This window comes from Ascaphus truei, chromosome 16, assembly GCF_040206685.1.
Source record: "Ascaphus truei isolate aAscTru1 chromosome 16, aAscTru1.hap1, whole genome shotgun sequence".
Taxonomy (NCBI): domain Eukaryota; kingdom Metazoa; phylum Chordata; class Amphibia; order Anura; family Ascaphidae; genus Ascaphus; species Ascaphus truei.
This window is the reverse complement of record NC_134498.1, coordinates 35,555,775-35,627,863: the sequence shown is the minus strand read 5'-3', so window position 1 is coordinate 35,627,863 and position 72,089 is coordinate 35,555,775. Positions and strand designations below refer to the sequence as shown.

The window sequence follows — 72,089 nt, the reverse complement described above, 5'->3', positions numbered from 1 at the left end:
GCTCACTAACGCTGCGCTAAGTGCTGTTTTCATAACGAGCAAAAGAGGTGTTCCCTCTAACGACGCACAGCCACAGAGCTCCGCAATAGTTACCGCAGTGATGTAACGTTACTTTCGTTTTTAGGTCAGAGCTAAACTTGGCGTTACTCCCAACGCGACCCTGAAATCGGTCTTTTACAGGGTCTGGATAAGTGCAGGACCCCGCAGGTAGGTATGATGTAACTATTATGTTGTTATTTACAGGGTTCTTTCTCTCTCCTATCTTCATTTTGTTTAAGCTTTAATTAAAGACCTATTTAGGGTCTCGATGGGAGAAACACCACCTTTGGGTATGACAGGCTTACCGCCATGTTGTACGAAAATAACGCAGGGCTAGCTGAACATGGCGCTCAGCCTATGCTAATGAGAAAACTAACAGCCATTGTATTTGCATATATTTAACTTTGTGGATACCCGTGAAGCTCAGGGAAAATAACGTCTGTTACCTATTTAGGTAATGTCACGTTGTTTGCCCTGATTTAACAGCGCTCTGTGGATCTAGCCCGAAGACGAGCTCTACATATTAGCTGTTTTACAGATTATGCTGGGCTTTCTCTTGGTTCCGCTGACAAAATCAACCGGTTCCTGGTAGCAGAGAATCAGCTTTGATATAGATATAAAGATTCCAACATGACTGGTCTCATATAATCGTAGTCAAGTGGGTGCTATGTTACGTGGAATATGCATCCTTGACAAGTGGCAGTAAGGCAAGAGTCGAAGGGTGAGATTATACTTGTAATCTCGCTGTGTCTCACTTTCTCAAGTGTCTGTTTGAGGTAAGGCAGAATGAAGCTGAAATTGCTCCACAGTTTAAACCACGTGTCGATGCCATTTGGAATCCCCCAACACGCATTTCACTTCGTCCTCGGAAGCTTCTTCCAGGTGTGAGCGAGCTTAGATTGAGTTGAAAATTTTTGCTTAGACAACGGGAGTTCTCAACTATATTCTTCCCATCTCTTTGTGACAAATGACAACTATTGATAAAGAACAGTAATGAGCACATTCACATGTCTCTCACAGGTCCCCAACCCTGCCTTACCCCACAATCACACACCATACAGTGTTTCCACTGCAGCCTGGGATTCTGGGTAATGACATGTGTAGCCAGGTTCCCCTTGGCAGTCCCATGGTTCCTACCTCCTGCGGGGGGAGTTGCGGATGTCGGGCGGCTGGTGAGGTGAGCCGGTCCTTTGCGGCATACCCGGATAGCGGGGGCCACCATTGTGGATATGCGCGCGCATGCGCAGTGGTCACGCATGCGCAGATAGCGATCGGGAGCTGCGGCGGCCATTACAGAGTCGCGCATGCGCAGTACGATCGCGCACGCGGCCCCAATGGCTAGTAGCCTCCACAGGACTACAATTCCCATGAGGCCTAGGGAGGCATGTACCATGTGCCCCAGAGCAGCCAATGAGGGTCAAGGATTCCCTGCAGCAGGGAATGGATACGTTTCGCGCGCGGAGAGAGAAGGCAGTTGGAGCCGGGAGCTGGGTAAGTGAGGGTGCAGGGGAGCAGTAGCCCCTTGCACTAGGCCAGACACCCCCATAGGCCCCAGATAACTATTACCCTTGCCCCAGCTTGTGGTTGATTCAGGGACAGGCCTTAAGTAAGGAGATCTGCCCCTTTAGCTGTTTGATAAACCCAAGGAACCACTCCGTGGCGCGCAGCCTAATTACTGGGTCTGGGCTCAGACCCCCCTCTAGATAGAGACTATCTTCACGGAGCACCACGCCACGCAGTGACTGCGGCCTGCAGGCTGGAGACGGACCAAACCCAAGGTATAGACGGTACGGTGTACGGTGATATTATCCACGCCGGAATTCACCCCACGCGTAGGCGGACGTCACGTCGGATCAGGAGGATCCAATCCTGTTATCTTGCTGTACCCGGGGGCCGGAGCCCTGGGCAGGTACCTATAGTAGTGCACTAACACTCCACGGGATAGCGCTATCTCCAACACATTGGGTGGGTTTAGACATAAGGGACATCAGGGAATTGGTGCCCAGCACCCAGGTACTTTGGGGGACGCCTATGTTGATGGTGGTGAACTTCTATACGTATGGTTATATGCCTCTTGCTGTGTGGTACAGAGTACCGAGGTTATTAGTTATAGTAAAATGGTTGCTAGCATATACTGTGTGCGTGAATTATTATTATTGTTATTATTGTTGTTCCTGTAAGAGGACCATCCCACCCTGTTGGGAACCCTTACAGGTGGAGGCGCTGTATCCGAATAATCAGGTAACCCCAGGCTTCCAGCGGTGGAGGTTCAGGCCTTCTGTGAGCCTATCAGGTAACGCACCACACACGGTAACACAAGTGTATTTCCACATATGGTCCCCATCTGCGATTGGGGGGGGGGGGGGGGGCAACGTGTGTTACACATGTAATGAGCACTCACAGTGAGTCACTTTTTGCTGTTTCTCCACTTTAACATGTATCCCCTATAAGCTCATGCCTGCCTAATTACACAGCTTTTAGAGCCCAGCATTGGTTAAAGAAGTGCCTGGCCTGTTAACCTACTCACAGACAACTGTTTCGATATTTGGATCCCATCAGTGTGAGGGAGGTTGCTGAACATACAAGAAACACAAACAAGCTATGCTGAGTAAAAAAAGTGACAAAATCCCTCAGCTGTACAATACGATAAGGAACACTTATGAACACATTCACATGTCTCAAGCAGGTATCCTTATTTAGAATTTAACTAAAAATATATATTTGGGGAACATGTTGATTCATTGTTTTAGTATTGCCCTGCCACGGGGGGCTGTACGTCCGCCCTGTACCTACATCTGTTTATTAAAGTTAACATTAGAGGTTAAGGATAGTTTTTGAGTACAAAAAGGATTTTTCCTTTGCCATCCCTTAACAAGCCTATATGTCTATAGAAAGTGTACAGTACTGCATATTATATAAGAGCACTAAATGGCAAGCAGAGCACGAGCACCCCCTAGTGGCCAAGGATATTGAAACACAGAAATGGATGTCAAATTAGGTCAATTTGGCTCCTCATTAGAGACTTAATTAGCCTGCACCTCATATTCAAATTCAGCTTTGTAGGGCGAGCACTCCCTTATTCCTCTTGTTTAACTTACTGTGTAACTGCGTATATCAACTTCCTGTGCTGTATTTTAATTCTATAAGCACGTGCATTGGTGTGGCTAAGTGGCGTAATCAACGTGCCGCTAAACCCGGAAATGTGGGGGGGGTGGAGCTCGAGAGCGCAGGGGGGCCCTGCCAGCCGGAAGTTGGACACGGGGTCGGCCCGAGTTCCTCTCCGGCTGGCTGCTACTTCTCACTGCTCTGTTCTTGGACCGGAGCATGCTTACTCCCGACCCAAGAGGTAAAAGAGTGGGGGAGTGTGTGTATTGTGATTGAGTGTCGGTGTGAGTGGTTGTTATGGGTGCGTAGTGAGTGTGTGTGGGGGAATTGTGTGTGTGTATGGGTGGGGGGTGAATTGTGTGAGTGTTTGGGGGAATTGAGTGTGGGGTATTGTTTGTGTGTGTGTGTTTGTGTGTGGAGGAATTGAGTGAGGAGAGGTTGTGTGAAGGATAGAGGAGGGGGGAAGAGTGAGTAAGGTAGGGCAGAGAAGGAGGAAGAGAAAGAAAGGGAGTGAAACACAGGTGGGACAGTAAGGCTGAGCTCACGGTTGCGGCGGCGCTACGTGCGCACGCTTGCGTCCGCGCGCACTTCAAGGACTCTTACCTGATTGTCTAAGGTAGTTCCTCAAGTGCCAACGTAGCGTCACGTGAGCTGGATCAGCCAATGAGAGCGAACCTGCTCCATGACAAGTCTGCCACGCCCCCGATCGCCGAACCCATTTCGGACAGCTAGCGCACGCATCGCTGGGGCTGCAGGAGTGCGCGCCGGGCGCGCACGGAAGCACACACGAGCCGCCACCGTGAGCTCGGCCTAAGGTGGGTGAGTGTGAGGATGAGAAGGGGGGCTGAGAGCAGTGTGTGTGTGTGTGTGTGTGTGTGTTTTGGGGGGGGGGTGCTCACAAGGTGGCTGACATGGGGACCCCGGTGGAAAATACATTTATTTTTCTGTTTAGGGGCCGTTTCAAAATGTTTGTAGGGGGGCCCAGAAAATGTAGTTACTAGTGGTGCTATATGAATAAACATAAACATAGAGAATGTGACAGCATTGCATAATTTCTATTGGTACCAACATCATGTAATGACATAGCACATAATATTTTAATACAGCATTAAATTAAAATTGAGTGTGCATCAAATGTAAGTGTAATGTATTGTCATGTATTCATTTATATTTGCCAGCTATTTTATTGTAGAAAATTAGCTGAAATACTTTATTATGCTTAGCTTAAGCAAACCACAGCGCAATTTGAACGTGTCAATTTGCCAAATTTCCAAGCTGTTATTTTGGCAATGAAGAAATTGTGCATGTCTAGTTTTTCGGAGCAGGGACTCCTTTTCCTAAATGTTACTTTTATGTCTGAAGCGCTTCTTCCCATGATCTGTTATTTGTGCTATTTGTTATTTATTTGATTGTCACGTGTATTACTGCTGTGAAGCGCTATGTACATTAATGGTCGCTATATAAATAAAGACATACATGTCTGAACCTCTAACAAGAGCGTGCTAGTTGTGTCAACCACTCTAACTTTATTAGAGAAGTAGAAAAGTATGTAGCTCTGTCTAAAAGGAAAGCACTTATACAGACCCATTCATACCATGCCCATACAGTACCATGCCAATACATACCATGGCATTATTAGCTACAGAACTTACCAGTTGTGGGAGACAGGCCAACTAACAGTGGTTCATATGGTGTTATATAAAACCATCTGTGTAGTAGGAGCTTATCTAACACCCGCTTGTTTCAATAACCCACTATTATGCACATAAACAAAGCAGTGTTTTACTTTTATGTCATTTCAAGTACAGTAACCAGAACATTGTGATCTGTCGATGACTGTAATTTTATTAACTCATCCAGTGTCCGTGGAAACTGCTTAATATTTTCATACAGTCCTCTCGACCAACGAAGAGATTGAATCATTCATTTGCAAACAATACAAATTGGTGCAACTGGCCAAAGTCACAGAAAATGCATGACATTAATCTCATGTTTGAATATACTGCGGCTTAATAAACGCTTGTGAACTGCAGAATTTTCCTTGTTAACTTGTCGTATGAACTGTATGTAACCCCCCCTTCTGAGAGTTATTAAATTCATCCAAGGGGTTAAAGAGGATCTAAAGAATTAACTTAGCAAAGCCCTATTTTGACAGCATGTTGCAAGTAATCAGACAGGGGCCTAGTTACTCACTGTTCCTAGAACACACTGGGTTGGTCACATGGTTGAGGATGACTCAGCAGACACTAAACTCCACCCCTTTAATGCCCAGAGATAGGGAGGTAGATTAGAAGATGAGTTATAAATAGGAGGGGATTACGATTCCACCGTCAGATCTCTGGAGGAGATACAGTGGAGACGTCTCTCCTGTATATACAGTAGCAATGTAAATAGCATAGGACAGGCTCGTCTTCAGCCCCTTGGCGAGTAGCAAGCATTGCAGTCCCAACCTCAATTTTCTTAAGAAATTCCTCTCCGCCGGAAAGCTCTGTCATCACATTGGCCCTATATAGCGGGTGTATCTAGAGAGGTACACAGAAAGAGTCCCTTTGTAGGCGCACCACAGACCTTTCTAGAATAAAAGTGGTCAGGGGTGAAAATAAAAGTGTGTATAATGAAATGTCTTTAATACTTTATTCAATTCAGTGAAAGTGTGATAAAAACAGTATACATATTCATATTCTACTAAATATACTGTGTTTAAAAAAAGACACTAAACAGGTCTAAAGAATCTACTGTAGGCCCCCAGTAGGCATAGGTGTCAAGTAGTTCTGGCTATTGCGGAAGTATTGTTAATCACTGTAGTATCTTGGAGAAGATTCATGCATCTATAATCGTTATTGGGTGGTATGGAACACGAGGTAGGTACTCATCAGTTTAAATGGATACCTGGTGATATTTGGTGTAAAGCCAAACCCTATTCCACACTCTAAGTAGCTCAATTATCCAGATGTAATGATCGTATATGGATAGGAACTGTAGTTCTAATGGTACAGTGAAGTTAAGCAGTGATGTTTAAGGATGCACTCGTGGTCACTCGCAGACAGCTGGAGTCCACCGCGCATGCGTCAAAGGCGTGTGCAAGAGTTGCTGGCGGCCCACTGCGTCTGGCAAGGTAAGTATAGTAATTGTGACTAGAATGGTATTGCCAATCAGAAGTTCCCATAGAGGGAGAAATGGGCATGGTACACTTCAAGGTATGTTCTAGGGATAATGTATTGTTTAATCGCCGCTTTGCCGTTATATATGAAGCAGTGTTACTATTGTATCTAGCGACAATGCCCTTTTCCCTGCAAGGAAAGGGAGTGTATTTGTGCCCTCTTGTTTCTGTCTAGTGTATTTCAAAAGGCGGTTGTTTAAACCCACAGATGTACTGTTCTATTGTTGGTACGGTTCTCATACGCACAGTTCTATGTTTGGTTAGAGATTCTAACTGCGCATGCGTCGACTTCAGTGAGTGTTGCTACGTGTGCCGTGAGATTCTGACAGTCTCTACATAGAGCAACTGGTTGTCGTGCTGCTTGTGGCAATTGTTGGTGAGTGTAATTAAACAATAACGCGCCAGGGAATATCACTGGGTCCCTATTGGAAAAGGGGCCAGGTTTGGATGCAGAGTCTGATCGAGCCCTGCTTCGCAGTCCGCAGTATGCGGTGAAGTACAGAAGCTGTTTGCCGTACCTCCCCTAGCGCCCCTTGATAGGTGCCCGCAGACCCCGTGTAAAGATACTTATATTCGGTATCCCTGCTGAATAGGTAGGTATAGGTACTATTAGTGGCCGAAGTGATTGGCCATGGTACTAAGTAGTACTTTAATTACCAGCTGGTTACGTCTAGGTAGTTCCTTGCGACTAGACAGTGTCGCATCAGGGAGTGCAACAGGGCTCCCGCTAAAACCGGGACAGGTATATGAGTGGGCTAGATTGTAGAACAGTGACCGGGCGCAATTCCAGATAGTGTCCTGGACTCCCAATTGGTATTGCTCCGATATTTGAGCTGAAAACACAGTGAGTGAAAATATTCTGTTTGCAGTTTGATAGAGTGTGTAGTGATTGCAGAACAGCCCTGCCTATGGCAGAGCTAACACCTCTTTAAATGGGTGTATCAAATCATAGATGCACATGGTCAGTTAGAGGCTGAGTTTGCAGCGCTACAGTGAAACAATTGAGCTGTGCTCTGTGCTGCTACAGGAGGTTATTAGTAGATTTTATCGGCAAAGACCCGACATGCTGCATGTTTCGTCGTTTCCTTGCGACTTCTTCCGGGGTGGGCGTATCTGCGTCTCCAGTCGCTTTTTTATACCCGGTGGTTGTCATGGTGACCCTAGGACGCGTGTGTTGCCGAGTGGTGTTGGTGTGAATGGTATTCACAGTGCTCATTAGTATGAGCAGTGCTTGACAAATCACCCAAAAATCTACTCGCCGAACCAAAAAATCTACTCGCCACCTAGTCCCGCCCCAACCCCGCCTCTAGTCCCGCCCCCAACCCCGCCTCCAATCCCGCCCCCAGCCCCGCATTTAAAAAAAACCATAAATGAAATAAATGTAATCAATTCCTAGTAAGAACATTCGTTTTTGACATAAGTTTATTTATTGTATTACATTATACTACAATTAGTCCGTGTGTGTGTATATGTGTGTGTATATGTGTGTGTGTATAAATGTCGAATCTAGAAAAAAAAGCCAGATGTGAATGACTAGTTTCTTGCTCCCCTTAACTAGTGCCTGGATGCCCCTGCTTCACAATATTTAAAGCAGCAATCCCACCTGGGATCTTACCTGATCCGCAGACCCTCAATGTCCAGGTACCTCATTCCCGCAATGTTATAAATTGGAGAGGATGTGTTCCCTACCTGTCTTTTGGGTTAGGGGGGGTTCCGATGTCTTCCGTGTGAAGCTTGAATCAGATTTGGAAGAAAGCAGTATAGGTTATTTCGGTGTATTATAGGCAGTTAAGATATACAGGGTAAATAAAATATCCAGATCCAGATTGTGAGACAGAGAGAGGGTGAGACAGAGAGAGGGTGAGACAGAGAGAGGGTGAGACAGACGGAGAGAGAGGGTGAGACAGACGGAGAGAGAGGGTGAGACAGACGGAGAGAGAGGGTGAGACAGACGGAGAGAGAGGGTGAGACAGACGGAGAGAGAGGGTGAGACAGACGGAGAGAGAGGGTGAGAGAGACGGAGAGAGGGTGAGAGAGGGTGAGAGAGACGGAGAGAGAGGGTGAGAGAGACGGAGAGAGGGTGAGAGAGAGGGTGAGAGAGATACGGAGAGAGGGTGAGAGAGATACGGAGAGAGGGTGAGAGAGAGACGGAGAGAGGGTGAGAGAGAGACGGAGAGAGGGTGAGAGAGAGACGGAGAGAGGGTGAGAGAGAGTGAGGGAGAAACCGAGAGAGGGAGAAACCGAGAGAGGGAGAAACCGGGAGAGAGAGGGTGAGAGACGGAGAGAGGGTGAGAGACGGAGAGAGGGTGACTGTGGGGGGATGGGGTGACTGGGTGTGGGGATGGGGTGACTGGGTGTGGGGATTGGGTGACTGGGTGTGGGGATGGGGTGACGGTGTGGGGATGGGGTGTGGGGATGGGGTGACGGTGTGGGGATGGGGTGACTGGGTGTGGGGATGGGGTGACTGGGTGTTGGGATTGTGTGATTGGATGGGGTGACTGGGTGGGGTGATGTGGGGTGGTGGGGTGACGGGGTGTCTGACTGGGTGGGAATTACTGACTGTGACTGGGTGGGGATTACTGACTGTCTGACTGGGTGGGGATTACTGACTGTCTGACTGGGTGGGGTGACTGGGCAGGGGGCAGGGGGCAGGGGGCAGGGGGGTGGGATGACTGACTTTTGACTGACTGGGTGGGGGGGAGTGACTGGGTGGGGGGGGAGTGACTGACTGGGTGGGGGTATGACTTACTGGGTGGGGTGGGGGATGACTGACTGGGTGGGGTGGGGGGATGACTGACTGGGTGGGGTGGGGGGATGACTGACTGAGTGGGTGAGGTGGGGGGATGACTGACTGATTGGGGGGATGACTACCTCTGGTGTCCTACACGTGTACACACACACACACACACAAACACACACACGCACACACGCACACACGCACACACGCACACACACACCACTCTCTCTCATACACACACACACACACACACACACACACACACTCACACTCTCTCTCGTTGGGGGGGGGGGGGGGGGTCAGGGGGGAGTGGAGACAGCCACGGGGACCGAAGGGAACACCCCTGCCCCGCGCGTGCAGCCACAGGAGCGGAACCGGAGGGGGGGAAATCCCCTGCTGTCATAGCCTGCCCCACACGAGGGGAAGCGGGTTCGGGGGGGGGGGGGAGGGACGACATTCCCCTCTATCATCTCCTGCCCCGGGCGTGCAGCCACGGGGACAGGAGCGGGACCGGAGCACACGCGGGACAGGGTGGAAATCCCCCGCTGTCATCTCCTGCCCCGCGCGAGCAGCCACAGCCACAGGGACAGGAGCGGAGATTGAGGGGATGAGGGGGGAAGCGTGAGCAGGAGACAGGGAACGAGCGTGCGAGGAGCAGCCATTACTTACCCCTGCAGAGAAGGGCTCCATTCCACGTCACGGCCAATTGGCCAATCAGCCAGGAGGATATTTTTTTGTTATTTATTTATTTTTACATTTGTGGGAGGGGGGGGGGGCGGAAAGGGAGGGGGAAGCGGAGACAGCCACGGGGACCGAGGGGAACACCCCTGCTGGCATCGGGAGCAGCCACGGGCACTGGGGGAAAGCGGGGATCGTAGGGCAACCGGGACGGGAGGGGGGGAGTCATCGCCCGCTGTCATCTCCTGCCCCGCGCGTGCAGCCACAGGGGCAGGAGCGGAACCGGAGGGCAAGCGGGACAGGGGAGGGGGGAGAAATCCCCTGCTGTCATCTCCTGCCCCGCGCGTGCAGCCACAGGGACAGGAGCGGAACCGTGGGACAGGGGGGGAAATCCCCTGCCCGACAGGAGCGGAGACTGGAGGGGATGAGGGGGGAAGCGCGGGCAGGAGACAGGGAGCAGCCATTACTTACCCCTGCAGAGAAGGGCTCCATTCCGCGTCACGACCAATTGGCCAATCAGCCAGGAGGATATTTGTATTTATTTATTTATTTAAAAAAAAAAAAAAATTTGCGCAGAGCAGGGGGAAAAAAGTAGCTGGCCACCGGCCAATTTCCGTTCGCGCCTGGCGAGTGGGCGACCGGGTTTGTCGAGCACTGAGTATGAGTATGGATCAAGATGAAAACCTACATGTAATAACAGTAAGAGGTTATCTAAAGGAAAGAAGTAAACACGAAACCTTCATTGATGCCAGATGGATATTGTGTATTGAGTAGATATATCCATCTGGCCTCACGTTGCAAAAGCTTCTTATCCCAGTCTGCTCTACGGACACTTGGGGGTATGTGGTCTATCCCTTGGAATGTCAGTGTATTGATGCTCCCTGCATGATGTTCTCTGACATGGCGGGAAACAGGGGTGTCTAGAGAGTTCCTTATGGAACCGATGTGCTCCAGTACGCGTTTTTTCAATTCCCTTTTGGTTTTTCCAACATACTTTTTGCCACATATGCATGTGGCAAGATAGATGATTCCTGTGCTCTTGCAGTTGATAAAATGTTTTACATTGAAGGTTTTGTTGTCCCCCGTATTCGTGAAGTTTTTACTTTCCTTCATATAGCTACATGCCTTACAATGATGGCATTTGTATGAGCCTTTAACACTGAGCCATGTTCTGCTTTTCTTATTTTTTACAGTAAAATGACTGTGTACAAGATGGTCCTTAATGTTGGCTGCCCGTCTCCACACCACAGAAGGACGATTTTTTAGGACCAGTTTGAGGTCGTCATCATTTGTCAAGATATGCCAATGTTTAGTTAGTATTTTGTTCATATCTCTCCACTGATTGTGGAATGTGGTGATACATCTTATTTCATTTGTTTTTGTTTTTCCATCTTGTATTTTAGGTTTCAATAAATCATTGCGTGGAGTCTTGAGGGCTCGATGATACGCTGTTTTTAATTGACGTTTGGAATATCTCATAGTGCGGACTGCGAAGCAGGGCTCGATCAGACTCTGCATCCAAACCTGGCCCCTTTTCCAATAGGGAACCAGTGATATTCCCTGGCGCGTTATTGTTTAATTACACTCACCAACAATTGCCACAAGCAGCATGACAACCAGTTGCTCTATGTAGAGACTAATTAATAAATGTGTATCGAGAGTGATACACCAAAGAATCCCCTTTAGATAGGCGCACTGCAGACCTGAAAATAAAGACGGTCAGGGGTAGGATGTAGTGTGTATAAATAAAAAACTTTATTAAATATTTGTGTATAAATAAAAACTTTATTGAATATTAGTGTAATAATGTACACAAAACAGTATATAGTGCTGTACTATACACTGACTAATAATAGACTGCTGTAGGTCTATGTCAACCTCCGTCAAGCGTCTCACTGTGCTCCCATTAGTTCTGTCTCCCTTGAAGTGTGAAAATCTAGGCAGATGCTCTAAATGTCAATAATCTAGATGGGTTATTGTAACCCTATGACATATTGGTAGGTATAGGCTCTACCGAGACTAACAGAGAAGTTCACGCAGCACATCAACGTAATGTGCACACTGCGCATGCGTCATGTAAGTTAAAACAGTAGAGTCTGTTTATATGCGAGTTGCGCATGCGCCGGGGCAGTGCGTGAAGTAAATGTTTGGACGGCCCGTATAAGGTTGGTAACGGGTAAAGGGAGTACTGGGTGTCGAGGAAATGTTCAATAGTGATTACACATAGTGTATCGAGAGTGATACACCAAAGAATCCCCTTTAGATAGGCGCACTGCAGACCTGAAAATAAAGACGGTCAGGGGTAGGATGTAGTGTGTATAAATAAAAAACTTTATTAAATATTTGTGTATAAATAAAAACTTTATTGAATATTAGTGTAATAATGTACACAAAACAGTATATAGTGCTGTACTATACACTGACTAATAATAGACTGCTGTAGGTCTATGTCATCCTCCGTCAAGCGTCTCACTGTGCTCCCATTAGTTCTGTCTCCCTTGAAGTGTGAAAATCTAGGCAGATGCTCTAAATGTCAATAATCTAGATGGGTTATTGTAACCCTATGACATATTGGTAGGTATAGGCTCTACCGAGACTAACAGAGAAGTTCACGCAGCACATCAACGTAATGTGCACACTGCGCATGCGTCATGTAAGTTAAAACAGTAGAGTCTGTTTATATGCGAGTTGCGCATGCGCCGGGGCAGTGCGTGAAGTAAATGTTTGGACGGCCCGTATAAGGTTGGTAACGGGTAAAGGGAGTACTGGGTGTCGAGGAAATGTTCAATAGTGATTACACATAGTGATTACATATAGTTCTCTATGTAGAGACTGTCAGAATCTCACGGCACACGCAGCAACACTCACTGAAGTCGACGCATGCGCAGTTAGAATCTCTAACCAAACATAGAACTGTGCGTATGAGAACTGTACCAACAATAGAACAGTACATCTGTGGGTTTAAACAACCGCCTTTTGAAATACACTAGACAGAAACAAGAGGGCACAAATACACTCCCTTTCCTTGCAGGGAAAAGGGCATTGTCGCTAGATACAATAGTAACACTGCTTCATATATAACGGCAAAGCGGCGATTAAACAATACATTATCCCTAGAACATACCTTGAAGTGTACCATGCCCATTTCTCCCTCTATGGGAACCTCTGATTGGCAATACCATTCTAGTCACAATTACTATACTTACCTTGCCAGACGCAGTGGGCCGCCAGCAACTCTTGCACACGCCTTTGACGCATGCGCGGTGGACTCCAGCTGTCTGCGAGTGACCACGAGTGCATCCTTAAACATCACTGCTTAACTTCACTATACCATTAGAACTACAGTTCCTATCCATATACGATCATTACATCTGGATAATTGAGCTACTTAGAGTGTGGAATAGGGTTTGGCTTTACACCAATATCACCAGGTATCCATTTAAACTGATGAGTACCTACCTCGTGTTCCATACCACCCAATAACGATTATAGATGCATGAATAATCTCCAAGATACTACAGTGATTAACAATAGTTCCGCAATAGCCAGAACTACTTGACACCTATGCCTACTGGGGGCCTACAGTAGATTCTTTAGACCTGTTTAGTGTCTTTTTTAAACACAGTATATTTAGTAGAATATGAATATGTATACTGTTTTTATCACACTTTCACTGAATTGAATAAAGTATTAAAGACATTTCATTATACACACTTTTATTTTCACCCCTGACCACTTTTATTCTATAAAGGTCTGCGGTGCGCCTACAAAGGGACTCTTTCTGTGTACCTCTCTAGATACACCCGCTATATATCCATTGATTTACTCCCTAGGCAGCACGCCTCAACCATCAAGGGGTTAGAGCGAGGTTCCTATCTATAGTTGGGAGGAGGGGGGAGGTGGTGGGAAGGGGGGGAGGTGGTGGGAAGGGGGGGGGGGTGGTGGGAAGGGGGGAGGTGGTGGGAAGGGGGGAGGTGGTGGGAAGGGGGGGGAGGTGGTGGGAAGGGGGAGAAGGGGGGAGGTGGTGGGAAGGGGGAGGAGGGGGGAGGTGGTGGGAAGGGGGAGGCGGTGGGAAGGCGGGGGGTGGGAGGCGGTGGGAAAGGGGGGGGGAGGCGGTGGGAAGGGGGGGAGGCGGTGGGAAGGGGGGGAGGCGGTGGGAAGGGGGGGGCGGTGGGAAGGGGGGGGAGGCGGTGAGAAGGGGGGGGAGGCGGTGGGAAGGGGGGCTAGGAGGCGGTGGGAAGGGGGGTGGGAGGCGGTGGGAAGGGGGGGTGGGAGGCGGTGGGAAGGGGGGGTGGGAGGCGGTGGGAAGGGGGGGGAGGCAGTGGGAAGGGGGGGGAGGCGGTGGGAAGGGGGAGGGGAGGCGGTGGGAAGGGGAGGCGGTGGGAAGGGGGAGGGGAAGCAGTGGGAAGGGGGGGAGGCGGTGGGAAGGGGGGGGGGAGGCGGTGGGAAGGGGTGGGGGGAAGGGGGGGGGGAAGGGGTGGGGGGAAGGGGGGTGGGGAAGGGTGGGAAGGGGGGGAAGGGGGGGAGGCGGTGGGAAGGGGGGGGAGGCGGTGGGAAGGGGGAGGGGAGGCAGTGGGAAGGGGGGGAAGGGGGGGGGGCGGTGGGAAGGGGGGGGAGGCGGTGGGAAGGGGGAGGGGAGGCGGTGGGAAGGGGGGGAGGCGGTGGGAAGGGGGGGGAGGCGGTGGGAAGGGGGGGGAGGCGGTGGGAAGGGGGGGAGGCGGTGGGAAGGGGGGGAGGCGAAGGGGGGGGTGGTGGAGGCGAAGGGGGGGTGGAGGGGAGGCGAAGGGGGGGTGGAGGGGAGGTGAAGGGGGGGTGGAGGGGAGGTGAAGGGGGGTGGAGGGGAGGCGAAGGGGGGGGGGGTGGAGGGGAGGTGAAGGGGGTGGAGGGGAGGTGAAGGGGGGGGTGGAGGGGAGGCGAAGGGGTGGGGGGTGGAGGGGAGGTGAAGGGGGGGGGTGGAAGGGAGGTGAAGGGGGGGGTGGAAGGGAGGTGAAGAGGGGTGGGTGGAGGGGAGGTGAAAGGGGGGGGGTGGAGGGGAGGTGAAGGGGGGGTGGAGGGGAGGTGAAGGGGGGGTGGAGGGTAGGTGAAGGGGGGGAGGTAAATGGGGAGGTGAAGGGGGGTGTAAGTGAGGAGAAGTGGAGTGAGGGGAGGTGAAAGGGGGTGAGGGGAGGTGAACTGGGGTGAGGGGTGGGTGAGGGGAGGTGAAGGCCGCTCACTCACCCGTCCGGCAGGTCCCACGTGGATCTGAGGCGGGAGGCAGCGTGTTGTGGCCGCTCCCCCGCTGTGTCCCGGGCGCTCGCTCGCTCCCCCGCTGACTGTAGCGGCGCCGGGGGGGGGATATCGGGGAGACACTGACACTGGAGGGGAGGGGGGTGGAGGGGAGGTGAAGGGGGGGTGGAGGGGAGGTGAAAAGGGGGTGGAAGGGAGGTGAAGGGGGGTGAAGGGGGTTGGAAGGGAGGTGAAGGCCGCTCACTCACCCATCCGGCAGGTCCCACGTGGATCTGAGGCGGGAGGCAGCGTGTTGTGGCCGCTCCCCCGCTGTGTCCCGGGCGCCGCCATCTTGGGTACTCGGCGCCGCGTGGCAGCCTGCCTGGCCACTGGCTGTTCCCCCGCCGGGGAAGGGGTGAGTTGTAGCGCCGGGGGGGGGGGCATGTATATGTGTGGGGGGGGAGAGGTGGGATATAGAAGGGGGGTCTCGCACGGCCGCTGACACTGGGTGGGGGAGGGCGCTGAAGGGGTAATAATAGTGTGTGTATCTCCCGCTGACTGTAGCGGCGCCGAGGGAGGGGGGGTGGGGTGAAAGCGCGGGAGACACGGGGAGAGGAGGAGGTGCGCGCGGGTGCTGCTAACACTGGGAGCCCCGCTAATGTAGGTAACACTGTGTGTGTGTGTGTGTGTGTGTGTGTCTGTGTGTTTGTGTGTGTCTGTGTGTGTCTGTGTGTCCTTTGGCCCGTCACTCCGCCTCAGGCCAATGAGAGGTGTGCGGGGGCGGGCGGGCCAAGGGACCAATGAGATTGCCGCTAGGGACGCAGACATACAGTGCTTTCAGAAATATATAGTAGATAGGCGAAGGGTAATATCCACCTCTACCGCAACCCATTGTCCCTGAGAATTTTGGTGATAGGTTGGAGTTTGCGGCGCTTAGCAAGCGTTGCGGGTGAAGGATCTTGAAACACCTGAATATTTATTTGTTTCAAAGGTGATAGTTTTTGTGTTGCGGGTGATATTTCTTAGGGTCTCCTTAGTATTGCTTAGGGACTCCTTAGTTTTACAATGGTGGAAGCGGAAGATAATGTCCCTCGGGGATCCCCTGGTTGTGGTTTTTTTTGTAGGGCCCTGTGGCAGCGATCCAATTCCAGCTCAGACTCAGACTTGTCTGGCATCATGGATATCAGCCATTTTGAAACAAAATTGTCCACATCTGTACCTGTCTTTGGGACCCTCTTAACCTGATATTATTGCGCCTGTCCCTATTCTCCGAGTCCTCCTGCCGCTCTGATAACTCCGTTATCTGACTTTTTAGGTATGTTGTAGTCTTAATGTTTTTTATTAATGGCTTTGATGGCCACATCCAGCTTTTTCTCTAAGTCATCCGTTCTAGGAATGATGATGATTCCTGAAGAAGCCATAGCGAAACGCATAGAATTTGCTGTTCAGAGAGCCACTGAGTATTAACACGGTAAGGTGCTGGCAGACTGCAGAAGCCGAACACCCAGGGAAGCTTCTTCCGCCCTCACTCAAGACGTGACGTAGACGTGACGCATGCGGAAGCGGCGGCAGCTTGAACGGTGTACACCTCATGTAACCAGCAGCTCTCTCCCATGAACTGTTCTTTTTCATAAAATGTGAGGGCATTATTTATATATGTTTATGAGATGCAATAGACCCTTATTCAACATACTATACAATTGTGCGCTCTTACATAGTTACATAGTTACATAATAGATGAGGTTGAAAAAAGACGTAGGTCCATCAAGATCAACCTATGCTAAATTTAGACAACAGATACTTTATCCTATATCTATACTTACTTATTGATCCAGGGGAAGGCAAACAAAAAACCCCATAAAGGGGAAAAATTCATTCCTTCCTGACTCCAAGAATTGGCAATCGGATTAATCCCTGGATCAACATCCTTCCCATGTATACTTATTTGGTATATCCCTTGTATACCTTTCCCATCTAAAAAGATGTCCAACCTTTTTTTGAACAAATCTATTGTATCTGCCATCACAATCTCCATGGGTAATGAATTCCACATTTTAACTGCCCTTACTGTAAAGAACCCTTTCCTTTGTTGCTGGTGAAATTTCCTTTCCTCCAACCTTAAGGGATGGCCCCGAGTCCTTTGTACTGCCCGTGGGATGAATAGTTCTTTTGAAAGCTCCTTGTATTGTCCCTAAATATATTTGTATATAGTTATCATATCCCCTCTTAGACGCCTCTTTTCTAATGTAAATAAATCTAATTTAGCTAGCCTCTCCTCATAAGTTAGAATGTCCATCCCCTTTATTAATTTGGTGGCTCTTCTCTGCACTCTCTCTAGTTCCATAATGTATTTTCTTAGGATTGGTGCCCAAAATTGTACTCCATATTCAAGGTGTGGTTTTACTAATGCTTTGTAAAGGGGCATAATAATGTTTACTTCCCTTCCATTCATTGCCCGTTTGATACAAGATAAGATCTTGTTTGCCTTTGCAGCTAGTGCATGACATTGGGCACTATTGCTAAGCCTGCTGTCTACAAGCACTCCTAAATCCTTCTCCATCAAAGATTCCCCCAATATATCTCCATTTAATTTGTAAGTCGCCTTTTTATTCTTGCATCCCATCGCTCTCTTTCTTTGTTGCATTCCCTGGGAGGGATATACGAGGATTCAACCCATATACAGCACACCAACCTAAGACCACCTTCTATAAAATCCATCCACCCCTGAGGGTCCCCGCAAGGGCTCTTATCAGAGAGAGATTGGTCTCTGACATCCCTTTAAAAATCAGAAGAAATATGTGAGTGAGACTGACAGCATTGTTTAGATTCACATTTTTTATTATTGTCTACACCATTATTTGTGTTTTTTCTCCACTTTTTCACATGTATCATCTGAGATCTACAGCCCTCCCCTAATCTGAAATGGCCAGACAGGCAAGCACTGGGAACCAAAATTGTATAAACACTCCCTTCATTTCTGTATTTTGTATTCTGTATCTATTTTTGTGTTGTTGAATGAAAAACAAATCACAGTCTTTTGTGTTGGTCGTCAAATGTAGGACTCTAGATCAGTGGTTTCCAACCTTTCTTTGGTTAAGGAACCCTGTGTGAAATTCTGAGGAACCCCAACTCTCTCTAACAGCACATCTGACATCAGATGCATTGTAAATTCTTCTGTATTTGGTACAATTTTAACATGTCCTGAAAATTACAGGGAACCCTTTATGGATGTCTGGGGAACCAAAGGGTTCCTACAGTATGAACCCTGGTTGAAAAACACTGCTCTAGATGAACATTTGCTGACTTGAGGAGGTTTCTACCTTCTCAGACCTGCCCGAAAAAAATATATAGAGGAAAATGGCATTCCATAATGTAGATACAGACAGTCCTCGCTTTTCCGACAATGCGTCCCGCAAACCCGCGTCGGACGCGGGACAGTCGGAAAGTGGGACCCATGTTGGCAGGCGACGGTTTCCGTCGGATGCGCGAATACGGCGGTGGATAGTGAGTTTTTGAACTACATTATGCGCCGTCAAAAAATGCATCCGATGGAAAGCGAAACGTCGGAAAACGAGGAATACCTGTATTTATTTGTCTGGTTATCTGATCAGTCTACATTATTCATGGACATACCCAAAATCACCAGCTGGCACGAGCAGCCTCTAAAACAGGGCTCTTCAACTAGTTTTCCAAAGGATAGTATAGGACACAGGAGCACAGCAAAAATTTCTAGCAGGAAAAAGGATGAATTCGGGGCAACTCCGATTTAAAATAAAAGACTTTTATTAAATCAGCTCACAATGGTACTTAAAGTGAAAGAACGCAGCCATGCATTTCGTCCCGTGGGACTTTATCAAGGTGTAATTACCAATGTTCACATTAACATATATAAAGGAAACTGTTCGCGCCAAAAACCCACCGGAGTGACACCTGAATCATGTTGCGCCGACACAACACTCGCTCCTGTATGCCAGACCTATCTGGCACTCAGAACGATGTTACAATCGCGCCGCTGACTAAGGTTTTGACGCGACCAAGCGCTAACTCCAATAGGTCAAGGCCGTCAGGTGACCTGACATTTGTACAAAACAAACTTTATTAAATCAATAAACAAACAAACAGTATATTAAAATATAAAGGAAAAAGAGTATATATGAAAAAGGGGGAAAAACAATTATAAATAAGAATAAAACATTAACATAACTTTTTTTGTACTACATTATGCGCCGTCGGAAAACGCATCCGACGGAAAGCAGATCGTCGGAAAACAAGGAATGCCTGTATTTATTTGTCTGGTTATCTGCTCAGTCTACTTTATTTATGGACATTCCCAAAATCACCAGCTGGCACGACCAGCCTCTAAAACAGGGCTCTTCAACGACATTTCCAAAGGGCCAGGCCGATCCCTTTTTACAAGTTGGAGGACCACAAGAGTATTGCAATGTAAATTAAGATACATTTAAGAATACCTGATAACAATAATAATACATTTACACTTTGCAAGGTTCTATTTCATTTATTGAACAGATTTGAAGAGGTTAAATGCAAATTTTACTTAGAAATGAAGGTACTTATCAGGCTTTTGCACACACATCCAGGAGTCTCTTGCGGCAAATTGCACAAGGTCATAGATTAGATAAACAGAGGGAGAAAAGAACCAGGTTAAACGGGTATCAAGACGAGAACAGAATATCCGAACCCACCGTCTGTAATATGTCTGACTAAAGTTATGTTTTGTACATTCTGTGAGTTAATGATTTAATTTAAAAATTGTGTATTTTTGAGTTAAGTTTGACCATCTGATTTATACTTTTTTACTTGTATATATATATATATATATATATATATATATATATATATATATATATATATATTTCTTTTAAGTATAATTTAAGCATGGAAAATTGTAAAGATGTGTTGAAATCTGTCATGTTTACCAGCAAAGTTAGAGAATCAATCAAAAGAACAATGAGAAAAGAAAGAAATGAAGAAATTCAACCAACCCAGTGATGTGTGAATAATGATGTAAGAATAATATACGTCACAATAAATAAACCGCAGGGAGTAGTTCAGCTCCGATGGAAAAAAATAAATACTTTTTACAGAGTGCAGATACTCCCAGGTATACTGTATGCCAGAAAAAAAAGGGAGAAAATAATGGTCCAACACAGGAAAAAACTTCAAGATATGGAAGCAAAAAACCTCCAAATCATCACACTCACATGATATATGATAAAATAAGGCAATGAAGAGGTTAAAACTCTTAAGGTGTTGGATGGAACCTCAGTATTGTAGGTATGGGATGGGGGTCAGAGATCCAGTGTAGTATTAGATCTCAGATCAAAGGGCGCTGTCCAAGCTTTGTGGCCAGCCTGGTTTTTACGTCTATACCATCTATATTTATATTATCCAAGTATAAGAGAGAGTTTCAGTGTGAAAATTTGCAAATGACTGCTTGAGCAATGAAATTAGCCAGAGCAGAGACGAAAGGTCACTCCAAGGTCATTCACATGCCAGATTTGATCCATGGGCCACAAGTTGAAGGGCCCTGCTCCAAAATGTTACAGTGATGGTAAAAGATGTTCAGGCCAAATACTACAGCTAGTGCCAATTTAATGGCAAAATGGTCATTCACTTTCATTGATAAACCCTTTAGGGAACCATACACAAAATTGTAATAGTTATTGCTGGTAATGAATGATCCCAACAGCGGCTATGTTATGTATCAAACTACAGAAGTGGCCGTTTCACCATTGAGTTTACATTGAATTCATCATGTAGATCGTTCCGCCTTTATCAATGTACTTTACGATAATTAAAACACAAAAGACCATCTGCACACTAGGCAGCAGTATTAGCTGCAACGATATTAAATATCTGATTGACATTCCCCTTTAGGATGCCAAATAAAGTATTTCTTTTTTTTCCATTATCTCTTTTTCATGCATTCAGCCTTGTAGCGCAGGAGTGGCCAACGCCAGTCCTCAAGGGCCACCAACAGGTCAGGTTTTCAGGATACCCCTGGTGTAGCGTTTGGCTCAGAGGCAGAATGGGCCATTATACTTTGCTCAATTTGTGCATGATTTGCTGTAGGAGACCGTATGAAAGATAGTTATATGGTATACAACATGAAGAAGTGAGGAATTTGGTTTCTTGCCATAAATATATTGCATTTATCATTGTTTGTGTCTCCTGCCATTTTCCATTGTTTCTCTATTTTTGTTGCATTTTGCTTTAAATGCATCAATGGCAACAAAACAAAATGGAAGCAGCACACAGCCAAGGTAAAAAAAAGTGTGTACACAGATATTTTATTGGTAAGACATGCTAAAAAGGAGGTACCGGAGCTTCTTCCATGTTGAGTTGCTGCTGCTGGGTAATGCAGCCAATCAGGAGGAGGTATCAGGAGCCTGGGGATGGGACCAAGGAGAGGAGGAAAGAGGAGTGTGTGTGTCTCGAGCATGTCGCACCTTTCACTATTGTGTCCAGTATTTTGGAGAAGCCACCTGGCAACCCTAGCCAGCAACCGGTCAGGTTTTGAGGCTATCCATGCTTCATACTAAGTAAAAAGTCAAAGACTTAGCCACCTGTGCTGAAGCAGGGATATCCTCAACACCGGACCTGTTGGTAAAACTGGAGTTGGCCACCCCTGCACCAATACATGCATAGGAATAGGGAGGATGAAATGTTGCCATTTTGCAACCTTCCAGGCAATGGTCTGATGCTCTGATGTTTTACCCAACAGATATCACCAAGAGTTAGACTGGCACACTAAGGGTTCTTCTCATATCCCCAGCGGAGGATAATCAGACTGGCTACAGATTCTCAGACAAAACATTCCCTACACACACACACGTGCATTAAAGTGAAAAGAAAAGAAACGCACATTAATGACACAATCATGCAGTGCGATAAATATGCGATATCAAGAACGATGAGGTTGTGGTGCAGCACCCAAAATAAGACAAATCCCTTGTCTTTAAAATATAATACAAAATACACCTGTATATTAACCCAACTTAGTGCACGGAGATGCTGTAATCCGATAGGCTTCTGTACGCAATGAACAAACAGCACTCAAGGAGTTATTCATAATGTATTTACATGAAATAAGTTCACATTTCTAGGACTTTTCCCGGCTGCTAGGTAGAGCTCACAAACTATTAGTCAAGCAGCTTGTGTTTAAGTTCATCTGCCACAACATGTAAACCAAAGGACCGGAATATTTATCTTCTTCATATTTTCCACTTGAGTAAGAGAGAAACATATGGAACTCTGTTCCATGTGGCAACTTCATATTGGGCTTTCTACCAGAATGACAGTACATATCTCTTCTTTGGGTGGCTTACTGCTGACATTCACTTTACCATACTTGATAAATTGCTGTGGGAAAAACAAAACAAATATGTCAATATTTCCATATTAATACAATCTAGTATTACAGTGTGCTGGATTTCCCAGAATCCCTTGCTGCAGTGGAAGCACTGCATGCTAAGAGATGATGGGGAAAGGCTGGCCTGTCAGACATGTGAATGTGCTCACAAGTGATATTTTTATTTGCCGTGTGCTGCTGCAATCTTAGCACAGGTAAGGGTAGTCTACATTGTTTTGTAATCTAGGACATTTATTGGAAGATGATCGTATGCAATAGGATTACATGTGCCATTCCACTTACACATCCGCACAACAACATAGATCAGAAATTATATTAGTTGTTAGTGGTTGGTTAAAGCAGTAATTTTGGCAAAAATGTAAATGTATTTTTATATATATATATTTGGAACCAGGGAGTCCTCCGGTGCTGAACCTCACTTTTTTCAGTGCCCAGGACTCCCCGGTACCCAAGATAATTGGGTATCGTTGCTGGTGTTACTCATGGAGAATCCAACATGGTCACCGGTGGCGACCAATAAGAATCCACACCAAATGACTTTGCTGCTTTCTATTGGCCTGAGATCCTGTGAGATTTGGCGGCCATATTGTTTCCCCAGGAGGGAACACCTGCACCAGTGAGTACACCGGTAATTAGTAAGGTTTAGCCCCAGAGTGCTACAGGGTCATTTAGTTCAATTCTTGGGCCAAAGTATTTTAACCACTTCATGGTATGGCCCATCTGTAGGTCCTAACACTGCTGCACCTTGCACCTGGTGGAGCCCCAAATCCTTAGAAATGGTCTTGTAACGCTTTCTAGACTGATGAGCATCAACAACTGCTTTTCTGAGGTCTTCGGAGATTTCTTTTGATCGTGGCATGATGTGTTTCCACACACCTGTATGGTGAAGTCCAAACTCACAAAATGTCTGATCTTTATATAGGGTGGGGGCCTCCCAAACTTACACTTGAAGATCTACCTAATTATTTCAACACCTGATGCTAATTATCCCCTTCAATTTAGCTGATACATTTAGCTTCACTTACTTTTGCATATAACCTGACTCAATTACTCATTGGTTGTCTAATTCATACACCATTTTGTTTAAAAAAACATGAAATTGGTTAAAAGAAACCCTATTGGATATGTAAGAAAAGACGGGTTTTGATTCAAAAGGGTTATCATGAAAAAAAAAAAACTATGGAATTTCCGTAATTATCATTGGGGTTCACAAAAAAATTCTTGTAACGGTATATAATATGTCAAGTTAGATGTAGCACTGGGCCTTTCTGTCTTTTGCGGTAAACATGAGGTCACAATCCTAGTAGCGCTCTTTTTGACACAATATATATGATGTGGTGGATTTGGGTTCTGAGCTTATGGGGGCTTTGTGTAAATGTTCCCAGCACTTGGAGCTGAAAAACTGTAACCATTAGACAATATTGCCATAGTAATGTCAGGATATATGGTAGCTGCTGAATTATACTGACTGAAAGATTGATTGAAACTGAAAGGCGGCCATTACGTAAACCCAGGGAAGCAGGAATTTTGCTGGTTGACCATGGGAGAACTAATCAATTGGCAGCTTAGGTAATTAGTTTTTTCAATAAAAGTAATCAAAAGATATACATACATACATACATACATACATATTAGATGCTTGTTAGATACGAGTGAGAATAGGAGAACCATCGAGACAAATAAGTCAGGTATGCCTGGGAATGACCATTGATCCCAGCTGAGATGCAGAGAGTGCAAGAAGAATTGTTGATGACCTCTCGAGTAGACATAGATACAATGTATAATTCAAGCAGAAGGGTCAATTAAATAAAGCAAGGAATGATGTTGAACTATCTTGAAAAGTCACAAAGATAATTTAATCAGAAAATATTACAGCACTCATAGGTCCATGTGTACACAGAGAAAGTGAATCTTTTCATGTGATATATCATTAATATATTACATCCGTTAAAACGTTTCTTTTTTGGAATTTGCGTTGTTTGGTGTAATGCCGTTACTCATCTGCAAGCTCCCTTTCCTTTTACACTACACTTTAATTGAACAATACAACTATGTGTACCTGTATATGTTTACTTTGTAATATTTGTGGAATTATATTTAACATCCTATGGAACATATCGGGTCCTTTTATATTGAATGATAATAGTTACAATTTTCCTGGCTACCTACGGACATACATTAACCCAACATGCAACTTCCCAGCACTGAAGGGGTTACAATGTTTCCTCATCAGACAGGAAACTTATCTATCGGAGCCTGTTGACATTCTGCCTTCACAAGACCAGTTTGAGAAACTACAGGGTAGATAGACCAAGGAAGTTGCAATTGCGTTGCCCCTTACATCTAGAAATGTTTTGACCATGTTCTCTCAGCCTTGTGATTTGTATTCTTTTATCTAAAAGCACTCAGGTTGAGCTGCCAAATTTATCGTTAATACCCCAACTGTACCTATTCTGCAGGTACTGTACCTGCTTCTTATGTCCTGTACGTCTTTAACAGGTGTACCTATTTCTGCCTGCATGTGAGATCTGAGGAGTGCTCCAGGGCTGCATCCCATGTGACGAAGCTCGGAACCCACAGCTTATAGAGCAGCGGTAGCCAACCCAGTCCTCAAGAGCTACCAACAGGTCAGGTTTTCAGGATATCCCTGCTTCAGCACAGTTGACTCAGTGGCTCAGTCAAAGACTGAGCACCTTTCACTATTGTGTCCAGTATTTTGGAGAAGCCACCTGGCAACCCTAGCCACCAACAGGTCAGGTTTTAAGGATATCCCTGCTTAATACTAAGTAAAAAGTCAAAGCCTCGGATTGAGCCAACGTATATGGGTATATGGTGAAATGGGTGCTCCAGAGATGGTGGAACCTCAAACATAAATGTCCATAATAATTGAGCAGGACTAACAGGCAGAATAAATGACGGAGTGGGTATAAAGATGAAATGTGATATGTGAGTCACTAATACACTCGTCTCCTGAAGGTAACAAACAGGGATGCTAAAAAGCACCCTAATGTGACCTCATTGGAGACCTAACAGTGCTATCAATAGTACTCATCTATAGAAATCACAAATTGAATAATGAAATTAATCTTACCCACTCCATCTGTCCTTAAAAGTCCTGCATGTTACATCCAAATGGCGTGCAGTCTTTAAGGAGTAGTCCAGCGAAAGAAGAAGAAAGCAAAAACAGTGCACTGCCAGGGAGTCAGGTGGTGGAAAAGTATAAAAATCTATTTATTCAGCAACACTCAAAAAACATGACCCCAATAGGGTGAGACAAAAAACTCCTACGCGTTTCGGACCATAGGGGTCCTTTATCAAGGAGTATATAGTCCTTGATAAAGGACCCCTATGGTCCGAAACGCATAGGAGTTTTTTGTCTCACCCTATTGGGGTCATGTTTGAGTGTTGCTGAATAAATAGATTTTTATACTTTTCCACCACCTGACTCCCTGGCAGTGCACTGTTTTTGCTTTCTTCTTTCTCTGATTGAGCCACCTGTGCTGAAGCAGGGATATCCCGAAAACCTGATCTGTTGGTAGCTTTTGAGGACTGGAGTTGGCTACCAATGTTACGATCAATGGTTGATTTGATAATGATGAGTAGGTTATATATAGATGTTATAATTATTTCTATTGTATGGCTATATTAATCCAGGAATACAAGTGTTTTATTGGTAAATTGATCTTGGCATACACTGTACAATGGAGTGTTCAATAAATTGCATGTGTTCCTGTGTCTTCATAGGAGGTCTTCACTGGTGTGCAATCTCCTGTATCTTACCTTGACAGAGGAACTAAAGTGTATGTATTTCCCCGTGTCCTTTGTTTGCGGGGATGTGTATATCATTATGCTTTGCAAAGACATGACTGCCATTGCTTTTATAACGTGCTATAGCTCTGCAGACTATGCTTCTATTTCAGGACATTGGGGAGTTTATGCACATGTATTATCTCTCCTTCACTGATGTGGCTTGAACACTTTATTCCACTATACAGAAACAAGTATCTTCTACATTTTTAGAAGGAGATACAGTACATATTTTGCCACTGGCTCTCCAGCAGTATATTTTATTTGACACCTCTATGAATAAATATTTTTTTGGAGGAGGCAGTCCAAGCATCTTAAAATGAAAAATATATATATATTTTTGTTTTAATATATGCAGCATTTGATTACCTTTTAACAAAAACTAATTACCTAAGCTGACGATCGATTGATTCCATCATGATCAATCAGCAAAATCCTGTTTCCCAGTCCTCACTAAATGGCTGCCTTTCAGTTTCAAATCAATCTTTCAGTCAGTGTAACTCAGCAGCTACAATGTATTCTTCTATTACTAAAGGTAACATTATCTATTGTTACAGTTTGCAGCTCCAACTGCTGGGAATATTGGCAACAAATGATCACAAACCGGAAAGTGTTACAAAGATCTTGCACTGCTTGGGAGGTGGGCTGAAACATGCTATAGAAATCAATGATGCTCAGTATATTAAAACTCATTACATTTGGGTATTAAGAGTTGAATTTTAAAATAATAAAGGTAGTAAGTATTATCTAATACTACAGAACTGATTTTTTTTTAAAACACACATAGGATACTGCATGGATTTCTGCTTTAAGGGGAAGTCTAGCAGTTTATATATGCATGAGGTGTTAGTTCTGATTTACAGGACCGATACTCTGGAAATTCAGTATCCTTCAGTGCTACCAGTGACATTGAACTGCGCTCTGTATGTTGTGTGCTCTCTCTCTCTCACCAAAGATTTGACCTTCCATTTCTTTACCATTGCTAAGCCAATATGAGTTTCCAAATGATGGTTGGACCTCATACTCTGAAGTTGCAACACCCACTAGAATGAGTTAGAAAACTAAGTATTACTAGGAATAGCCTCCCTCAATTGACACACAAGGTACCGTTCTTGGCAATAACACAGTTTTCGTTGTTTCTGGATCTCAAGTCGGGTTTGTAGCTTATATTAAGATGTGTGTCAGAAACAAGTGGAAAGGGGGAATTCTGTTCATGTATTTTTGTATGTGTAATACTTTCACATTCTTGTTAATTTTCCATCTGTAAAAAACACAATGTAATCTGCCAAAAATCACTGATGTATAAGATCAAAGTCAGAGAGAATTGCTCAGGGGAAATTCCCAATTAATGTAATTTGCAGCATAAAACATTGTTTGTAGTCAAAATCAGTAAAAATAAGAAATAAACCATGTATATTTATAATTTGTTGCCTTTTTATTTTCTGGTGTTTTTACCTGTATTTTTTGTCTGTTTTCATGTATTAAAGAAATCACATTTTAAATGGAAAGCAAGTAGTTAAAAAAAAAATATTGTGGCCAACATGCTTTATTCATTAACCCAGTGGTTCTCAACCCCAGTCCTCAAGCTCACCCCCCCCCCCCCCCAACAGGTCAGGTTTTCAGGATATCCTTGCTTCAGTAGAGGTGGCTCAATCAGAGGCTCAGTCGAAGACTGTGCCACCTATGCTGAAGCAGGGACTGATTCAGCCACCTGTGCTGAAGCTGGGATATCCTGAAAACCTGACCTGTTTGGGGGGCTTGAGGACTGGAGTTGGGCGTCTCTGCATGAAGCAGTAGACGTGGGTGATTAAAAAAAAACAAAACTCAAATGTGCACCAAAAATGCCAATTATTTTTCATCTTCAAATATTTGCGACATCGCCAGTGTTTAAAAATAACCGGCATTAACTCTTTAAAAAATGCAAACATTTACATATAAATCAAATTCCAACACATTCACCCACCTCTAAGCAGCAACACCATTGCCACTCCCCGCTTATTTTATCTATTTGTTTAAAAAAAATGTTAATTTTGACATAATTGACCACTGTTGCATAAACACCATATGGTCCACTCAGACTGACCAGAGAAAGGGGCGCTTCACATTCTGCAACAGGTTTATTCATTAAGGAGCTATAGAGGGCCAATAGGAAGCTGTGATGTCATCCCTGGCGGCTTCCTATTGGCCTGCATGACCTGGACATTTAAACAGCACAGAGATACCGGCACTGCCATGGAGGCGAGTATCTCTCGAAGCAAGGGGTCCCCAGAGCTGAAATTCATGGGGTTCAGCTCCGGAGACCCCCTGCTTCAATCCTAAAACAAACAAACAAAAAGATGTAATGCAATGTGTTTTGCTGCATTAATTAACAAAGTATTATAAAATGAACAATATTTAAATGAATAAGATTTACCTGGAAGTCGTTCGGATCGCCAAAACGGTTTTTAAATATTTTTCCGGGATCAGGGATTGGAGGGAAAACAAGGATCTTGAGTCTGTGGAATAAGAGAAAGAAGGTGGCTAGTCACAGAATGCTGCTTAGACACGCTCAAACACACAGTACAGCGCTGAAGTGTTTTAGGAATCCAGGAAATGGACATTAATCTCACACTACTGTCTCTGTAACTTCTCCCCAATTATCACTTAGATTGTAAGCTCTTCGGGGCAGGGTCTCCTTTTCCAATTGTTTTTAGGTCTAAAGCGCTTATTCCCATTATGTGTTATATTATTATGTCCCGTGTGTCACTGCTGTGACGCGCTATGTACATGGAGGGCACTATATAAATGAAGGTATGTATACATACATACATACATACATACATTCGCTCGTACTCTACGTACACTAAAGGTCTGCATGTCACTTCATTCTACTAGTTATGGGGTGGCCAAAGCCAGTCCTCAAGGGCCACCAACAGGTCAGGTTTAAAGGATATCCCTGCTTCAGCACAGGTGGCTCAGTCATAAATAAGTGCAGCAGAGGGAACAATTTTAGAATAAACTGTAACTGTTATAAGTGACATCCCCACCAGTCAGCGTATTGTTAAGGAAACCACCTCGAGCTCCTGGGAGGTGATAATTGCCACAGCCGAGCTGGACTTTGTCATGTAAAGCATTTCACACAATTACCCCACTTTTCAAGTTCAGTATGGGCAGGGGTGCGTTTCCAGTAAGTGAAGGTGGAACGCACGTCTAATTGTTCTGCTTTTTTACATTGGAAGAGGAGCGCATATGTTGATAGTGACCCCTACAACTGTATCTATTGAGCAGGTTCTGAACCTGGTTTTGGAGTCCTCTGCCTATTACATTCAGCTGTACGGCTTTCTGACAGTGGTAAAAGCTCAGAACATTTAATTAGCTTAGCGTATTAAAGCAGTTGGGAAATTGATGGCTGATCTGATAATGATCTGGGGGCACGTATGTGTGTGTATATAGATGTGTGTATAGATGTGTGTGTGTGTATAGATGTGTGTGTGTGTGTGTGTGTGTGTGTGTGTGTGTGTGTGTGTAGGAACCGGCGCAAGGTAATGAGTAGCTGAAAATACATCATAACTTACCTGCAGCCGGCGACGGAAGGCGAGGAAGATCGGTGAGGAAGACAACGGTGACGTCTGGGAGCAGCAGAGGTCCTGTGGTGGTGGCAGCAGCAGAAGTCTGTGTTTAGTCGGTGGGAACAGCAGGAATACAGCACACAGCTAATACCGGAGTGAGACGGGGAACCGTGTGACGGGAGCAGGGGCGTTTACTTAATGCTGTATTCCTGCTGCTCCCGCCGGCTGAACACGGACTTCTGTTGCTGCCACCTCCACTAGGAACTCTGCTGCTGCTCCCAGATGTTGCGGCGGTCTTCCTCACCCTGCAGGTAAGTGCCAACCGGGTAACCGGATACCCGGATGGGTGAAATGATTGATTTTGCCCAGGTACCCGTAACCCAGTTTTCTAAAAAAAAATCGGACCCGGTACACTAATACATACACAACAGAAAGGGGATAACCGCTCAGACCTCTAACGAGTAGATAGGTGGGTGCACTAATGGAATTAACAGCCACAACAGAAATCCTAACCAAAGAATCTCCGCGCAGATGGAGAGTAGGCAGGAAAGCCCCAATTATATGCATTCGATACTGATCTACAGTAAGATGTTATGTTATGAGCCTTTTTTAGGGAATGGAGCTTAAAAAGATTGTACACAACAGAACTACAGTAAATGACATAATAATGTACCAGAAATCAAATGGCAGAGAGAATGGCTAACTATGTAATGCCGCCTATTGATTGCTGATGAATAGAATAAATTATGGTAAAATATCAAATTTTAATAGAGAAGACAAAAATGAGTTGGGAACAAAAAATCCATAGAGAGATAGACAGAGAGATTCTCATTCAGTTTCTAAGTCATAGCACCCTACAATAAGGATGGGTAACGGTAGAGTTAAAGAATAGAGGTTGCCCCATAAAGAAACACAATGGTCGCCTTAGTTCAGCCTGGATTCATTATTGTGCTAACAGGTACCAATGCTCTCAGTGTGGTCATGCAAGTAGACCCACGCATTTTGCGTATTCGTTGTCAAGGGTAAATCATCAGACTTTTATTCTGTTCATCAGTGATCAATAGGCGGCATTACATAGTAAGTCATTCTCTCTTTCCTTAGGATTTCTGGTACATTATTTTGCCATTTTGTTCTGCCGTGTCCAATCTTTTTAAGCTCCATTCCCACAGACGGGTTTATAACAATTGAACCTCTTACCGTAGACAGGTATCGAGTGTATACAATTGGGAGCTCTCCTGTCTACTCTCCATCTGCGGGGAGATTCTTTAGTCTGGATTTCTGTTGTGGCTGTATATAAAGCATATATTACGTAGAAATAGCCAGGGTAGTCCAGTTACAGAGTAAATAAGTACTTCAGTATTAGGGGATACCTTTTTCTTATTTGGCCTAACAATTATATTATAAGCTCGAAAGCGTGACTGTACAATATCAACAATTCTTTTTCCAAATAAAAAAAAAGCTAACACCTAATAAATACTGAAGTACTCATTTATAAAGCATGTAAAAATAGTTTTAAAAAAAATTACGCATCTTTGTATATAGTTATTTGCATGCACTAAATTGACATTGCAAATATGGTGCACCTATTTGTATGGAGGGGAGACCAATAAATCTTGTAATACACAACAGACTTCCATGTTTCTCATTCTCCATGTGACGTGAGTTTAGAGAATTTGCACCTAAAAAGTTGCAGTATCAACTCCACCATGTTTCGAAAAAGAGTCCCAGGAAGAGACTCGGGGGGCGTCTCTTTATTGCTAGTACAGGTGGTCCTCGGTATCTGATGGTCCGTTTTCCGTTGAATGGATTATCCGATGCTGCACCATGCAGTGCGCTGGACGCATCATTCGACGTCGGAACCGCTTATCCGACGCTCACCGCCGCGGATTAACATGGACCCGCCACATGACGGCCCGTTACCCGACGGCGGTTTGCGGGACGGATTCCGGCGGATAGGCGAGAACCGCCTGTACACCCATTTTAGTGACGGTGAGTCAAACACGGAAGTATTTTGTAACGCAGACTTGTCCACTTCGGACACCTAAGGGGGATTTAAAAACACACAAGAACTTAAGAGCGAGACCTAAATATAATTATTTATTTTTACCTTTTGAGATATATAAGGAGGATGATCGTAGCAGCGGCTATTATAATGGGGATTAGCAGCAACAACGTGATATATACAGTCCCATCAACTTCTTCCACTTCAGCTACAACACACAAGGAAATGTAAATAGTCAAGATAGAAATCATACAGTAGTTCATTCCTCAGGTTTTGATGAATCTGTCCTGGACTTTAGGATGCATTATTCCCACTGTACCTGGTACACTTCTCGCTTCACTCCACTCGCTCCAGATGTTTTCACTTTCGCAAAATTTCGTTTGACTCACTCGGACTCTGATGGCGTATTCTGCTTGAGGAAGGAAGCCGGTAATATTTTTGCTGAGATTCCCGCTCTAAACGGATAGGGAAATGTATGCCTTATTATCACAGTGGTGGCTGTAGTCACACTCTCTGTTAAAGATACGTTCACTCTTATTTAAAAAATATATATATTATTCTAGAAAGATAGTAACAATAGGAAGAATTAAGATGGATCATATGTAGGTATGAGACGCTATATAGGCTATTTGCTCATGACCTGCTGTCTTTGTGTAAGTGCAATACTTTTCTTCTGTTTATAAATCGTATTGCACTATTTTTGCTTCTTTTTTTATTCCATATATATACGTGTGGATCTGCTTGTACCCCACCTTTTAGATCAAGGATTATTCACCTGGAGTTATATCTCCATTGATATACCATGACCTTTTAACATGCGAGTGGGAGAACCCACTTTTTTTTCACATCACAGTTACCACTTTCGTCACAATCGGTGATTTATTTTTGCACTATATTTTGTGTTTATATCACATATCCCCTGGCGGTCTTTGTTACAAATTACTGCATATATAAACACACAAACGTATGTGTGTGTATATATATATATATATATTATATATATACACACACACACACACACACACACACACACACACACACACACACACACACACACACACACACGAGAGAGACATTGACCCTCCAACATTTTGTGAGTATAAAATAGGTGCCACTGTTGTAGCTCTACTCGTGCTGGACAGACGTACTTCCAAGCAATCCCTACGGAAGTCCCATAAGGCACGTTATATAGTGCCGGGCGCGGATTTTTAGTTGGCTGACGTCAGTCAGCCTTTCTATAGAAGGGCCGCGCGCGCACGGCAGGGAGAGGGGAGCCGACAGACAGCGGCGAAGATGAAGAAATTCATCTTTTCGCGCCGCTGCCTGCTCTCAAATGTATGTATGTGTGTATGCATGTATGTGTGTTTGTATGGATGTGTGTGTGTGTGTGTGTGTGTGTGTATGCATGTATGTGTGTTTGTATGTATGTGTGTGTGTGTGTGTGTGTGTGTGTGTGTGTGTGTGTGTGTGTGTGTGTGTGTGTGTGTGTGTGTGTGTGTGTGTGTGTGTGTGTGTGTGCGTAAATAACTGCAGAAGTAAAAAAAAATATTTATTAAAGTTTTTTTTTTGTTTAAAAAAAATCTACCTAGGACTTACGTTCACTCACACAACCCATGCACACACATATACACATACATACACATACATACATACATTACCTGCGGCTCCCGGCACTATATACAGGAAAAGCATGCGGCACGTGCACGCGCGTTCACATAGGAACGCGCGGCCGCATCCTGTACTGTATATAACAGCCCTTAGCTACACAACTGTAGTCCCATTGTGTATTAATCATTTACATGTCTATTTTCACAACCTGTATGATGCTAGACATAATGAGACATTGAGATCCAGTCCTCAATGGCCACCAACAGGTCACATTTTCAGGATATCCCAGCTTCAGCACAGGTGGCTCATTCAGAGACGGAGTCACCTGTGCTGAAACAGGGATACCCTTAAAACCGGTTGGTGGCCCTTGAGGACTGGAGTTGCACACTCCTGCTCTAACCTAAGAACATTTAAATAATAAGGTTGGGCTACGGGTGAATAGGTTTTAATCACACATTGGGACTTATTCTATAGGGGCTGAAATACCCCATTGACTTCAATGGGAAGTTTAGTAATCCCCCCCGATTGTCCGCTTCGGCTGGTGTAGAACAAGCCAATTAGATATTAGTACGGCATGACGGCCATATGATTTCTAAGCTAGCACAAGAGAAAAGGCTGGTAACCAAGAAATAACGTTTCCAAGTAAGGACGTCAGAATAAAGTGAGAACCCCTCTACTCATTCATTCAAGAAGGTACTCCATACAAAATCTTAGGAGCGTATGTATCAAAGTCTCCCAGCTGCAGAACTGGAGGTATCAAAGACAAGTCCCACAGGATACAATGTCCCGTTTTCAGGTCATACATACAGTGTCGTTTTTTTCTCTCCAGCTTTGCAGATAAAATACTTTAATTCATATGGGTTATCCACTTTTTGAAGCACTGTACATTGCAGTCCCCCCCTGGTAGTGACGGGTTACTTTTCTGTTGAGTGGTTGTTGTATACTGTTGCTTTAACGTAATGATATAATGAATTATTTACCTCCGTTTGCAATCGTGGCGGTTCTTTCCATGTGGACTCATTCACTTCTATTTCAAATTTTAAGCAATGTATCTTTACTGCCTCAGATGCATTCCAGCTCACATAGATGTTCTGACTCAGAAACCTCGAGACGTTGAGGATTTGTGGGGGACTAAGTTTTACTGGAAATAAAAAAAAGAAGAAGACAGTTTAGTTGCTTTTAACCTTTAAAAAAAAAAAAAAATGATTGTGGCTTACTTACAGAAGAAGTGCTAAAGCATCGTACAACTCACGTTACGCTGAAGCGAATGGCTCTTAAATTGTGCCAAGGCTCAGCCAAATTAGTAAACCTACTCTTTTGTCGTAGACTGAGCCACCTGTGCTGAAGCAGGGATATCTTTAAAACCTGATCTGTTGGTGGCCCTTGAGGACCTCTCGGGGTCAATTATGGAAATGACAGCAAACCGCACCAACGAGATCCAAAAGGCATGAATAGCTGTAGAGTTTTGAGTCTCTAATTCATAATGCAGCATCCTTAGCGCTTTCTCATTTAATAAATACATAACTGCTGTACATCCCATCACTAGCATACTTATCTTCAGCTGGATAAAACGTACATATACGGTTGACATTTACATATGAGATGAAGGGTCGAATGTGTTTTGATTCGTCTGTGATCACCATTTGAAACTCGCTGTTGTCCTTGGGCGCTTGCTGACCAGTGAACCGGCATCCAAGTGGAACTGCATCCTTATACATATACTCCAGGCAAGGCTTTCCGCTGGTTAATAACTGTTCAAACCTACAAAATCAAAGTAATTTAAAACATTCAACCCAAATACAGGGGAGTATTTAACCTCACAAAATCCAAACAGTGAAAGAAGCTTATAAATATCCCTCTATATATCCCCTTTAATGTTGGAGATCCATAGGGAAGTCATGTTGTCCACATACCAGTTACCACCGGGGGCATAAAATGCCTAAACAATGCTCATTCATTATGACTGTACAGCCAACTATCACTTATTCTGTGGAAGAGCCTATCCACCTGCCAATGCAGTAAGACATAAAGCAGGAACAGCTTAACAAAAAGATTACATCAATAGGTTTGTGTCAGTCCTGTTAATGGTTGTTGGCCTCGTTGGCATTATTTGTTTTGTAATACCAAGTGACCTTTTAAAAGTTTTATTTTAAAGCGCTGCTCCCTTTTGTTGAGCTTAATTCTCCATGCCCAGTGGGCAGACAAAGGTCCCAGTATAATCAACTTCTATTCTTCATTTGATGACATTATTTGTATTTTCCTTTTTTCCGGCGGTGGCTAAATCCATCTGCTGCACATTTTCGCCCCACTGTTGCCGTCAGGAGACTTTGGTTTGATACACAACCCCCGCACACAATGCGTTATACTTTTAGTCTTCCCAGATTTCAGGGTTTCTACCTAACTTTAGCCATCCAAGGTAAAGAAAAAATATGCAGGGGGCTATTCATTAAACTGTGATAGTGCCGATTGGGGAATTATTGCACGGAAACTGCCATTGAAGTCATGGAGTCCCAATTTGCACTATTACAGTTTTTAGTTGACACGGCTTATTCTCTACCAGCCATATTTTAGAACAGGGGAGTGCAAACTTGGGCGCTGCACCCCCCTGTCAGCTCCCACTTGCTCTCGCGCCTCCCTTACCTTACTCGGCGGCGTCATGTCACTTGACCCCGTGGTCACGGAGACGTGCGTGTGACGCATCACAGCAGCCTTCACAAACACGGTAAGTTCTGTTGCAGAGGCCTCACGCGAACCCCCGGCATTTCATTTAAATGTCATGGGGAAGAGCACGGGACCTCTGCAACCGACTGTGCCACCCCCCAAAAAAATCCTGCGCCCCCCACTTTACTCACCGCTGTTTTAGAACATTGCTATCTCCTGCCACCTGAATCTTTAACAAATTAAACCCGTGCTTTATTCTGGGTTAGTTGCAGATGATGCTGCCTTATACATACAGTGCTGTGTACATTGTAAGTACTATATTATAACCAAGATAATAAAAAATGCACAAATGCGCACCAGGGATTAGTGGAAGGTAACTCCTGACGAAGTACTTGGTACGAAACGCGTAGAGGTCACGACAGGTCATCCTGCGCGTGTATGCTGGTAAGCTGAGACGGAGCCTGCAGGAGACAGCAGCGTTTTTTTCCATCTCCGCGGTGCTGAGATCCGGATCCTGTGCAGCCACCGCGAGTCTGCTGACTGTCTCGGTGTGAGTGTCCGTTTCCCCTTGCCAGTGCCCAACCTTATGGCGGTTTCTATACAAATCTGTTGATAGGTTGTTTTCATGTTTGTTTTTTTCTTTCATGTGTTTTTATATAAATTTTACTGTATTTGTATACTGTGCAGCTTAGGGTTTAGTCACCATCAGGTGTTCTCCTGGGTAGTACTTAGCCGTCCAGCTGTTCTGAGGTGGGGTTGGATCCCCTCAGAGTTTGTGTGTATTTTTAATAAATTACCTTCCACTAATCCCTGGTGCGCATTTGTGCATTTTTTATTATCTTGTATTTCAGGGTGCCCTCCCCCCTTTTTAAGGGGGTTCACCTAGATTTGAGAGTTTCTGGGGAGACGCTTTGTGTACATGCTGCAAAGGGATCATCCACACCATCATACAGCACGAGCGTTGAATATCCTGTTTTTTCTATATTATAACCAATATAATTATTGGACCAAAGTATAAAATGATCTGGGGTTTTTCCTACTTTTACAGGGCTTAAGGAGCCACTCAGCCACTCAGTGACTAAAGGCCCTGACTATGAGAACAATGACACAGGGGCCTATTCTAGAAGCTTCGATAACCAACTCAGAGGATTTTGAGCAGCTATGGCGAAACGTGGCTAGGTAGCGATTCGGAAAGCCTCGATGAGTTGGTCAAATCGTATGGGGAAGGCATTTTTTCGCCATTTCGCGCTCATGGCCAAACACATCGCACGGGAGTTGCCAAAAAGCAAAACATCTCCATTTTGATAAAATTACGCTATTCTAGTAGCCTCGATAAACTCATCGAGGCCCTGGAATTGTGGTTTCATCTCGCCAGCCCTAAGGTGGCGATATGGGATCTGAGAGCAGGACTTAGGAAAAAATGCATTTCTCCTGCATCGGATTGATGTCGGGGTCTCCGGGGCTAAGCCACATTAATATCAGCTCCGGAGACCCTCGGCTCACGCACACTAGGATGAACATTTTTACAAAAACACTGTGATCGCCTGCGAGAACTGTGCAGGGAGAGGCGGCTCGCTCTCTCTGGGCCGGGAGAGGCGGCTCGCTCTCTCTGGGCCGGGAGAGGCGGCTCGCTCTCTCTGGGCCGGGAGAGGCGGCTCGCTCTCTCTGGGCCGGGAGAGGCGGCTCGCTTTCTCTGGGCCGGGAGAGGCGGCTCGCTCTCTCTGGGCCGGGAGAGGCGGCTCGCTCTCTCTGTGCCGGGAGAGGCGGCTCGCTCTCTCTGGGCCGGGAGAGGCGGCTCTCTCTCTCTGGGCCAGGAGAGGCGGCTCTCTCTCTCTGGGCCGGGAGAGGCGGCTCTCTCTGGGCCGGGAGAGGCGGCTCTCTCTGGGCCGGGAGAGGCGGCTCGCTCTCTCTGGGCCGGGAGAGGCGGCTCGCTCTCTCTGGGCCGGGAGAGGCGGCTCGCTCTCTCTGGGCCGGGAGAGGCGGCTCGCTCTCTCTGGGCCGGGAGAGGCGGCTCGCTCTCTCTGGGCCGGGAGAGGCGGCTCGCTCTCTCTGGGCCGGGAGAGGCGGCTCGCTCTCTCTGGGCCGGGAGAGGCGGCTCGCTCTCTCTGGGCCGGGAGAGGCGGCTCGCTCTCTCTGGGCCGGGAGAGGCGGCTCGCTCTCTCTGGGCCGGGAGAGGCGGCTTTCTCTGGGCCGGGAGAGGCGGCTCGCTCTCTCTGGGCCGGGAGAGGCGGCTCTCTTTGGGCCGGGAGAGGCGGCTCGCTCTCTCTGGGCCGGGAGAGGCGGCTCGCTCTCTCTGGGCCGGGAGAGGCGGCTCTCTTTGGGCCGGGAGAGGCGGCTCTCTTTGGGCCGGGAGAGGCGGCTCTCTTTGGGCCGGGAGAGGCGGCTCGCTCTCTCTGGGCCGGGAGAGGCGGCTCGCTCTCTCTGGGCCGGGAGAGGCGGCTCGCTCTCTCTGGGCCGGGAGAGGCGGCTCGCTCTCTCTGGGCCGGGAGAGGCGGCTCGCTTTGGGCCGGGAGGGCGGCTCTCTTTGGGCCGGGAGAGGCGGCTCTCTTTTGGCTGGGAGAGGCGGCTCTCTTTGGGCCGGGAGAGGCGGCTCGCTTTCTCTGGGCCGGGAGAGGCGGCTCGCTCTCTCTGGGCCGGGAGAGGCGGCTCGCTCTCTCTGGGCCGGGAGAGGCGGCTCGCTCTCTCTGGGCCGGGAGAGGCGGCTCGCTCTCTCTGGGCCGGGAGAGGCGGCTCGCTCTCTCTGGGCCGGGAGAGGCGGCTCGCTCTCTCTGGGCCAGGAGAGGCGGCTCGCTCTCTCTGGGCCGGGAGAGGCGGCTCGCTCTCTCTGGGCCGGGAGAGGCGGCTCGCTCTCTCTGGGCCGGGAGAGGCGGCTCTCTCTCTCTGGGCCGGGAGAGGCGGCTCTCTCTCTCTGGGCCGGGAGAGGCGGCTCGCTCTCTCTGGGCCGGGAGAGGCGGCTCGCTCTCTCTGGGCCGGGAGAGGCGGCTCGCTCTCTCTGGGCCGGGAGAGGCGGCTCTCTCTCTCGGGGCCGGGAGAAACGGCTCTCTCTCTCTGGGCCGCGAGAGGCGGCTCGCTCTCTCTGGGCCGGGAGAAACGGCTCGCTCTCTCTGGGCCGGGAGAAACGGCTCGCTCTCTCTGGGGCGGGAGAGGCGGCTCGCTCTCTCTGGGCCGGGAGAGGCGGCTCGCTCTCTCTGGGCCGGGAGAGGCGGCTCGCTCTCTCTGGGCCGGGAGAGGCGGCTCGCTCTCTCTGGGCCGGGAGAGGCGGCTCGCTCTCTCTGGGCCGGGAGAGGCGGCTCGCTCTCTCTGGGCCGGGAGAGGCGGCTCGCTCTCTCTGGGCCGGGAGAGGCGGCTCGCTCTCTCTGGGCCGGGAGAGGCGGCTCGCTCTCTATGGGCCGGGAGAGGCGGCTCGCTCTCTCTGGGCCGGGAGAGGCGGCTCGCTCTCTCTGGGCCGGGAGAGGCGGCTCGCTCTCTCTTAGCCGGGAGAGGCGGCTCTCTGTGTGCAGCTCTGCGGCCAGATCGTACGGAGGAGAACTTGGAAAAAGCCGAGATTACTTTTCTGCTACGCAAAGCGGTTTTGGAATTTTCCTGCCTCACGGTTTGAGAGGGTTTCGCATTCTTTCTGAATGCCGTGATAACACAAATGACCAGCAGTTTGGGGGAACATGCCAAACCCTGCGATGTAGCAGCAAAGTTATCGAAGCTACTGGAATAGGCCCCACAGCGTTTGACGCAGCTGATTCACTTCCCATTGTCGGTTCCTTGTGACGTTGGTATAAAGTCACTTTATCTCACTGTGCTTTAGGCATCAAAGACATAGATTGCAATCTAATCTGGGCAGGGACGGTGTTTGTGAAAATCCTATGTCTGACGCGCACTACGTTGTCAATGTGAAACACTAAATTAAATAAGTTATTGCAGGAGGTGCAGCTGAGAAAGTAATCAGCCTTGTGGTGTTTCATATCCTGTTCTAGTACATAGGTGTTGACCTTTGATATCACTTCTGCTGGGTTCAGTGTGAGTATTTATTGTGCTGCTGCTATTTAAACAACACAACAGTTTGTTCCTGTATAGATATGCCTCATGTTTGTAGTGTTGCCAATTACCAGTACCAACTTCCACTCAATATTCTTGACCTTTTATTAATTGTAGTATGAAATAGCCGATTAGTAAATAAATAATTTAAAAAAATAGATAAATAATAATGTGGCTAAATAATCAAATAAAATCCACCAATATCAGTATCAAACCAAGCTTCAGCTAAGGACACTCATAAGCCTTATGTGGTTAGTACAGTCTAAAGTGCAAATGTACAATAATAATTAATTCCACATATTACATGCATACACAAGATATTTGCTGCCAGAATCACTCTACTCTTTCCTATATCTGTCTCAGCATCTCCCCTCATGAAATCACTCTCCTGGCTTCCGATCAAATCCCGCATCTCACACTCCATTCTTCTCCTCACTTTTAAAGCTCTACACTCTTCTGCCCCTCCTTACATCTCAGCCCTAATTTCTCGCTATGCACCATCCAGACTCTTGCGTTCTGCTCAAGGATGTCTTCTTTCTACCCTCTTTGTATCTAAAGCCCTCTCCCACCTTAAACCTTTCTCACTGACTGCCCCACACCTCTGGAATGCCCTTCCCCTCAGTACCCGACTAGCACCCTCTCTATCCACCTTAAGACACACCTTAAGACACGCTTGCTTAAAGAAGCATATGAATAGCACTGTGGATATTCTGAACACATGATACATAAGCTTGGCCCCCTGCAGATGCACTTACCAGAACTCCCTCCTACTGTCTCTGTACATTCTCCCTACCTACCAATTAGATTGTAAGCTCCTCGGAGCAGGGACTTCTCTTCCTTAATGTCACTTTTATGTCTGAAGCACTTATTCCCATGATCTGTTATTTATATTATCTGTTATTTATTTGATTACCACGTGTATTACTACTGTGAAGCGCTATGTACATTAATGGCGCTATATAAATAAAGACATACAATACAATACATATTAAGAAAATATAGATAGCTTCCGCACCACGGGAGCGATGCGCCGCCGCGTCACCACGTTGTGACGTCACCGCGACACGGACGTCCATCTCAAGAATGAGCCCGGAGGATGGTCTGAGAAGGAGTAAACACTACAGGCTCCACTTGCTTCTCCTGCACGCGGCGGCGCGTGACGTGGTGACGCGGCGGCACATCGCTCACGTGGAAGCACCGGGACAGCAGAGAGGTGCTACCGGATGGACCAGCCTGGCGGATGCGCCAAGATTGAGTGAATCCTGCCTAAACTGTTCCTGGACTGCAGAGACCCCAGCAGCATTTCTGTCCATTGCTCTGGAGCTCAGTAGCACTCCTCTGTGACACCTATATGCTTATATATATGTTGTGGTTATTTTGGGGGTTCAATAGGAGCTTGTAGGTGTTCTGTATGTTTTGCAATTCTTGTTCAGCTAGTCTGAGCTGATTGGAGGGTGGCAACCTCCTACCTAATTGAAGCTCACCCCCTCCCACATTTAAATGGTTAAAAGCTCACTCCATAGCATCTCCCACTCTCAGGGGAACTTGCTTGCTTGCAGTATGATTGTGACAAATCTAATACAGAGCGCCTTTCCTGGTAATGTACAGGTTAATAAAAGCTTCAATCAGACTTAGAACTTTGCAACTAATATTGACAGATTTATTATAAATCATTCTTCCTGGTATTGCACAGGTTATTAAGAATTTATATTAGTGTTAGGGACCCCTGAAGAATGTGGTCTGCCGTGGAGTGGCTCAGGGGCTTACAACAATTTGGCCAAAATGTTAAACTAAAAGACCATTTTACTTAATAGATATTTATACATATATATTTAGGCACTGTACCTTGTATGAGTTTCACTGGACGTGCACTGAGCTCTGTCTGTGTTTTATGTTCTGTCTCTGGTTTTAAACATTGCTCTTGATGCACAGATATTTTGTAAGGGCATTTTTATTCTTTGTGCCTAGTAAAGAAGATAATACTACACTATGAGGTGTGCGCTTCTCTCCTTTTTTATTTTACCTTTTACTAATTGCTAACACCCATTTTCAATGCTGGTAAATGTAGCAAAAAGCTATGTCAGACTAGAAAACAAACACAAATGAGGGGGGGGAGTCTTGCGTCAATGTATCAAAATCTGTGCTCCAAGTTGTGCATTGTTACTTTCCGCCTGCGATTTGGGGAGTGAGAATAGGAGGAGTTAGGGAGGAGGTAACTCGACGCACAGATTATAATGAGATGACGCAGACGCTGCATCTCCCTGCATCACTTTTGTATCTGTGTCAAAAAATACAGCCAGGTCTGAGGTGGCGTGAACTTTTCTTGCCAACAATCTGCGCCTGATGCAAGAAACACTTTCGTTCATTTGACGCAAATGAGATTATAAAATGGCGCAATGCGTCAAAATAAAGTATTATTTGCACTTTCGTTATGTTGATACATCTGTCTCAAAATGTTAAATGAGGGTTTGGGTTACCTTATGTCCTTTCTCTTATCATCGGCTGAATACACCCAATGACACAGACACACATTCTGTCCATGTTTCTGCCGATTTACAAAACTGTAGGCCCTAACTAACAGTGTATTCTTTATAAACTCTGAAGTGTACACAACCTTTTTCTGACTTTACTTTCTCTAACTTTGAAGGAAGCCGTCCCAGGTATTGATTATCGGTTCAATGAAGAAATACTTTCCAATATTTTCCACGTTGATTTCTAGCTCCTTGAATGTTGCCCCGTTGTTCCCCCATTATTTCTCTTAGGAAAATATTTAAACTCTTTATCTAATACTAATATTTGCCATAATGGGTGTATTTCTAAGCGCATTTCGCTTTTAGAATAAGCTTTTGTTATCTTCTGTGTAATCAGAAACTGACATCTGTTCTCTTGTATCCAGTTAGAAAATTAGACACACACACACACAGATGTTATCGTCTAAATTTTGTTAGGTATGCCTGCGCATTCCGCATCAACATCACCATTGAATCCTATGGAAACTCTGTAAGGCATCCAGGCAGGGCTGGCCCGTCCATTAGGCGAACCAAGGTGGTCGCCTAGGGTGCAAAGATCCAAGTGGCGCATTAAATATAATAATTCTTTTTTTCCTCTTATTTTCTATTTATCTTATTTTAAGTTATTTTTCTTTTTTTTTTGTCCGGTATTCTGGCGCCCTATTTTTATTTTGCGTCGCACCCCCGATAGCTACGCCACTGTTTATTTTATTTTTGGGGCGCACTTTTTAAGGTTCACCTAGGGCGCATGGAACCCTCGCGCTGGCCCCGCGTCCCGGTATGTTGAGGTATCTGGGGGAGAAAAAAGGAGTCTGGCTGCATCGATCATTTTCATTGTACTTACTGTGTAGGCTTTGGGAATGTGCCTTCAAAACCCGAGCTTTCCCCTTTCAACCTGCATTGGAAGCGAAGTAAATCGTTAAGAAATTAAAATAATACCTTCAATTAGTCAACTAGATGTTCACGTTGACGAGGCCGTGCTAACCATACTGGCCCAGATCCCCAGAGCTCAGGGCTTATAATGGGCGGTTATCATATAATGCTAATATGGATATGCAAAGTATATTTAAATGACTTAAATTCGGATATGTCCCAGGTATGCCAGGTGCGCTCCTTTCTGTGCACAGCTGTCTCCGCGTGTTGGCCAATGGTGTGTTTGGGGAGGTATATATAGCACTTTGTACTGTTGTCAAATAGAATTCACTCGCTCTCACATACCCAACTAATATCTCGTTAAATCCCTGCGGTAACTATAATGGAGCTCTGTTAATAGGCGTTGACTGAGCCACTAATTGAGCCACCTGTGCTGAAGCAGGGATATCCTTAAAATGTGACCTGTTGGCGGCCATTGAGAACTGGAGTTGGCCACCTCTGTTCTAAATGTTCCAGTGTTTATTATAGAGCATACGGTGGGTGTTTCTGGTGTGGATGTTACAATGGAAGGCTTTCCTTTATACCAACCAGTAAAGCAAGGTGTAGTTAGTATTAGGAGGGGAATGGTCTCCAGGGTGCCATGTGCAGACCATGTGTTCCTTATTGTACCAAATGCAACTGAACCCAGTCACAGCTGTCTGATCTGGAACACCTGCCAAAGAACAAGTAGATATTCAGCATTATAAACCATTAATAAGAATTCAACTACTGTAGGTAACTTCTATCATTCCTACTACAGCAGGGGTGGCCAACTCCAGTCCTCGAGGGCCACCAACAGGTCAGGTCGTCAGGCTATCCCTGCTTCAGCACAGGTGGCTCAGTTGAGCCAGCTGTGCTGAAGCAGGGATATTCCAAATACCTAACGGCTCTTGAGGACTGGAATTGGCCACCCCTGTACTGGAGGGTTGAGATAAATCCAAGATGGAATTTTTTCACATTTTCAACTATTCACAAATTTGCGAGAGTTTGAAAAAAGCCTCGGTTAGGGGGCGGGGCCTCACGTATCAGGGGGCGGGGCCTCACGTAGAGCGGCGCGGGGCTGGAGCTGCAGCATGAGAGACAGGCTGGGAAAGGTGAGCGGGGGGGAAGGGTTCAATCATGGAGATAAATAACAGACATGAAAAGGAAGAAGATAGCAAGGGAGAGAAACACAGAGAAAAGGAAGTACAAGAGAGAAATACATGAGAGGAAGGAAGGAAGGAGAGAAATACACGAGAGGAAGGAAGGAGAGAGAAATACACGAGAGGAAGGAAGGAAGGAGAGAGAAATACATGAGAGGAAGGAAGGAAGGAAGGGGAGAGAGAGAGAGAGAGAGAGACATGAGGGGGAGAAAAAAGAGAGAAAGAGAGAGAGAGAGAGACATGAGGGGGAGAAAAAAGAGAGAAAGAGAGAGACATAGACATGAGGGGGAGAAAAAAGAGAGAAAGAGAGAAAGAGAGAGACATAGACATGAGGGGGAGAAAAAAGAGAGAAAGAGAGAGACATAGACATGAGGGGGAGACATAGACATGAGGGGGAGACATAGACATGAGGGGGAGACATAGACATGAGGGGGAGACATAGACATGAGGGGGAGACATAGACATGAGGGGGGACATAGACATGAGGGGGGACATAGACATGAGGGGGGACATAGACATGAGGGGGAGACATAGACATTAGGGGGAGACATAGACATGAGGGGGACAAAAGAGAGAGAGAGACATGAGGGGGGGACAAAAGAGAGAGAGACATGAGGGGGAGACAAAAGAGAGAGAGAGAGACATGAGGGGGAGACAAAAGAGAGAGAGAGAGACATGAGGGGGAGACAAAAGAGAGAGAGAGACATGAGGGGGAGACAAAAGAGAGAGAGACGAGAGAGGCACGTGGGGGGGGGGGGAGAAGAGGGGAAGGAAAAGAGAAAAATATGCTGGGAAAAGAAACATCAGATTGTTGAGAGAGGATGACATTGGGGGAAATACATGGGGGATTAAATATAGAGAATGGCACTTGTGAGAAAAGAGTCCAGAGGGGGGAATTAGATAAATATACGATCGGAGAAGAGAGAAAGAATGAGATGAACAGTGTAAGAAGAGAGAGAGACATGCTGGGCGGGAGAGGAGAGAGACATGCTGGGGGGGAGAGAGACATGCTGGGGGGCAAAGGAGACATGCTTGGGGGAGAGGATAGAGATATTTTAGGGGGAAAGAAGAGACATACACGAGAGGAGGAGAGAACAGAGAAGGGTAACATATGGAATGACAAAGTGTGTGAGAGAGACACTAAGGGGAACAGGAGAGAGAAAGACATGGGGTGTTGGGGGAACAAAGAGACATGACGGGACGAAGTAGAGTGAATGCGATTCTGTTGGCTGCCCTGCCTAGAGGGTATGGTAGCCTATATAGAAGTGGTAACGTAATGCCACATTCACCGATCCACTCATGTACTTGTGTTTACAGCATTCATTTCCACGGCATTCGCACGAGTGAAACATAGCAATGTGAGGTTTAGTGAAAATGATTATTTAATGGTATTATAATTTGGCGCGATGATTAACTAAGGACCGCCAGTGGTTAAGGCGGTTCAGACTTGGAGCAACAATTAGGTCATATTAACTAATGCAGGAGCGGCCAACTCCAGTCCTCAAGTGCCACCAACAGATCAGGTTTTCAGGATATCCCTGCTTCAGCACAGGTGGCTTAATCAGTGGCTCAGTCAATGAGTCAGCCACTGATTGAGCCACGTGCCGCGCCAGGGATATCCTAACCTGTTGGTGGCTATTGAGGACTGGAATTGCCCCCGCCCTCCCCCATAACTTAGGCTGAGTCCATGGTGACTCCAGCAGTGCGGAGGCGCGCTGAGGCTGAGGGAAAGCGGGTGCTTTCCCTGGCCTTGGTTCGCGCGCCTTCCGGGGGCGTGTTGGGGGGCGGGCCAGTGACGTCACGGAGCTGGTTCGCCCTCATTGGGCGAACCGCTCACGTGACAGGCCCTGCGCTCAAACTAAAAAATGAATGTCGGCTACGCTTCCGCACGCCTGCGGAAGCGTTCGCGAGCCCCTGCTAAAGCCACTCTCATTGCGGCAGCAGGGGCTCAATGACAAGCGTCAGAACGCCTCAGCGCAGGTCAGCGGATAAGTGCTGACCATGGACTCAGCCTAATGTAACTCATTTGCATGAGAGCGAGTGCATGCTAAAACGTAGCACCATTTAGTGAGTAGAAGTCTTACTGACAGATTTCCGACAGGACAAATCCAAATGGAACAATTTAGAGGCAGAACAGAATTAAAGGGATAAGCAGGGTATTTACATTTTTACATTATTAGAGAGGATATAGCAGTGTATTTGAATATACATATACTACAGAATTCACCCTCTAATTTATTTATTCAAACTGTTATTGGCGTTTGTTCAAAACACCCAGCTGTTTGGCATTGTTTTTTCACGTAGGGTTCTTGGCAAGTTTAACTGTGCCGCTGATCTGTCTAATGGAGTGCTCAGCGCTATGTTGAAGTCTCCAATGATTAATGTGCCTTGTATCTCTTTTTCTAGGTCTGTGAAGTAAAGAAAGACGTGGAAATTTCCCGATCTGGACTACTGGGAGCACACAGGCCAGTATGACCTAGCAATCCCCAATCCTTCCCGCTAAGAGCACTATGTATCTCCCGTTCCTATCACATGTCTTCCTCTCCAGTGTGAAGGGGGTGCAGCGATTAAACAATGTTACCACCCTCGTTTTTTTAAATTTCATTATTACTAGAGGATGCCAAAAAACCTGCGGATAATATTTATCTTTACATTTTGGAACTTACTGTTGGCTAAAGTGTGTTTCCTGGAGCATTACTATGGCTACAAGTCTCCTTTTGTTCTTTTTTTTCTGGGGCTGTTGAGCCCTCTTACATAGTGTGTAATTATAGAATAAGCCATATTAAGATATTAAAGACTTATAGAGAAGTAGTGCCTATGCGGTATGTGAACTGAAATATATGGATCTGGGTGTGTCACCTTCTAGTGTCTCCGGATCCTCAGTAACACTCTGGGCATCTTGGTTCAGTGTGTCTGTGGTACCAACCAGTCTGATGGGGCCTGTACAGGTTGAGAAAACATGGTAATATGTCTACAGAGGTTAATGCATGTTTCATTCTCTCCTGCATTATCTTGTACGTATTGTCACATTGGGATACTTCCATCATCATATTGTCTGTTTGCACCCAGAGGGCTGCTACGGATAATAATACTAAAGAAAATGTCAATAGTGTTGCAGATTGCTGCCATCTCTTGGGGGTTTAACCTATTGAGAGCATCTGTTTACCTATCGCTGAAAAAGTCCCCTGACTACTGCTGAATATGCATAACCCGGGGATGGGTAGAAGAGAATTGAACCTTCTGTACTTAGATTAAAATCCTATCCCAACTCGCAAACTGTGTTCTGATATTAAGTGGGAGTGTGTGGGGGGAGGGTAATAATTTGGGTTACAACCCATCCAAGTCCAAAGCTGGGCCCTTGTAGGGGCAACAAGAGGGCTTGTAAAGGTTGGTTGTAAACCTGGTTGTGGGCTTGTAAAGGTCGGCTTACGGCTAGGGGTCTACAGTGAATACTGCGACGGGTGAAACTTATTCGTTTTTCTTTTATTCATGTATTTTGTCACCTTCCATTGTAGACAGACAGCTAAACTAGACTCTGTGATTCCTTATATTTGCACACATCCACACGTACCCAAACCCATGTGTACATATATATGTACCGAAACACCCATGTATACCCCTACCTCTGTTTAATTAAAGTAATGTTGTTATTTGTTTTTTTCCCTTAACGTTGGTTTCCAGTATAGGTCTTTTGGGTTTCTCACCTTCAAGTTAAATTCTCCTATTATATCAGTAGCGAATCTGACCTTACATGAAGATTTCACAAACAGCACAGATTAGTTAATTCTATCTCCCTCTCCCTTCTCCGCACCAGTGTCATTTGTGAGAGATCAGGATAAATCTCCAGATTGGCCCCTTCAAAATCTATTCCTTCTGCATTTCTTGCAGCTTTTAGTAAATCCTCCTTCACTTTGAAATAGAGGAAGCGAAGAATGATATCCCGTGGCTTCTCACTGCAAAGGAGTGTCTCAGTGAGTGAAGACACTGACCCTGATAAACAATAACACTGACTTTGAATCGGGAGAAACTGGTTCAATTCCTGGTGTCGGCTCCTTGTGACCTTGTGCAAGTCACCTCATCTCCTGTGCCTCAGGTGCCAAAAACAGATTGTAAGCTCTATGGGGCAGGGACTGGGTCTGTAAAAATTCATATGTGCTGCGTACTGCGCACTATACTGTAATGGTGAAGCGCTTTGAGTCCCATTGGGTGAAAAGAGCTATATGAAATAAACATGCGTTGTTGTCCTCATTTTTGTGGCGACCCCCGGAGGGCCCTGTGTGCTCTGTGTAAATGGAACATGTTAGGAATGAGCTGCCTGAAAAGTCTGTGCAGATAAGACTCTTGTTGGTCTACTTGTTCAGTTTTACCTCTGATCCGGACATTATTTCCACGTGATCTCTTTTCCAGATCTTCATTTGTTTCCTGCAATTCATCTATGTGCTCTCTGGGCTCTTTCACCGTTTGTGAATTTATTTGTGCGTTCCCCCAGAGAGGTGATATCCCCATCAATATCCTTTAATGCTGTTTGTAATTCCTCTCTAAATACTGCCTTCATATTGTCAAAAAGACATCCTCCATCCGGAGTGGGGGAGGGGCGCGGTATTGCTCTGCACTTGAGTCAGTCACATGGGCCTCCTCTATATGTGGGCCCCCATCTTCCCTCTGTCTTGGGGCCCATCCCACCTTCTAATAAAATCTGTTACCTCCATCATGTTTTTAATTGTTTTCAGTTTCCGGGCCATTTTGTTAGGCTCCTAACCTTCCTTCTGGCTTCTGTGTGGTTATGAGGAAATTTCTCAGGTTTTAGATCCCTCCGATTTTGGCAAATCACCTGGTCGTGTGCGGAACTTACTTAGCAGCCTCTGCCGATCGTGCGCCTCCAACACAAAGCTGTTTTAACGGCTATAACAGCTGTAAAAGGTTTATCGCCTCATTTTAAAATTAAATTCACATGCATTTTCAATGAGTATACAGTAACTGATATGGTTATTAATAACAGTAATAATAACACCTTGAAATATATAAATATTGGAATAAACCATTACCTGATATCAATAATACGGATGTATTGGTCCACTGACTCTTTATAAAAAGAGTGACGTTGTTTATAAGACATTTCGATTCGCTACGCACATTTAAAAAAATGGCATTGTTTAGCTCAGTTTTCCCAAACATCTCAACACCCATTTCACGGTATAGGTACTTGCTCGAGATCTGAAAATGGGCGACCACATAAAAAAGAAAAACAAAGCTTTAGTCACCGCTAAAGAAAATAAACATCGATTAGCATTGGTAAAATGCAGAGATATAATGTGTGCACGAAATTAGTTTCCCCATTTTTATTGTAGCGAATAAACCTATGAAACACGGGTTGGATATTGTAATGTAGGCTCTGTGACAGCTGTGAATACTCCCCACAACATGGTGTGAAGGGAAAGCTATACAGTATATCCAAATTTGACTTAGAAGGCTGAATCTGCAGGGACATAGACAGTAGGTGCACAGCTGTGTAGCTAGAGACGGTTTTGAACACCCCGGTGTCCATCAACGCAACCTATCCTTGTACTATTTGTCATCGTAACTCTGTGCCCAGGACATACTTGAAAATGAGAGGTAACTCTCAAGGAACTACTTCCTGGTGAAACATTTTATAAATACAATAAATAAATAAAATCCTTGACGTCTTCCCTCTGTCGTTTAGTCAAATACAGAGAGGGACGCAGTGCAAGGCTATGGTTCATGTGCCAAAAGTCTTTGGATCTATATTTATATTCACAAATATAGCTGCTGTGAGATTTTCAAACCACATGCAAATCAGCGATTTCTATCTATCTATCTATATATAGTGTGTGTGTGTGTGTATGTATGTGTATGTATGTGTGTGTGTGTATTATACAGTATATATATTTGGACACTACTGAATTACACTATTTGATGTGATTTCCTTCCATGATTGTGTTACCATCTGAATGATAAAAAGATACATAGGGGTGTTCCACTAAATTATGTTTGTGCCATTGAGGCCCTAATGTATAGAAACTCTCATTCAGCCAATGAGGGCTTGTGTGTGTTAGTGCTTCATTCACATAGTGCCATATTTGTTACGGCACCTTACTGCTATTTGGGTGCCCTATACACTTAGCTACTACATATAGGTTCTGGCTCTCCAGGGGCTGCCGTGACCTAGTAGCGATGTCATATTCTACCTTTTGCGTTCTGTAGGGGGAAGGGGGGGTCGCTTTCTGTGCTCCATCAGGAAGAGGAAAGGAAGAGGAGGTCTCAAAGGGAGAAAGCGGCTCAATTTGTATTTACAGGCAGTCCTCAGTTATCCGACACAATGCGTTACTCAAAATGGTGTTGGAAAGCGAAACGTTGTAAAGTGAAACACGTTTTCCCATAGGAACACTGTTTAAATAAATGGTTCCGTTCCTGAAGGCATTTTTAATGCTAAAATACACAAAATATTTTACACAAACAATAAGATATGCAGCATACACATACATTATATAGTGCATATACTGTATTATATATATAATATAACATAATATATAATATAAAAATATAATATATTATATAGTATAATATATATATATACTAGCTGAGAGACCCGGCGTTGCCCGGGATGTAAATGCATAATAGGTAGTATTATTTATAAATCGTGGAACAATAGGTGACTGTTTGTTGTAAAGGTTGGATAATAATATTGAAAAGAAAGATGGAAGAAAATGTAATACGATGTTGTATAAAAATGGTTTATTGTAACCACACCACAGTACAATGTATATTTTGGTGGCATAAGTGATGTAAAAATCTGAGTCGTGTGTCCTGCTAGGGTGTGAGGCGGCGGGGTGGCGGGTGGGTTGTGAGTGCTGTCTGTGAGTGGGGGTCCTGCTAGGGTGTGAGGCGGCGGGTGGCGCGTGGGTTGTGAGTGCTGTCTGTGAGTGGGGGTCCTGCTAGGGTGTGAGGCGGCGGGTGGCGCGTGGGTTGTGAGTGCTGTCTGTGAGTGGGGGTCCTGCTAGGGTGTGAGGCGGTGGGTCAGTGATGTCGGTGCGTAGGGGCGGGAGGCAGCAGGTGTGTGTGGCGGCAGGTATGTGTCGAGTGTGGCGGGTGTCTGTTGAGTGTGTGCAGCGGCTGTGAGGCGGTGGGTGAAAGGCAGAGGCGGCCGGAGTAAGGGCGGGTGAAAGGCAGAAGCGGGGGTGGGGAGGCGTTAAGGCGGGCATGAAGGCGAAGGGTGGCGGGAAGGGGAGGAGGGGGTGGAGGAGGGGGGCAAGGGGTGGAGGAGGGGGGCAAGGGGTGTAGGAGGGGAGCAAGGGGTGGAGGAGGGGGGCAAGGGGTGGAGGAGGAGGGGGGCAAGGGGTGGAGGAGGAGGGGGGCAAGGGGTGGAGGAGGAGGGGGGCAAGGGGTGGAGGAGGAGGGGGGCAAGGGGTGGTGGAGGAGGGGGGCAAGGGGTGGTGGAGGAGGGGGGCAAGGGGTGGAGGAGGGGGGAAGGGTTAGAGGGAGGGGGGAAGGGTTAGAGGAGGGGGGGAAGGGTTAGAGGAGGGGGGGAAGGGTTAGAGGAGGGGGGAAGGGTTAGAGGAGGGGGGGAGGGTTAGAGGAGGGGGGGAAGGGTTAGAGGAGGGGGGGGAAGGGTTAGAGGAGGGGTGGGAAGGGTTAGAGGAGGGGGGGGAAGGGTTAGAGGAGGGGGGGGAAGGGTTAGAGGAGGGGGGGGAAGGGTTAGAGGAGGGGGGGGAAGGGTTAGAGGAGGGGGTGGAAGTGTGGGAGGGGGTGGGAGGGGAAAGGGGAAAAAGAGGTGGAGGGGGGGGAAGAGGAGAGGTGGAGGGGGGGGAAGAGGAGAGGTGGAGGGGGGGGAAGAGGAGCGGAGGGGGGGGGGTGGAAAGGGGAGGGGGGGAAGGGGAGCGGGGGGGGGAAGGGGAGCGGGGGGGGGGGGAAGGGGAGAAGTGGTGGGAAGGGGGAGGAGGGGGGAGGTGGTGGAAAGGGGGAGAAGGGGGGAGGTGGTGGAAAGGGGGAGAAGGGGGGAGGTGGTGGGAAGGGGGAGAAGGGGGAGAAGGGGGGAGGTGGTGGGAAGGGGGGGTGGAGGGGAGGTGAAGGGGGGGTGGAGGGGAGGTGAAGGTGGGGGGTGGAGGGGAGGTGAAGGGGGGGAGTGGAAGGTAGGTGAAGGGGGGGGTGGAAGGGAGGTGAAGGGGGGGGGTGGAAGGGAGGTGAAGGGGGGGTGGAAGGGAGGTGAAGGGGGGGGGTGGAGGGGAGGTGGTGAAGGGGGGGTGGAGGGGAGGTGAAGGGGGGGTGGAGGGGGGGAGGTAAATGGGGATGGAAGGGAGAAGTGGAGTGAGGGGAGGTGAAAGGGGGTGAGGGGAGGTGATGGGGGGTGAGGGGTGGGTGAGGGGAGGTGAAGGCCGCTCACTCACCCGTCCGGCAGGTCCCACGTGGATCTGAGGCGGGAGGCAGCGTGTTGTGGCCGCTCTCCCGCTGTGTCCCGGGCGCTCGCTCGCTCCCCCGCTGACTGTAGCGGCGCCGGGGGGTGGGGGGGGGTATCGGGGAGACACTGACACTGGAGGGGAGGGGGGGGGGGTGGAGGGGAGGTGAAGGCCGCTCACTCACCCATCCGGCAGGTCCCACGTGGATATGAGGCGGGAGGCAGCGTGTTGTGGCCGCTCCCCCGCTGTGTCCCGGGCGCCGCCATCTTGGGCACTCGGCGCCGCGAGGCAGCCTGCCTGGCCACTGGCTGTTCCCCCGCCGGGGAGGGGTGAGTTGTAGCGCCGGGGAGGGGGGGGCATGTATATGTGTGGGGGGGGGAGAGGTGGGAGATATAGAGGGGGGGTCTCGCACGGCCGCTGACACTGGGTGGGGGGGGGGGGGGGCGCTGAAGGGGTAATAATAGTGTGTGTGTCCCGCTGACTGTAGCGGCGCTGGGGGAGGGGGGGTCGGGGTGAAAGCGCGGGAGACACGGGGAGAGGAGGAGGTGCGCGCGGGTGCTGCTAACACTGTGAGCCCCGCTAATGTATGTAACAGTGTGTGTGTGTGTGTGTGTGTGTCCCTGTGTCCGTGTGTGTGTCCCTGTGTCCGTGTGTCCCCCTGTGTGTGTGTGTGTGTGTGTGTGTGTGTGTGTGTGTGTGTGTCCCTGTGTCCGTGTGTGTGTCCCTGTGTCCGTGTGTCCCCCTGTGTGTGTGTGTGTGTGTGTGTGTGTGTGTGTGTCCGTGTGTGTGTGTGTCCCTGTGTGTGTGTGTCCCTGTGTGTGTGTCTGTGTGTGTGTCTGTGTGTGTGTGTGTGTCTGTGTGTGTGTCCCTGTGTTCCCTGTGAGTGTGTGTGTCCCTGTGTGTCCTTTGGCCCGTCACTCCGCCTCAGGCCAATGAGAGGTGTGCGGGGGCGGGCGGGCCAAGGGACCAATGAGATTTCCCCTAGGGACACCGGACATCCAGGCAGGCAAACATACAGTGCTTTCACTAATATAGTATAAGATTATATACACATAAACAACTTTGCAAAGCATCGTAAAAGCGTTGGATAAGCCGTTTTGGCGTTGTAAAAATGAACATAGGTATGCATTGCACAGCGTTGGATAAGCCATTCGTTGTAAAGCGAAGCGTTGTAAAACGAGGACTGCCTGTATTGATTTATATTTCCTGCGAAATATTAATATTAGATTTATTTTAAAAATGCATTATGGGAAATATTTACTGTGCAGTTTATCTTAAAGAGCAATTCATGACATTGCTTTTTTTTTTTTTTTTTAACACAGGGCTGAAGCAGGGGGTGTCTTTAGCGGAACCCCTTATTTTCAGCTCCGGGGACCCCCTGCTTCCGGAGACACTTACCTCCGTAGCAGGTGCTGGTAGCCGCTCTCACTTAGCTAGCTGGGTTTAAAGTTTAAAGCTCCAGCGTCACATGGGCGAAGAGCACGACGAACTGGATGACATCACAGCTTCCTGTTGCTCCGCAGAGTGCGGGAGGTTTCACACTCCGCCGTTATATAAACCCTGTGAGCGGAGCGGCTACCGGCACCCCCTACGGGAGGTAAGCATCTTCAGAACCAGGGGGTCCCCGAAGCTGAAATGCATGGAGTCCAGCTCCAGAGACGCCCTGCTTCAGTCCAATGTAAAAAAAAAAAATGAAAAGAGAAAAAGAAGCAAAAAAAAACCGTCATGTATTTAAACGACAAATACATATTTTGGACGCTTCTTTATTTATTTCAAACGCACCAAGAAACTCAGTACTAGAGGGCGTGCACGGGAGATATTCTTTGGTAAAAGTGGGTTTTGTCTGGTAGGGTTTAAAAGAAATATAAAAGACATCCTTGTAAATAATGAGAAATGTAGAAGTGGACGCAAAAGAAACATTACCAGTTTTTTTTCTTTGCTTGACTCCCGTGTGTAAACCTCACTGTAGTATTTTACCGGGTCACAGCTTGTATTTTGAATGATGTCAGAGGGGCTCCATTTCCATAAAAGAGTAAACATGGTTTTCATGTGGAAAGTGATGTTAATCGGAGAGGGGTGAAATTTTTCTATGCAAAAAACAAACAAAAAAAACCAGAATACTGATTTAACCAACGTCTGTTTTCATGGAAGCACAGCACATGAAGAGGGGGAAAACTGTTTTGTCAAATAAGAACGTGACTTTTATTGGGGTTGTACAGTATATGCCAAAGAACAACGAATGGCTTATTTAAAGGAGCAGTTCATGCTTTTTTTTAAATTATTATTACTGTTTTTTTTTAAATTAGCATAGGATTGAAGCAGAGGGTTGCTGGAGCTGAACCCTATTAGTTTCAGCTCCGGGGACCCCCTGCATGCTGAGATACAGACTTCTGTAGGGAGTGGGTGTGGACAGGGAAACCAAAGGGTTAACCAACCAGGCGCTCAAGAAGTAAGAGAAAGTTGCTGAATCTTGCTTATTGGTTCAATGCATATAACAAGTCACGGCAAAGCTTCAAATGAGTGATTATAAGAGTCTCTCCCAGCAATTGGCTCACCTAAGAGCACTGATAAAATTGAGATAGAGGGACTCACGATTCATGAAGCGTGTGGCACCGAGCCTATGTGTATAAAGTCCTCCAGCAGTCAGGTACATCCTCCGGTGATAGAATATGTATCAGACTGGGGAAATCCCCTATGAAGATACTTATGGACCCCTAATACCCAAGGCCCCTGATGAAGCGAGGGTGAAACACGTGTTGGGGCGTTTGTTTTTCCCTGACTCCCCTGCGGATGGACCCCTCAATTGGAAGATCTTTACCCTTTGGACATTTTACTATCACAATGTGGCATGGATGGTCTCATGGACTATGGTAACTGATGTGAACTGTTAACCATTGTTGATCCCATGCTAACAGTCTCTTTTTGGTACTGTGCCTGGTTTGCCTTGATTATACCAACTGCATTTACGGTGTATGTATATAATATATGTATTTGACATCAGCATGTATTAGGCAATTTGGTGCATGTGTTACCTATGCTTGCTTTGTGGTTTTATATTTACTAGGGGTGAGGCCGGCCTTTTAGGTTCAAGGGGTTATTGTTAACCCCTTGTTCTACATATATTTTGTGCTTATAGGCTTTTTTCCCTTGCCTTGGGTATTAGGGGTCCATCAGTATCTTCATAGGGGATTTCCCCTGTCTGATACATATTCTATCACAGGAGGATGTCAGGGTTTGTTTTAATATTTTTTGTATTTTATGTTTGATTATTTGTGCTGTTAAATAAATCATAATTTTCTTTGATATTTATTCTGGGTATACTTGAGTGCTAAGTTGGGACGCTTTTCTTTTTCTTTTCATTGTTATATTACTTCCAGTCCCTAGCACCGTTAGTGGTTATTATATTACTAATTTAAGTACTCATTATTTGCTTAGTCTGTTGCAGGCAGTTTGTCTTGTTGTTATATATATATATATATATATATATATATATATATATATATATATATATATATATATATATATATATATATATATATATATACACACATAGTTACCAGTCCGTGAACTAATAAAGGAGACAGCATACAGCAAGGGGTAGTCCAAAAAAAGATGTATTCAAAACATACTGTTACACAGATGCCAATGTTTCAGTCCCACAGGGAGACCTTCCTCAGGGCCGTGCAACCACCAACTGTGAGTGACCCACCTATATACCCCACCCTAAGTGCACATAAAACACATACAACCAATCACCAGCACCCAATCCATGCAATAATGCACCTCACCTGGCGATCTCCAGCTCCAACCAATGTGCTGCAATTAATGTGTCTAAGGCACTCCCCCAACACAGGGGATTCAATGAGCTACTCACAACGGGCCGTTCTGATGTCACCATCCAGCGACCCATGCTGTCAGGCGCAATGCAAGCCCCACTGCGCACGCGCGAACAAGGCTGCTACGAGCCGAGCAGCCAATAGGGCAGATTCCACTGCGAGCAGACACCAGCCGCAATGAGCATCAACGAATGCCCTGGCAACCACGGACGCCAGCTAGTAGCATTGCGCATGCGCATTAGCACTGATTGGCCACTGGGGACAGCACTGCGCAAGCATGCAGGGTCAGGAGACGTGAGGGGAAAAAAAAAAGGGATATAGGAACAACTACATGCAGTTTAAGCTGAAGGCAGGAGATCTCAAATACATGATAAAAACGTGAAAGAAATTATAACCAGGTGTGGAAATGCATAGTTGCTGGGACATAAACACAAAAACAACAGTGAACATACAGGTGTGCACATAAAGTGCAGCGATGGAAAATACATGGGATCACTGGTAGTCAAATATGCTGTTAAACAAAACACAACATGCACATGCAATGAAGGTAGGCCACGCATCAATGTCACAGAAAGCACCCCAATTTCAACTCTTCATTGAGGCCACTGGGAGCCACCGTCCGAAGAGTTGAAATTGGGGTGCTTTCTGTGACATTGATGCGCAGTTGGTGGTTGCACGGCCCTGAGGAAGGTCTCCCTGTGGGACCGAAACGTTGGCATCTGTGTAACAGTTTGAATACATCTTTTTTTGGACTACCCCTTGCTGTATGCTGTCTCCTTTATTAGTTCACGGACTGGTAACTATTCTGTTTATCTCTATGGGACTAGCATCTGCTCATGCTTTGTATTAGTGTGCTGACTGGCTCTATCTATTATATATATATATATATGTGTGTGTGTGTGTGTGTGCACACACGTGTGTATTTGTTATCATACATTGTACAAAACCGTTTTTAGGTCAAATATATAAGGTATTCAGTTTGATTTACAAAGTGACACATAAGCACTTTCAGTTTACTGATAAACACTTCAGCAATGATAATGTTATCAGAAATACTTGCCCTTTGGAATAATAGCTTATCATTATTATTATTATTATTAAAATATAACCAGATAAGATAGTCAAGGCTCAAAGAGAATATCATCCAGGACAAAGTTATTATACAGCCCCAGCGGTTTGTACTCCCGAGTTATCACCTGCAAATAGCAGATAATTTGCTACTCCCAGGGGGCAACGCCAGTCCTCAAGGGCCATCAACAGGTCAGGTTTTCATGATATCCCTGCTTCAGCACAGGTGGCTCAATCAGTTCCAGCACAGGTGGCTCCGCCACTGATTGAGCTACCAGTGCTGCAGCAGGGATATCCTGATAACCTGACCTGCTGGCTCTTGTGTACTGGAGTTGACCACCCCCTGTCTTACTCCATATATTCAGTTTGCACAGTTAATGATGTGTACACTGCCATTCACCTGAAACACAGCAATGAGTTCCTTTAGCAAGAAACCAGCGCATGGCTAAAACCAGCTTCAGAAACAAAGTACTCATTAAAACCACTGCCAACGTGTAATCATATGTGCCGAACATCGATTGGAGATACAGCTAAACCCCGTTATAACGCGCCTCGTTATACCGCGATTCGGTTATAACGCGGTTTTCCCGTGGCTCCCGTTTTTTTTTTTTAAAAAAAAAAAAAAAAAAAAAAAAAAATTTTTAAAAAAAATTTTTTTACATTTTTTTTTTTGCACACTGCACACACTCACTGCACACACACTGCTCATTGCTCACACTGCCACACTGCACACACACTGCACACTGCACACACACTGCTCATTGCTCACACTGACACACTGCACACACTCACTGCACACACACTGCTCATTGCTCACTGCCACACTGCACACACACTGCACACTGCACACACACTGCTCATTGCTCACACTGACACACTGCACACACACTGACCACACTCACGCACACTCACACACACTTACGCACACTCACGCACACTTACGCACACTTACAGACACTCACACACACTCACACACACACACACACACACACACTTACACACACTTAGACACTCACACACACTCACACACACTTACACACACTTACACACACTTAGACACTCACAGACACACACTCACACACACTCACACACACTTACACACTCACAGACACTCACACACACTCACACACACTTAGACACTCACAGACACTCACAGACACTCACACACACTCACACACACTCACACACACTCACACACACTTACACACTCACAGACACTCACACACACTCACACACACTTACACACACTTACACACACACTCAGACACTTACCCACACTCACACACCCATATACACACACACACTTTCTCTCCCATATATACATACACACACACTCTCTCACTCTACACAGACGGGCCGCGACCAGCACCACCACCCGCTCCCCCCCCTCCTCCCGCGCAGGCAGCGGGAGCACCGGGGACAGCGGTGGGGAGAAGAAACCCCCCGCTACAACCTCCATGCAGGCAGCATGGTTCTGAGGTAAGCGGCGACCTGAGGGGACATCCCCACTCCCATCTCCTGCCCCGCGGCCTGTCCCGAGGTGACAGGGGGAAGCGGGGACAGGAGAGACATCCCCGCTCCCATCTCCTGCCCCGCGGCCTGTCCCGAGGTGACAGGGGGAAGCGGGGACAGGAGGGACATCCCCGCTCCCATCTCCTGCCCCGCGGCCTGTCCCGAGGTGACAGGGGGAAGCGGGGACAGGAGAGACATCCCCGCTCCCATCTCCTGCCCCGCGGCCTGTCCCGAGGTGACAGGGGGAAGCGGGGACAGGAGAGACATCCCCGCTCCCATCTCCTGCCCCGCGGCCTGTCCCGAGGTGACAGGGGGAAGCGGGGACAGGAGGGACATCCCCGCTCCCATCTCCTGCCCCGCGGCCTGTCCCGAGGTGACAGGGGGAAGCGGGGACAGGAGAGACATCCCCGCTCCCATCTCCTGCCCCGCGGCCTGTCCCGAGGTGACAGGGGGAAGCGGGGACAGGAGAGACATCCCCGCTCCCATCTCCTGCCCCGCGGCCTGTCCCGCGGTGACAGGGGGAAGCGGGGAGCGGAGGGACATGCCCGCTCCCATCTCCTGTCCCGCGGGATGAATATGCGCTAAAGCGCGGCGGCCATTTTTTTTTCTCGCGACCCCGTTAGTAACGCGGTGGTCTCGGGGTGGACCCCGAGACCCGCGTTATAACGGGGTTTAGCTGTATATTGTTTTCTTTTATTTTGATGTTAATGTTCTTTCTTTTATATTTTTGGGACAGCAGAACGTGTGTGTCACTGTAACCATAAAAGTTATGCAAAAGCAAAATTAACATAGAATTTGACGGCAGGCACTAATCACTTGGCCCACGTAGTCTGCCCATTATATGCAATATTTGCAGCAAATATGCATTACGTATATCTTTAGAATAATACTTGCTTTTGTACCCGGCTTCACCCAGGGAGCTGCCGGCACATCTCCCAATGCTGCCGGCACATCTCCCAATGCTGCCGGCACATCTCCCAATGCTGCCGGCACATCTCCCTGCCCCCCACCCTCCCCTGGCACATCTCCCTGTCCCCCTCCTCCCCCCCGCTGCTGGCACATCTCCCCTCGTTGCCGGCACATCTCCCTGCCCCCCCCCTCCCCACCGCTGGTACATCTCCCCCACTGCCGGCACATCTCCCCACGCTGCCGGCACATCTCCCCGACCTCCACCCCCACCGCTGGCACATCTCCCCGCGCCCCCTCCCCTCCACTGCTGGCACATCTCCCCACGCTGCTGGCACATCTCCCCGCTCCCCTCCTCCCCCCGATGGCACATCTCCCCCCGCTGCCGGCACATCTCCCCCCGCTGCCGGCACATCTCCCCTCGCTGCCGGCACATCTCCCCTCGCTGCCGGCACATCTCCCCCCGCTAGCTGGAACATCTCCCCCGCACATCTCACATCACACACACACACACACACCCCCCCCCGATCCAGCCAAGGACACGCCCCCTCCCTTAGTAGCCACGCCCCCCCCTCCTGCTCTAACATTTTTGCAGGACACCCAATGGAAACATAGAATGTCCATAATTTGGGAGGTGAGTCATATTGGAAGCTCAAAATAGTTGCGTTGACCTACAAATCCGCAGCACAATGTCCAGTAAAAGTTTCGTAGGGCTACGTCGTGCCGTTTGTGAGATTTCGATGCTTCGGACATACAAACAAACAGACGGAATAACAAACTTAGAAATATAGTATAGATTATAACACAATGGAAATAAGCACTTCGGACATAAAACAATAGGAATAGGAGTTCCTGCCCCGAAGAGCTCACAATCCAAGTGGTAAGTGGGGAGAACTTACAGAGACAGTAGGAGGCTGTTCTGGTAAGTGTGTCTGCAAGGGGCCAAGGTTAGTGCATGTGAGATGTGTAGTATCAACCAGCGGAGATACCCACATGCTTCGTTAAAGGGGTGCGTTTTAATAAAGGTACTTTATGGATAGAAAGGGTACTAGTCGGATATTGAGGGGAAGGGCGTTCCAGAGGTGTGGGGCAGTCAGTGAGAAAGGTTTTAGGCGGGAGACGGCTTTAGATACAAAAGGGGTAGAGAGAAGACATCCTTGAGCAGAATCACATCTGGACGTCTCAGATTTGGAATGGGGATAGATAGATAGATATTTTACCGCAGTTAAGGGAGAAAGAAATTAAAATATCAAGTTGACTATTTTGCTGCTAGATACGCCTTCAATGCATGGTTTTCGAGGCCCTTCTGGTAACTAAAGGGTTAAAATGTGCTGAATAAGAAAAGAAAAAAAAATCTATATTGATCACAGCTCCACCTTTATGTATTCAGGACATAAAAAAACTACACCAAACATCACTTTCATTAAATGAATGAAGGCGTAATAAAGTTGCAGGTGTATAGTGAGAAATTAGGGCTGAGATGTAAGGAGGGGCAGAAGAGTGTAAAGCGTTAAAACAGAGGAGGGCGATTTTGTACGTGATAAAGGATTTAATGGAAAGCCAGGAGATGGATTTCAGCAGGAGAGACGCCGACAGATTTAGGAGAGAGTAGAGTGAATCTAGCAGCAGCGTTTAGGATAGATTGTAAGATTAAACACGGCGGCCTACGTATTAATATGTTTCTTTTCAAAGTTTATTGCGTCAACAATATCAGTGCTAAAGAGTAATACAAACCTTCATAAAGTGTGTGTCGAATCTGTGGTCACCACTCTTTGTTTCCACATAACAACCTTCACAGAGTGTCACCGGAGCCCCTGATAACTGCACTCAAGGTAGGTCACACTGATAATAATTGTATGGCCATAACAGAAGCTTAAATAGCCTGACCCACCAAATAGAGTGGACTGCTATACGGGCACAGAAAAGCACAAAAAATAATACAATTTTAATGCATCAAGTTAAAACACAGACGAAACACGTAATGCTATATAATAACTTAAAATCCCCAAGTGCTGGATGGAGGCAGATATGTTAAAGTGTATCCACCGTAATAACTGTATCGCACAAAAATACTTGTCTGAAATAGAGCAGATCAATGAAATCACACGTAACCAAAAGTCACATAACAATTAGGACAATTGTAACATATCAGTGCTATGTATGGAGAGAAGGTGTAAGGTATACATATACAAAGCATAGGTAGACTCTGTACTATATGCTGGCTGTTTGTAAAAATAACCATACAACCTGTTCTCAGTCCCAGTATACACTCTCCGTCTGTGCTCACAATAAGGGTCCAGAAAGCGATCTGCCTGCCTCTCCCTCCTCGTGCGCGTGACCGTCAGCAGAATGACGTCACTAACCCCCCCTTTTAAGGTTCTTATGTGACTTGACTTAATTCGTATGACACATAATTTGGAGCCTAAAATTAATTTTAGCTCATCACTCATGTTGAATTTGTGATTTATATAATTTAAATGAAAACAGAAAAGTGTATTATTTTAATTTATAACTAGTTTTGGTAAATATGAATTTAGTGTAATATTATTTATAATAGCCATACTGGGTACATTATTCATTTTGTTAAAGCAGCAATTCTACATTCCCCCCTCTTTCTTCTTACTTATATATGTAAAGCTTGTGTCAATGTATAATTGTGCATTTTTACCTAAGCATTGCAATCGTATGGTTCTCCTGTTATAAATCTGTAAAAATCCTGATTGTGTGACTAAGATAATGGCTGCTTCAGTTAGTGTAACTCAGCAGCTACAATGTATCCTTCAGGCTTTGGTCCTGCTGCGTCCGGCGGTGTGCGCAGACCACCAGCCCCTTTCCTCCAGTGTGGAGGTCCCCGCTAGCTCCTTCCGACTTGGCTGACTGCGTGCTGTGACGCGTCAGCCGGACGATGCTGAAAGCTCCTAGTGATTTGCAGCGCTGACGCGTCACGTGGTGCGGCAGTCAGCCAATGAGGGGGGGAGGGAAGGAGTTACGGATGAGAGGCGGCTTGGGAGGGGAGCAGGGAAAGAGCTGCGGGGGAAAAGTGTGTGTGTGTGTGTGTGTATATGTATGTATGTGTTGTGTGTGGGGGGGTGGACGGCACCACGGTCTCATCTCAGACCTGGCAAAGTTTTACCACGCCCCCCCTCCCGCTCCCGCTCCGGCTCCCTACAGATTGCATATCTCGGTCAAGTGCCTCTCCACGCGCCGCCTGTCTGCAGTGCGGGCGCGTGGTCTGAGGCAGTGGGATCTTAGCCTAATGTATCCTAAGGTAACATTATCTATTGTTACAGTTTGCAGCTCAAATTCCTGGGAATATTGGCAACAAATTATCCCCAACAGGAAAGTGTTACAAAGATCTTGCACTGCTGGCGAGGTGGGCTAAAACCTGCTATAGAAATCAAAGGATGCTTTAAAACTCATTAAAAATGTAATTAATAGTTTAATGTAAAAAAAAATGCAATAAGCATTATTTAGATTCATACTGTACATAGCAAATTAATTCAGTGTTAACACTATTGTCTTTTTAGGGATTACGTCAATTTGGGAGATGATTTTGACACATTTTTAAATTATTTTGTGACACAAATATTCATTTTTCTAATTATTTTTTTATTTTATTTTTTACTTAATCTTTATTGGATATTTTCATTGAGGATAGGGTAGAAATATTCTAGCACGGGGTAGTAATTCTATATTTTAGTACATACCCTTTCTATATATACACAAAGTGCAGTCCGATTCTGTGTGTCAATACAAATTGGGGGGAAAAAACCTTTATCACAGAGAGAAATTTGAGCTTAGTAAAGAGGTGAACACAAGTGCAATTCAAATTCAGGTTGAAGCACAATTTTTAAGCTAAAAAAGCCATTTGCGACACTACATGCATGGGCCAATCCCCAACCTAATTACAGGATCACATCAGTATTATAGGATCACATCAGTACATGGGACGCCCCTCATCCTAATTACAGGATCACATCAGTACATGGGACGCCCCCCATCCTAATTACAGGATCACATCAGTACATGGGACGCCCCCAATCCTAATTACAGGATCACATCAATACATGGGACGCCCCTCATCCTAATTACAGGATCACATCAGTACATGGGACGCCCCCCATCCTAATTACAGGATCACATCAATACATGTGGACGCCCCCCATCCTAATTACAGGATCACATCAGTACATGTGGACGCCCCCCATCCTAATTACAGGATCACATCAGTACATGTGGACGCTCCCCATCCTAATTACAGGATCACATCAGTACATGGGACGCCCCTCACCCTATTCTCAATAAATTGTAAAAATGTCAAAGATTATGAAAAGGGGAAACAGCTTCCACCTACTGAAATATCAACACAACCGACGAGCTTTATTGGTGTAGAAATACTTAATCTTTTTAGGCTTGTTTTGAATATCTAAAGCATTAGGCTAAAAATGAAAATCAATTTCTCTAGAGAAGATTTTGATTTATTTTCGGGGGGGGGGGGGGGGAGTGGGTCTGTGGCACACGGACATCTGTTTAAACCATATAATCCAACGTTTCCACTGTAAAGACAGCCTTCCTCATGGATGGTGTTTGTTCTAGCATGAACCCATGCTATATCTTGGGGAAAGTTCTTCAGACCCAAATTGTGCAGTGATCCAGTCATGTAACGACCGTGGCAATAAAAGTATTCAGGGCCAAAGAAGGATTTCACACTTATGGGGTCATTCAGGCTGCTCCTCAAAGACTTCATATGGGATTTGTGACAGAGAACATACACGTCGACATATACAGAATAAAGCCCTTAGATATAATCAGACTTCTGTGTCATAACCCAACCTCTCAGGTGTCTCATAACGCCAATTAGGTAAAAATGCATAAGAGGTCATATAAAAACTCAGGAATGCAAGTGGCTAAAGGTTACACCTATGAAACTTGGTTTAACACAGGTGCAAAACACAGCATCAAATGTATCTCTGAAGAAAGGCTACAAGCTTCAGCATCTTGGTGCTCTTCATTTCCAAAATTAGCCTAAGTGGACCGTTTGTTCTCTTATTTTGGGATCTGTAACTCTAAAAAAATAAATATATTATTGTTCATGCATTGGACTTGGGACAGTCTCCCTTATGTAAATATCTTTACAATTAGACATACACAATCTTAGCCAGCGCAAAACCCAGGCGCACAATATTATATATGTATATATTTATCTGAGTCATGTATTGTGTGTATTTTGGGGAGCTACTGGGAAAGTTAACCCAAATATACAGCAATAAATCAAAGAATCCCCAATGCCCATCAAACATTGATGTCATTAGTTCTTTACTATAGTTTTTTTTCTGTGTCTTATCTTCTCATAAGTATAGGTTATTCAGTTCAATCCCTTGGCCAAAATAGTTCATGCCTCCATCCACGTTAAGGTAGCCTTATCAGCATTATATTATTATGTCACCTGCTCGAAGTATCAGAGGGGCACTGAAAAGCTGTATAGCTGGGATTGCACCTTTTAAAAAAATATATATTTTTGGGGTAGATTTATGAAATGTCTATATTCTTGGTCAAGTGAAGAAAATACAATTCATCACACCCCGTGTTGCAATTTCATGAATGGGATTATTCTTGTTCTATCTTTGAGTTTGTTTTTCCACAAATGTCACTTTGATAAACAGCCCCTGATGTTCTGCACAATAACCCCTCTGAAAACCCCAAGGGCAATAATAGCAAATGCTAATCTAGCAACTCGTTAAAGCATTCTGCTAATTCTGTCTGCTGATTACAGAACGTCAAACAATATTGTGACTAATGTACTTGGAAAAGGCGACCCACACAAAATACTGGCACCAAAACATCCTTCTAAAAAGCAAAAAGGAAGGATATAAGATTTCTTAATCTGTAACTGAGTCATCCAGCTTCATGTTTTAAAGATACAATGCCCCAATAATACAAATAAGTTAAATATAACACTCTCGTACGTAGTTATTGAGATTATATATATATTCTTTCTCGAAACGAATAATATAAGTAAAGAATCAATACACCATGAGCAAATCAATGTCATAATTGAAGCCCTACAGCGGTAAGAAAGCTAAAATATAAATAGTATTTTTATTCAAAGGCCACGGATTATACTTCAATCAAAACATACATTTTGACCCCCTAATTTCTATATTCGCTTGCCTACCGCGTTGATGAGAATCAGTGACATGCAAGAATTTGCTTGCTATCGATAATATTAACTACAGGTCAAACTCAACCCCTGTACGCTCAAACCCAAATATCGATAATATTAACAATAGCAATATTGACATTTAATGCTGTGTTGTATAAATAAAAATATACAATAACATGTTTGACCCAAATAGCTTACATTCTAATATTTCGTATCTGAGAGCCACTGGCCAATAACGGACTTACACCATCAGGGAGCAGTTTACACAGCCAAATGTCTGAACAACAAGGTTACCGTTCTTAAATGCTCCTGTATGGAATGGTAACGTAACTGCCTGCAGTATCTTGTTGGTTAATCCAACACAGGGGTAAACCAACTCCAGTACTCAAGAGCTAGCAACAGATCAGGGTTTCAGAATATCCCTGCTTCTTGGACTAAGCCAGTGATTGAGCCAACTGTGCTGAAGCAGGAATATCCTGAAACCCTGTCCTGTTAGGCTTGGCTACCTGACCCACTGATTGAAAAATATGAGTTTGCATAAATACAGGGAAAGTTTACACAACACCCCACTCTCATAATAGTTTCACATACTGTACTCACCATCTGCAGCAGCCAAGGCGACAGCTCCAGCAAAGCAGTGGATCAGAACCAGCCATCCCAGGGTTACGTGAGGCCAAGAGCAAGGACTTCTCCCCATTTCGGTAGTCATCCTTCAAGCAGCCCACCTAGAAATCCGCATCAGGATCCCGGCTGGTGTTTGATTTTCACATCCCAAGTACCCTAACTGCAGTAGGGTTCGTTTCCCAGGGGTGAGTTTAGAAGTGAGAGGTTAGCCTGATAAATACTGTATGATTGACTGAGCCAAAAGAAAGAAAGAAATTATCCTCTAGAGTCTAGCCCTCCCATTCCCAGAATGTTTCCACCCTGGTTTCCCCTACTGTACCCACCCCCAAAGCCAACCCACTCTCCTCCCACACCAGTGGAATATGTCCTGTCCTGCGTCACCAAGCCACAGATCTGCATTCTTCACTGGGCTTACCTACCAATGCACAAATCGGAAAGTTTTCACAATCAGCTCTTAATTATCACCCTGTGCAGAGACATACCTCACACCATAGTTACAATGAGGCTTTCTTTCGCAAGACAATGGTCACATCTTATTATACTGTCCCAAAACCTGCTCCCTAGGGCAGGGGTGCTCAACTCCAGTCCTCAAGCCTCCCCCCATCCCCCAAAGTCAGGTTTTCAGGGTATCCCTGCTTCAGCACAGATGGCTCAATCAGTCCCTGCTTCAGCACAGGTGGCTCAATGAAGACCGAGCCTCTGCTTGAGCCACCAGTGCTAAAGCTGGGATATCCTGAAAACCTGACTATCAAAAAGGACTAAAGCTTAAAAAGGCAATGCAAAGCGGACACGTTTTCTTGTGCTTTGTCATGCCTCCTGATTGCAAAACTGGGGGAATTCTAGCTTAAAAAAAAGATAAAATCTAATTAAAACCAGTGGATTTTTTGTTGTTGTCATTTATAAGCCTGGGGAGATTTTGACCCTTATCCCCTAAACGTTTCTCTTTCGTTGATAATTTGTGAAGTTGCCAAAGCTTCAGGCATTTTCTTGGCCACACTGTGAGAAATACATTGATCGGTTTCCTGGCATGTGCATATACTGCACTGGCGGCTCCTTCTGACTTTGGGCAAGTCACTTAATCATAGATTGTAAGCTCCTCTGGGCAGGGACTGTGTCTGTAAAATGCCTATTTGCTGCGTCTCACGCACTGTATTGTAATTGTGAAGCACTTTGAGCCCCATTGGAAAAAAAGCGCTATATTAAATAAAATTATTATTATTATCGTAGCCCAGTATACCAACCGAAGGTTACCTTTCTAACCAGCAAAATTTCCCTCTGTATATATGTATAATACTGCCTTAATCTGCACACAGGTTGGACTAACCTGCCCCTTTCATAGTATTTATCTAAAGCAGTGGTTTCAAATTTTGTTTTTGGGTTAAGTAACCCCAAGACTCTCTAATAGCGCGTCTGAGATCAGATGCATTATATAAGAAACCCCAACCCTCTCTAAGAGCGCGTCCGAGATGTATTCTACAGAACCACAGCCCTCTCTATTAATGCGTCTGAGATCAGATGCATTGTAAGGAACCCCAACCCTCTCTAATAGCGCGTCTGGGATCAGATGCATTGTAAGGAACCCCAACCCTCTCTAATAGCGCGTCTGAGATCAGATGCATTGTAAATTCTTCTGTATTTGGTACAATTTTAAAATGACCTGAAAATGACAGGGAACCATAAGGGCAGTAAATAAGATCAATGTATGAAATTAGAAGTGCGGCCGTGACTCCGGGAGCAGGGTGAGTCGCATTCTCACCCACTCCAGGCCCCCGCAGCTTCCGCAATGAACATAAACTCCTGAAGAAACGGCACACAGCGAAACGCGTAGAGTCCAGCGTTTGGAAGCAGCCCTTTCCAGAGTAGAGCAGAGAGGGCCAGTGCTGGGAGGTGTGCGAGTGACATCACCCGGATTCCGGAACCTTTTTTATAGTACCATCTGCACTATTTTTGGTCTCCCTTCTTTTTCTCTTGAATTCTGCTGTACCGAGCTTATCACCACCCACGCTTACCACAGTTTGGAATATGCCCTTGATTTTCCTGCCATTCGTGAGTATAACCATTGGAGATTAGCGATTGACTGAAGGCTTACTGTGTTCTGCAATACTGCTCTATTTTGTTTTTTTTCCTCTTTCTCCATTGGTGATACGTCCACCGCTCCCCTGATTTTTTGGATGCCGATTGTGGAGGATATTTGAAATGTATCCTGTTCCAGGGTTCTGAGTGGAAGAGTAGATTTACCATAATTGTTTCTGAACCTACCCATGACTGACACTGGGGTTCATATTTTCACATTTTCTAGTGATTTGTCACAATGATCACATTTGTTATATTTTAGACACATGATATATTTGTGTTTTATAATGAATGCACTGTTGATCACTTTAAAAGATTTATTTAAATTATTCACTGCAGTAGTGCTGAGCGCCACACTTTTTCTCTTAACCTATTAAAACCAGAGGAATACCCCTATCAGCAATTTAACTCCTTATCACCAACCTGTCCAACACGCTGACAGGCCTGTCCTCTCAGAGCCTTATGTTACAGTCCTGGTGTTACACTGCCCCCTCCTTCTTACACTGCCCCCTCCCTCTTACACTGCCCCCTCCTTCTTACACTGCCCCCTCCTTCTTACACTGGCCCTTCCTTCTTACACTGCCCCTTCCTTCTTACACTGCCCCTTCCTTCTTACACTGCCCCTTCCTTCTTACACTGCCCCATCCTTCTTACAATGCCCCTTCCTTCTTACACTGCCCCCTCCTTCTTACACTGCCCCCTCCTTCTTACACTGCCCCTTCCTTCTTACACTGCCCCCTCCTTCTTACACTGCCCCTTCCTTCTTACACTGCCCCTTCCTTCTTACACTGCCCCTTCCTTCTTACACTGCCCCTTCCTTCTTACACTGCCCCCTCCTTCTTACACTGCCCCTTCCTTCTTACACTGCCCCTTCCTTCTTACACTGCCCCTTCCTTCTTACACTGCCCCCTCCTTCTTACACTGCCCCTTCCTTCTTACACTGCCCCTTCCTTCTTACACTGCCCCTTCCTTCTTACACTGCCCCTTCCTTCTTACACTGCCCCTTCCTTCTTACACTGCCCCTTCCTTCTTACACTGCCCCTTCCTTCTTACACTGCCCCTTCCTTCTTACACTGCCCCCTCCTTCTTACACTGCCCCCTCCTTCTTACACTGCCCCCTCCTTCTTACACTGCCCCTTCCTTCTTACACTGCCCCCTCCTTCTTACAATGCCCCCTCCTTCTTACACTGCCCCTTCCTTCTTACACTGCCCCTTCCTTCTTATACTGCCCCCTCCTTCTTACAATGCCCCCTCCTTCTTACACTGGCCCTTCCTTCTTACACTGCCCCCTCCTTCTTACACTGCCCCTTCCTTCTTACACTGCCCCCTCCTTCTTACACTGCCCCCTCCTTCTTACAATGCCCCCTCCTACCAGCATAAGATCCATTGAACCCCGATTTCTGTCTGCCACTTCCAACCTTTTGCATTATTCTTCCTTTACGGTACGTGCCGCTTTTAGAAATGTTTTTGCCCCCAGGCACCAAAACTTTGAGGAACCTTTCTCGTAGTTTGTTTTAAAAACAAAAATGTGTTTTTAAAAAAGCCAGACCATGTCCCAATAAATCTAAATACAATGTTCAAAAGAAATACATTTTCTTTAAATTTACTAGAGCTAAGGGCCCTTCATTCCCAAACCTTTTCCATGTCTGCACTTCACCTTTTCTCCCTTACAGTACACTGCTCCCATCACCCCAACATCCCCCTCATCCCATCACTCAATTACAGTTCACCCATCTCCCTAATATCCCCCTCAGGCATTCATCTACGCTTCTCCCATCACCATGACATCCCCCTCATCCCAACACTCACCTACACTGCTCCCATCACCCCAACATCCCCCTCATCCTATCACTCACCTACACTGCTCCCATCTCCCTAACATCCCCCTCACCCCATCACTCACCTACACTGCTCCCATCTCCCTAACACCCCCCTTATCCCATCACTCAATTACAGTGCACCCATCTCCCTAACATCCCCCTCATCCTCACTCACCTACACTGCTCCCATCCCCCTAACATCCCCCTCATCCTATCACTCACCTACACTGCTCCCATCTCCCTAACATCCCCCTCATCCCATCACTCTCCTACACTGCTCCCATCTCCCTAACATCCCCCTCATCCTCACTCACCTACACTGCTCCCATCCCCCTAACATCCCCCTCATCCTATCACTCACCTACACTGCTCCCATCTCCCTAACACCCCCCTCATCCCTTCACTCTCACCTACACTGCTCCCATCCCCCTAACATCCCCCTCATCCTATCACTCACCTACACTGCTCCCATCTCCCTAACACCCCCCTCATCCCATCACTCTCACCTACACTGCTCCCATCCCTCTAACATCCCCCTCATCCTATCACTCACCTACACTGCTCCCATCTCCCTAACATCCCCCTCATCCCATCACTCTCCTACACTGCTCCCATCTCCCTAACATCCCCCTCATCCTCACTCACCTACACTGCTCCCATCCCCCTAACATCCCCCTCATCCTATCACTCACCTACACTGCTCCCATCACCCTAACATCCCCCTCATCCCATCACTCACCTACACTGCTCCCATCTCCCTAACATCCCCCTCATCCCATCACACTCACCTACACTGCTCCCATCTCCCTAACATCCCCCTCATCCCATCACTCAATTACAGTGCACCCATCTCCCTAACATCCCCCTTATCCATTCATCTACACTGCTCCCATCTCCCTAACATCCCCCTCATCCTCACTCACCTACACTGCTCCCATCCCCCTAACATCTCTCTCATCCCATCACTCACCTACACTGCTCCCATCTCCCTAACATCCCCCTCATCCTCACTCACCTACACTGCTCCCATCCCCCTAACATCCCCCTCATCCTATCACTCACCTACACTGCTCCCATCACCCTAACATCCCCCTCATCCCATCACTCACCTACACTGCTCCCATCTCCCTAACACCCCCC

General features: G+C 46.3%; 1 protein-coding gene across 1 annotated transcript; it reads right to left on the bottom strand.

The window, feature by feature from the left end:
- Positions 1-18,689: 18,689 nt before the first annotated feature.
- IL13RA1 (interleukin 13 receptor subunit alpha 1) lies at positions 18,690-67,334 on the bottom strand. The gene is made up of 12 exons (XM_075573154.1): positions 67,033-67,334; positions 54,871-55,034; positions 49,582-49,750; positions 47,396-47,476; positions 43,944-44,067; positions 43,327-43,377; positions 34,859-35,043; positions 34,263-34,423; positions 31,994-32,129; positions 31,780-31,882; positions 28,538-28,619; positions 18,690-22,307 (listed from the first exon to the last, which is right to left on the bottom strand). The coding sequence occupies exons 1-12, from the start codon at positions 67,139-67,141 to the stop codon at positions 22,218-22,220; spliced, it is 1,455 nt and encodes a 484-aa protein (XP_075429269.1). The 5' UTR covers positions 67,142-67,334; the 3' UTR covers positions 18,690-22,217.
- Between the last annotated feature and the right edge of the window lie 4,755 nt (positions 67,335-72,089).

Excerpts from the sequence above, each read along its gene's own strand:
- IL13RA1 (XM_075573154.1), bottom strand. The coding sequence starts at position 67,141 with ATGACTACCGAAATGGGGAGAAGTCCTTGCTCTTGGCCTCACGTAACC. Across the intron at positions 31,883-31,993 it reads TGAAGCGAGAAGTGTACCAG|CTGAAGTGGAAGAAGTTGAT; the intron begins GTACAGTGGGAA and ends TGTGTGTTGTAG. Across the intron at positions 22,308-28,537 it reads GCGATCCGAACGACTTCCAG|CAATTTATCAAGTATGGTAA; the intron begins GTAAATCTTATT and ends TTTTTCCCACAG.